This window comes from Coregonus clupeaformis, chromosome 27 (genome assembly GCF_020615455.1).
Source record: "Coregonus clupeaformis isolate EN_2021a chromosome 27, ASM2061545v1, whole genome shotgun sequence".
NCBI lineage: Eukaryota > Metazoa > Chordata > Actinopteri > Salmoniformes > Salmonidae > Coregonus > Coregonus clupeaformis.
This window is the reverse complement of record NC_059218.1, coordinates 29,047,654-29,119,742: the sequence shown is the minus strand read 5'-3', so window position 1 is coordinate 29,119,742 and position 72,089 is coordinate 29,047,654. Positions and strand designations below refer to the sequence as shown.

Here is a 72,089-nt window from a genome sequence, read left to right as displayed (position 1 = left end):
GCATGGAGCCCCAGGCCGAGGAAGATTGACAGTTCTTTTGTGTTTCTTCCATTTGCGAATAATCGCACCAACTCTTGTCACCTTCTCACCAAGCTGCTTGGCGATGGTCTTGTAGCCCATTCCAGCCTTGTGTAGGTCTACAATCTTGTCCCTGACATCATTGGAGAGCTCTTTGGTCTTGGCAGTGGTGGAGAGTTTGGAATCTGATTGATTGATTGCTTCTGTGGACAGGTGTATTTTATACAGGTAACAAACTGAGATTAGGAGCACTCCCTTTAAGAGTGTGCTCCTAATCTCAGCTCGTTACCTGTATAAAAGACACCTGGGAGCCAGAAATCTTTCTTATTGAGAGGGAGTCAAATACTTATTTCCCTCATTAAAATGCCAATCAATGTATAACATTTTTGACATGCGTTTTTCTGGATTTTTTTGTTGTTATTCTGTCTCTCACTGTTCAAATAAACCTACCATTAAAATTATAGACTGATCATGTCTTTGACAGTGGGCAAATGTACAAAATCAGCAGGGGATCAAATACTTTTTTCCCTCACTGTACATCCGACAGGAGAGTTTGAGTGATGAAAGTTGGACAGAGGATCTCAAAATCTCTGTGCAAGAAACACTTGGACGAACTTCAAAAAATGAATGTTAAGCTATTTTCTGTGCAGTTATTATGTGCCAGATGTTAAGACTACATACAATTATAAATTGCCTATTTGAGAGATTTCAATAGGCATAGGCTACTGACTAAAATCAGGGTTTATAATTCAACTTTGCCATGGTTTGTTGAGCTAGATGCAGAGAATGATACATTTGCGATAGAGCTGTGACCATGATCACAATTGATAACTTCCAATAGAATTAACTAAACATGGCCATTAATAATTGCATAATATCACAAGGCTACAACAACAAACTGAGTTATAGGCTATTTATTAAATCCATTTGCCAGCTCCAGGTAGGCTACACACGTGGCACAAATTGATTTGCAATTACTCAGTGACATCGTCATTTCAACATACTGTATTGTATCAAATGGTAGCTACAGTAGCCTACAATGTCATATGAATTAATAGCCTACTTGATGGCCAACAGATGCAAATGTAGCATATCATGCCCCACATTTAATGTCATTTTCTAATTGTGGACTCTTTCCCATAACACAAGCATGCGAGGGAGTTCCATAACTTCCATTTAAAATTTCCACTCACGGAGCATGAGTAAAACCCTTCGCTTGATACGGTTATCCATAAGAAAAGTCGATATTAGAATGCAGTTTACTTTAAACCACCTCTGGGAGAATTTATCTAAAGAGCTCTAGTGCGCCTTAAGTAGTTTTTCAATGTTTTGTCGCCGTTATATCAGTTCTAGCTCAATACTATGTTTTATGTAAAAAGGCTGTCTCCATAATTACCATTCTAAATAGCCTACCTACAACTGGTAAAACGTTGTCACGATGTGCGAGCGTGCTGCTCTGTCAACTGCCTCTGCTGCAGCACTCTCTCAACCAGTGCTCTCAACGCACACACACCCCTCCGGCCCTCCCCCTCTCCACCATTCACCTACTCACTCACCCATTCACCATTCAGTCACTCACTCAGTAACACCACTCAGCAATCATTAGCCTGATATTCAGTGGAGTGGCTGTGTGGTCCCAAGTCTAAGATTAAGGGTCTCTTTCCCTAGTTTAAAATTATAAACATTCAACATTGGCCATGCTGTCAATGAAGCATGATTTGTGCTGCACTCAAAACAACCATTAACTCGGAACTGCAAAATCTGACTTTAATGAGTTCAAGACAACTGGGAAGTCGGGGGGAAAACAAGCCATGACTGGGGAAATATGTTTTGAACTTTAATCCAACTCGGAATTGTAAATCCGGAACTCGGGCCTCTTTCTAGAGCTACGACCTGAAGATCACTGATGTCATTATGATTCCATTTTTTTCTTCTTCCAGTTCCCAGTTGTCTTGAAAGCACCATAAATCCAGAGAATGCCAGACTTTGATTACAAAGTTTGATGACAAAATTTGCAAACGAAGGACCGCCGCGCCAACTTCCTGTTCAAGTGAGCACAGAACAACAGGGTGAGTCCAAAATATATTGTATGCTGCTGCATAATTGATGTAATATGCCAGGGAGATATATAATGTAGCTAAGAAAGTAATACTAAGTGTATGTTGTGTAGTAAGCTGTTAGTAGCCCATGTGCCTCTCCCTAATAATTTGGTCTATTTTCACCTCTTAATTTCGCCTACTGTTCTGACTTGGTAGTGCACATGTAGCCTATAACCTGTTTTAGAGAAATGTAATCATTGAATATTTTAAGAGCTTTCATTGTCTACTTATATGCCCCCTTTATTTATCCTACGGTTCTGACTTGGTGTACAGGGAGAACATTGTAAGAACGGCCCATGTTCTGAATTCTGTCACTGTACATTTCAAAAGTGCTGAACAAATAGTTATATTGACTACGTCTGTCCTAGCTCGCTCATTAATGTCTTAATCGAAATTACGGATTGCCTCTCATTCGCTTGTCGTCCCCTTATGTCAGAGTTTGTACATCTCAATTGTCAGTAGAAACCACATTTGTTTAAGCAAGTCAGCCATATCAGCTATGTTTTTTTAAAAGGCAGTAAATGAACAGTTTCGCTGCCAGACAAGGCTCCGCTGATAGCCAGGTGTAGCAGTGGTAAGGTGTTGGACTGCTATTGGGACTCTGCTGTTGGGACAGCTTTATGTAGGCCCTAACAGTTTGTGGGCACCGTTTGTCACCGTTACAGTGTAATTCATGTATTGTTTAGTGTTGTGTTGTGTAGTGGCTTTGCTGGCATGCATCCCACTTTTTTAATTTTTTTGCCCCACCAAGATTTACATGCTAAAATCGCCACTGTATATATATATAAACTCAGCAAAAAAAGAAACGTCCTCTCACTGTCAACTGCGTTTATTTTCAGCAAACTTAACATGTGTTAATATTTAAATGAACATAACAAGATTCAACAACTGAGACATAAACTGAACAAGGTCCACAGATATGTGACTAACATAAATAGAATAATGTGTCCCTGAACAAAGGGGGGGACTAAATCAAAAGTAACAGTCAGTATCTGGTGTGGCCACCAGCTGCATTAAGTACTGCAGTGCATCTCCTCCTCATGGACTGCACCAGATTTGCCAGTTCTTGCTGTGAGATGTTACCCCACTCTTCCACAAAGGCATCTGCAAGTTCCTGGACATTTCTGGGGGGAATGGCCCTAGCCCTCACATTCCGATCCAACAGGTCCCAGACGTGCTCAATGGGATTGAGATCCGGGCTCTTCGCTGGCCATGGCATAAAACTGACATTCCTGTCTTGCAAGAAATCATGCACAGAACGAGCCGTATGGCTAGTGGCGTTGTCATGCTGGAGGGTCATGTCAGGATGAGCCTGCAGGAAGGGTACCACATGAGGGAGGATGATGTCTTCCCTGCAACGCACAGCGTTGAGATTGCCTGCAATGACAACAAGCTCAGTCCGATGATGCTGTGACACACCGCCCAAGACCATGACGGACCCTCCACCTCCAAATCGATCCCGCTCCAGAGTACAGGCCTCAGTGTAACATGCATTCCTTCGACGATAAACGCGAATCCGACCATCACCCCCGGTGAGACAAAACCGCGAAGAGCACTTTTTGCCAGTCCTGTCTGGTCCAGCGACGGTGGGTTTGTGCCCATAGGCGACATTGTTGCCGGTGATGTCTGGTAGGGACCTGCCTTACAACAGGCCTACAAGCCCTCAGTCCAGCCTCTCTCAGCCTATTGCGGACAGTCTGAGCACTGATGGAGGGATTGTGCGTTCCTGGTGTAACTCGGGCAGTTGTTGTTGCCATCCTGTACCTATCCCGCAGGTGTGATGTTCGGATGTACTGACCCTGTGTAGGTGTTGTTACACATGGTCTGCCACTGCGAGGACGATCAGCTGTCCGTCCTGTCTCCCTGTAGCACTGTCATAGGCGTCTCACAGTACGGACATTGCAATTGATTGCCCTCATGCCTTGCAGCATACCTAAGGCACGTTCACGCAGATGAGCAGGGACCCTGGGCATCTTTCTTTTGGTGTTTTTCAGAGTCAGTAGAAAGGCCTACCATCTGTAAGCTGTTAGTTTCTTAACGACCGTTCCACAGGTGCATGTTCATTAATTGCTTATGGTTCATTGAACAAGCATGGGAAACAGTGTTTAAACCCTTTACAATGAAGATCTGTGAAGTTATTTGGATTTTTACGAATTATTTTTGAAAGACGGCCGCCATGCCATTTCTCTAAAAAAAATAATAAAATAAAAAATAATAATAAAAAATATATATATATATATATATATATATATATATATATATATATATATATATATATATATATATATATATATATATATAAAAAAATTTTGGTGGGAGAAATGGCATGGCGGCCGTGGTGCAATTTAAAAGTAGCCCAAAAACCTACCACCCGCAACCAGGGACATCGTTTTCAAAGTAGCCCAATTTGACTAGAAAACTGTGAACATGGCAACACTGCTGTCGGGCCCGGATTTGTCCAGTTCTTCTTCAAGGTTTTATAGCTGACTACACCTGTTGGTGTATTGCCGCCACCTACTGTACGGGGTCTTCTTCTTTGATATTACTGCGGTCCGCAAATAAATGCTATACGTGCATGCCGTCACCTACTGTTTTGGCTGTATATCAGCCCAAATAATTAACAAAATAAAACTAAACAAAATAAAATAAACTCAATGTACTCCTTTATTCAGATTCAACTGCCAACACCCATCCCTACAGGCTCTGGAGCCTGCGAAGGAAAAGCATCTTCGGACAGTATTCTTTGCAATGTTTTGGCAGTGAAGTCTTGGAAACCCAAAAACCTTTCAGCCGCAGATACTATTATGTCCAGTTTCTTGGACTTTTTGTTAGTTTGTGCAGTACAATTAATCACATGTGCAATAAACACCATAAAATCCACCTTCTTCATGATCAGCATATCAGTTTCTCTCAACTGTTGAACAACACTCAATCTCCACAGTCTGCGGAGCATCCACTGCCATATCTTCAGCTCCATTCGCTCCTTCAACTATTTCACGTGCCTCTGTGTAGGAGACCTGCTGTATAGCCATGGCCCTTGCCACTTCACATTCGTTTACCCTAAATGGGCACTCCGGGTAATTGGGAATGTGGTTGCCATCACAATTACAACATCGACCACCCTCAGATTCTTCAACAACATTCCTTCGGCACACACTTGATAGATGTTCATACCTTTTGCAATTCCGGCAAAACAACGGCTTGGACACAAAAGCTCTCAACACATATCTAACATATCCCATCTTCACATGTGAAGGGAGATACTCTTCGTCAAACATCAATAATACCGACAGGCTTTTTTCTTTTCCCCCATCTGCTACACAGTTCAGCCAGCGTGCTCCAACTACTCCTGGCATGCTCCTCGCAAACCACGAGGCCTCCACATCCAACGTGACGCCAGAGATGACACCTTTTTAACGATGCTCTGCTACAAAAATCTAAACTTTCCACTTCATAAGTCGATAGTTTGTCGATCCGTAATGCCTTTTCCTTCTGCTCTTTCGGCACACAAGAAATCAAAACAAGACCACTTCTGGTCACCGACTCCACCTTTCCCAATGCATCCCTTACCCTCCTTGATATTTCAAACAGATCTCCCAAAAAGTGAACCTTACTCCAACTAGAAACCTATCCTCATTAACAACTTTAGCCCTTTTTGTTCCATTTTCCTTTACCACTGTCCTCCACTCTTCAGCCAAACTGCAAGGATCCAGTCTCTCCACCAATCTCACTCCCACTGGGCCAGAATCATCCTTTACATCCTCGGAACAAGTCCCAAACTTGGCAGTCCTCACTGCGGTTACATCATCCACGCTCCTGTCATTTTCCATTTCCGAGCTACTAGAGCACGTATCCCTCTTTTTACACTCGTCGCCAACCTTCCTTACCACCCCGCTTCCTGCTACACTCAACTCATTCTCGGCTGTCATCACTACACCTGCCACCGCAATTGATTCACACTCACAGTTGTCATATTCAATTTCCTCTAGCTCTTCCAGAAGTTCTGTGCAATCTTCCATTCCTGCAGGAACCTATGGGATGCCCGGCTGCATGCTGTTGCATTGCATGGCTAGGTGCCCAATCAGAATACAGGGAAAGTAAAAGAAAGGACCCATGTAGCTATTTCTCACTGAAAAGCTGCTGTGGAGCGACAATCAGCAACAAACAATCAGAGCACATGGCAAACACCAGGCACAAGGCTGATTTATCTAATGTTCGAGCAGGAGATGTAAAAATTAAAAGGGGCAATCACGAAAGCCGTTGCAACGGAGCTAAAAAAGTCAATTCAAGGGTTCAATGCATCTAAACTCGAAATTGATGCGAAAGCCCAGGGAGTATGGGTTAAAGACTTGGAAATGTCTGCAACAGAAATGGGCACTCGGAATAGTGAACTGGAGAGAATATGCAGGAGTCCCTCATCACTGATAATAAATACCTGAAGAACAAGGTGATGTCTCTCGAAAATCAATCGAGACGCCAAACCATCAAAATGCAGGCTACCACCTTCACTGCTAACCTGTTGATGGAGATCCAGGGGGAGGAGGTGCTGCCACAGGAGGTCCATAGGTCTTTCCAACCTATGCCGTTGCATGGCACGAAACCCAGGGCGCTGCTGGTGAGGTTCCATCAATACTTAATGAAGGAGAGGGTCCTCCACGCAGCAATCAGAAATACACTTGAGTTCCAAAGGCATCCAATCCAGCTGACCCCTAGCTACTCCGGCGAGGTGACCAAGGATCGTGCTACATTTCATAGCATCAAGATTGAGCTGTACAACAAGGGGGTGAGATTCGGGCTGCGATTTCCAGCAATGCTGAAAGTCTTCCATAACTGAGAGGAGTTCACATTTAACACAGCAAAAGATGTGAAAAAGCACTACAAGAAAAAAATATTTCCCTCACTGTAAACACAAGATGGTCCAGGAGTCGTGAGTATATAACATTGAAATATCCATAGGAATATACATAGCCGCAGTAAGTAAGGGTACTGAGGGTGCTGTATTACCCCCTAAAAAATCTGAATAAAACAATTATATTAATAACAAAATTAGTGCACTGGGCCTTTGCTAGTCCTGTACTAGCAACCATATAGACCATAGTCTGTAGCACTGTCACAATTATGTTCTTGTGCGCACCTCCATTGCTATATCACTGACAACTATCATAGTTATCTTGTTTTAATTACATGTATTTATTTACTATCTCCTATCCCAGAATTTCCATCTATAATCAATTTTGGGGGGAGAGCCTTTTAGGCTCAACGATACTTAAAAAATAAAAGGTGGATGAATTAATCTGGTTTAAAACTTTAAAATAAGACTATAAACACATTTTCATATTGAAATACATTTGGGAGATGTAGGAGTGGTTTTGTTTACTCAGGAATTGGATCATGGGGCAGGGGGGGAGGAGGGTACAGTGGGGAAAACAAGTATTTAGTCAGCCACCAATTGTGCAAGTTCTCCCACTTAAAAAGATGAGAGAGGCCTGTAATTTTCATCATAGGTACACGTCAACTATGACAGACAAAATGAGAAAAAAAAATCCAGAAAATCACATTGTAGGATTTTTAATGAATTTATTTTCAAATTATGGTGGAAAATAAGTATTTGGTCAATAACAAAAGTTTCTCAATACCTTTGTTGGCAATGACACAGGTCAAACGTTTTCTGTAAGTCTTCACAAGGTTTTCACACACTGTTGCTGGTATTTTCGCCCATTCCTCCATGCAGATCTCCTCTAGAGCAGTGATGTTTTGGGGCTGTCGCTGGGAAACACGGACTTTCAACTCCCTCCAAAGATTTTCTATGGGGTTGAGATCTGGAGACTGGCTAGGCCACTCCAGGACCTTGAAATGCTTATTCCGAAGCCACTCCTTCGTTGCCCGGCGGTGTGTTTGGGATCATTGTCATGCTGAAAGACCCAGCCACGTTTCATCTTCAATGCCCTTGCTGATGGAAGGAGGTTTTCACTCAAAATCTCACGATACATGGCCCCATTCATTCTTTCCTTTACACGGATCAGTCGTCCTGGTCCCTTTGCAGAAAAAACAGCCCCAAAGCATGATGTTTCCACCCCCATGCTTCACAGTAGGTATGGTGTTCTTTGGATGCAACTCAGCATTCTTTGTCCTCCAAACACGACGAGTTGAGTTTTTACCAAAAAGTTCTATTTTGGTTTCATCTGACCATATGACATTCTCCCAATCCTCTTCTGGATCATCCAAATGCACTCTAGCAAACTTCAGACGGGCCTGGACATGTACTGGCTTAAGCAGGGGGACACGTCTGGCACTGCAGGATTTGAGTCCCTGGCGGCGTAGTGTGTTACTGATGGTAGGCTTTGTTACTTTGGTCCCAGCTCTCTGCAGGTCATTCACTAGGTCCCCCGTGTGGTTCTGGGATTTTTGCTCACCGTTCTTGTGATCATTTTGACCCCACGGGGTGAGATCTTGCGTAGAGCCCCAGATCGAGGGAGATTATCAGTGGTCTTGTATGTCTTCCATTTCCTAATAATTGCTCCCACAGTTGATTTTCTTCAAACCAAGCTGCTTACCTATTGCAGATTCAGTCTTCCCAGCCTGGTGCAGGTCTACAATTTTGTTTCTGGTGTCCTTTGACAGCTCTTTGGTCTTGGCCATAGTGGAGTTTGGAGTGTGACTGTTTGAGGTTGTGGACAGGTGTCTTTTATACTGATAACAAGTTCAAACAGGTGCCATTAATACAGGTAATGAGTGGAGGACAGAGGAGCCTCTTAAAGAAGAAGTTACAGGTCTGTGAGAGCCAGAAATCTTGCTTGTGTGTAGGTGACCAAATACTTATTTTCCACCATAATTTGCAAATAAATTCATAAAAAATCCTACAATGTGATTTTCTGGAGAAAAAAATGCTCAATTTATCTGTCATAGTTGACGTGTACCTATGATGAAAATTACAGGCCTCTCTCATCTTTTTAAGTGGGAGAACTTGCACAATTGGTGGCTGACTAAATACTTTTTTCCCCCACTGTATAGGGGGAACAGTGGGTATTGCATGTTTTGTATGTTGTGAAAATGTTCTCTCTAGTCTCCTGTTTTTGTTTTGAATTATTAATGGCACAAACGTTATATAAAATAAATGTTGTCAGCATTGCATATTATGACCTTATTCCTATGTTTTGTAAATACTACTTCATCCTATGGAACTACTGCCATGAAATCAGTTTACTCTATTTTTATATGTGGCCAGTAGACAGAAGAAATGTTCTGAATTTAACATTGTTTCAAAGAATGTGAAGTCTATCGCATGTCACATTAAAAGGAAACAAATAATTAATTACCTAAATAAATTAAATGTGACAGCCCTGTTGCTAGAAACTCATTTAATGGGACAACACATGGAACAAATTAAAAAAGACTGGGATGAAGAAATATATTTAACATTTTACTCACCCAAAGCAAAGGGAGTGGCAGTTCTGTTCAATAATACCATTAAGCACAACATAAAGTCTCAGTATGTTGACCCCAACGGTCGGTTTATTTTCCTACATGTTATATTGGGCAATGCAGAAGTGCTTATTGTGAATATTGATGGTCCTAATGAGTATATGCCTTTCTTTTTTTCTGATATTCAGGATCGACTATACAATTTCCCAGAAATACCATGTATTATAGCAGGGGATCTTAATCAAATATTGAATATGGAGAAGGACAGATCAAGTAAGAAAGCCTTTCCAGCTACAAAATCTAGAACATTACTATTAGATATGATCAATAACAATGGGCTTGTAGAAATCTAGTATATACTACATCCTGAAGACAAAGAGTATATATTTTACACTCCAGTCCACAACGTCTACATCAGACTAGACGATTTTTTGCTGTCCAACTCACTTATCCCCAAGGTACAATCAGACTGTATAACATTATTATATCTGATCACAGTCCGGGTAAGTTGGTTGTAGAAATAGAGGCCAAAACGTACAAGTGGCGATGTAACACTTCTCTATTGTCAGAGCATTGTTTTGTACCTTTTATTTGCAAAGAAATGTAATATTCCATGGAAATTGACAAGTCAACTGATGACTTTAGTTTTATTTGGGAAGCCTTGAAGGCAGTTTTGAGGGGTACAATTCAAGGTTATTCTGGTTGGAAAAGGAGGAAACGATGTGAAAAATAACCTGAGTTCGGAAAGGAACATTAAAGCTACAATATGTAACTTTTTGGGCGACCCGACTCACATAGAAATGTGAGTTATTGATCTTTAATTCCTGTTGAAAGCAAGTCTAAGAAGCGGAAGATCTGTTCAATGTGTGCTATTTCTATGCTTCCCATTCAGAAGTTTTGTTTTTGCGTCTTTTACTTTCGGTTTTGTACACCAGCTTCAAACAGCTGAAAATATAATATTTTTGGTTATGGAAAATATATTTCACAGCGGTTTGATGGTACAATGATTCTCTACACAATGACAGCTTGTTTTATCACATAAACTGAAATTAGGCGAACTATTCGAATTTTAGCAAACAGGAAATGGCTGAGTGATTTCTGCATAGTGCATCTTTAAAGTGCTAGAATTAGGTAATTCTACTATGAATGCACCTAATGTTATTCAGCAAAGATTGTTACAATTTAAACATCAATACAACATCTTGCAAACAAAAGCAATTGAAGCAAAATTAGCATATTCAAAGTTGACATATTATGAAGAGGGGGACAAGTGTCACGTCTACTCCTTCTCCCCGCTCTGGCGCTCTACGTCGCCGGTTTACTATCCACTGGTACTGGCAACCCATCATTATGCACACCTGGCAACCCTCATCACGCAAACCTGCGCCCCATCATGAGGCACACCTGGACTCCATCATTACCCTGATTACTCCCCCTTTATCTAGCACTCCCTTGCATCACTCTTCAGGCAGCAGTTAATCAGGACATCTCCCAGATGGTCAGTGAACAGGGACACCTACTTTGCCAACACCACGACCAGCTGGCATAACTGGAGATGGCTATGGATGAGGTCCTCCGCGTTCTTCAACATCTCGATATTTCCCGATGGGTGTCACCTCCAACAAGCGGAGGATTCTCTATCACAAGTCGACCCAGCGTGCCAGCACCTCAGCCCATCCAACAGTCCGCCCAGGACAGCGATGCCCGTTTGTCCCTGCTGGACAAATATGACGGGTCTCCCTCCAAATGTCGTGGCTTCCTACTCCAGTGCTCCCTCTATTTCACTCATCAGATGGGAGCCCCCACCACGGAGAGGTCCAAGGTTGCCACAGTTATTTCCCTGCTGACCGGATGGGTGTCGGATTGGGCTACGGCCGTCTGGGAGAGAGGAGGAGCTGGGTTCCTATGCAGGGTTCATGGCTCTGTTCAGGGGGGTCTTTGACCATCCACCGGAGGGCAGAGAGGGGGGTGAGTGCCTACTCCAACTACGGCAGAATGGCCAGACCACGGCAGAGTACGCACAAACCTTTTGGACAGTAGCAGCATCCAGCGGATGGAATGAGCCAGCGCTCTGCACCCTATTCAGAAGAGGATTGCGCAAAGAGGTCCAGACTGAGTTGGCGTGCCGAGATGACGATCTAACCTTGGACACACTCATCGCGATGGCCATCTGTCTGGATAACCTTCTTCAAGAGCGTTGGCACCACCATCACCTCTCTCCCTCCTTCATTGACCGTTCTGAGTCAGAGCCTGAACCCATGGAGGGAGGGGCCACATGCCTCCCCGTGGCTGAGCGACGCCGTCGGAGACAGTTAGGGCTCTGTCCCTATTGCGGCCAGGAGGGGCACCAGCTTCAACAGTGTTTGGTACGTCCCAACCCGGAATCCACGAGAGCAGAGGGACGGCCCCGTGATCATCCGTCTCCTGGGTTAGGCGTGAGTACTCCATCACTTTCCGCCAAATGTTTTTTTTGTATCGATTTCACTAGCTGGCTGTCCCTCATCTATTGTTTCTACAGCTCTAGTGGATTCCGGTGCCGCAGGGAATTTTATCGACCAGGCCCTTGCCTCCTCCCTGCACATCACCTCATACCCGCTCTCCTCTCCGTTTCCGGTCCAGGCGTTGGATATGTGACGATTGGGATCCGGCATTATTACACTCGTCACAGCTCCACTCACCCTCACCATGGGACCCAAGCACCAGGAAAGCCTTTCCTTCCTCATCACCTCTGCACACGTGCACAAAGTTATCCTTGACCTCCCGTGGCTCCAACTCCATAATCCCACCATCTCCTGGTCAGAGAGGAGGATTACCGCCTGGGGACCAGGATGTCGGAGGACCTGCTTTCCCACACTCTGTGGTTCCATGTCGGTGGAGGGCCCTGTGAGTGTCCGCCAGCCCATCAATCGGTCCTCCCATATCGTTGGCCCCATGTTTTGGGATGTAGATGTAGACATCCGCCAGGCTCTGGAGAGGGAACCAGCTCCTGCCACCTGCCCTCGAGTGCATCTACGTCCCCACAGGGTTCAGAGATCGGTTGCTGACCTGGGCACACACATCCCTCGCCGCTGGACACCTGTATCACCCACACCACTCAATCCCTTTCTGAGAAATACTGGTGGCCCACTTTGGTGCAGGATGTTGCACACTATGTCAACTCATGTTCAGTATGTACTCAATTTAAATCTCCCCGGCACGCTCCAGCATGTAAACTCCTTCCCCTTCCCGTGCCTCAGCGTCCCTGGTCTCATCTGTCCATTGATTTCGTCACTGATCTCCCCTCCTCTGATTGTTTCACCACCATTTTGGTGGTTGTGGGCAGAATCTCAGTCATGCTGTTTCATCCCTCTCTCTGGTCTCCCTACTGCTCTCCGGGTCACTGAGGCACTGTTCCAGCAAGTCTTCCGGCACTATGGCCCTCCGGACGATATTGTCTCCGATCGTGGCCCCCAATTCACATCACATCTCTACTGCATGATCCACTCAGCACATTTGTAACCCTCTTTGACATCAGGGAAATGTCTCTGTGGATAAAGTATGTGTCATCATAATGTATCTAGACACTTAGTTATATAATATATGGTACTCTCTTACAGTGCCTTCAGAAAGTATTCATACCCACTGACTTATTAAAAAAAAAAAATATCTCACCCATCTACACACAATACCCCATAATGACAAAGTGAAAACATGTTTTTTGAAATTTTAGCAAATGTATTGAAAATGAAATACAGAATTTTCTAATTTACATAAGTATTCACACCCCTGAGTCAATACAGGTTAGAATCACCTCTGGCTGTGATTACAACTGTGAGTCTTTCTGGGTAAGTCTGTAAGAGCTTTGCACACCTCGATTGTACAATATTTGCACAATCTTTTTTAAAGTGTATATTTGGCTGAACCAGATTTTCCTCTAGGATTTTGCCTGTGCTTAGCTCTATTCCATTTATTTTTATCCTAAAAAAACTCCCTAGTCCTTGCCGATGACAACCATACCCATAACATGATGCAGCCACCACAATGCTTGAAAATATGAAGCGTGGTATTCAGTGATGTGTTGTGCTGGATTTGCCCCAAACATAATGCTTTGTATTCAGGACATAAAGTTAATTTCTTTGCCACATTTCTTGCAGTTTTACTTTAGTGCCTTATTGCAAACAGGATGCATATTTTGAAATATGTTTTCAATGTCTGCTTTTTACATTTTTACCCATCCACCAATATGTGCCCTTCTTTGTGAATCATTGGAAAACCTCCCTGGTCTTTGTGGTTGAATCTGTGTTTGAAATGCATTGCTGTACTGAGGGAGCTTACAGATAATTAATTGTATGTGTGGGGTACAGAGATGAGGTAGTCATTAAAATATAATGTTAAACACTGTTGTTGCACACAGAGTGAGTCCATGCAACTTATGTGTCTTTTTAGGCATATTTTTACTCCTGAATTTATTTAGGCTTGCCATAACAAATGGGTTGAATACTTATTGATTCAAGACATTTCAGCTTTTAATTTTTAACTAATTTGTAAACATTTCTAAAAACATAATTCTGCATTGACATTATGGGGTATTGTGTGTAGGCCAGTGACACACTATTTAATACATTTTTGATTCAGGCTGTAACAGAACAAAATGTGGAAAACGTCAAGGGGTGTGAATACTTTCTGAAGGCACTATATTAGTCACAGAAGTAGGTACATTTATGCAGAACTGTGCTGCAATATTTGTGCAAACGTGGTTTGACACAATATTATGGTTGGATTTCTAAATTATTATGCAAGAAATTGTTTATACTGAAAAATGATGAAAATAATTACATGTCTTTTAGTTGACTGCACACATTTTTAAGTTAATCAGTTCTCTGCCATCTTGAATAGTTTTTCTTTAAATATGTGTTATCTTAAGAACTTGCCAAGGCAGGTTTCAACAATCCAACAGACACAGATCCTTGAACACATGTAATGAAGATTGTATGATATGCACTCACGCTTGTCATTGCAATGGTTCACTGTTCATCTGTTCATTTTTTTTTCTACTTGTGCAGTTAGCTGTAGCCAAGGCAGGAGACCCCTTATCATGTTGAAAGGCCCATTTGGTTTTGTAGTGAAAGTTTCAAATAATCTACCTGCCTGCCTTTGATAACCAACTGCCACAAGATACAGTTGATATCTTAGCTGATAGGAAACATTTAATCTGAAAACCCAACCTCCTCATTGTTCACTGGTACCTGATCACCAACAATGTGTGTTTGCTTCATTATCCTGGAGGTGGATGCCATGGTCACTGTTTGTTTAAGTTACTAAATTATTTTGGCTGTTATCTGATACCTTACAGACCTTATACGTGGGAAATGTCTAGTTGTACAACTCTGGTGGTCATTAAGCTGCCTTTGGGACTCTGTATCACCTGAAACCCTGCTGTGTGTCTCTGTGGTCTGTGCTGACCTGTGACAGCAGTGACTCAGTCCGTAAATCAGTAAATGCTGACTTCTAGGTGGTGCTGATGAAGCAGTTTTTCAGTACATAAAGCAGATGGACAGGAGGTGGAGGGCAGAGTTTTGGCAGGACTAGTCTTGGATGCCCAAGTGTTTGGTTGGTTGCCCAAGCCTCTACTGTGGGTCAAGTCTGACAACACACCTTAGCTACCCGACCTCCAAGTCTAATGCTCGTCACACACCAATGCATTGTGATGCTGATATACTTCTATTCAAGGGCCAAGATTAGGCCAATTGAGGTGAGTGGGTGGCATTAATTAAAGTCACAACCTGTCAAACAGACCCACTGATTCGCTAAATCAACTGTTTTAGTTCTGCAGACTAGGACACAGGAGTTGGCAAAGTCTTGTTGTGTTGTCTGTCAAACCTCAAATGACACCCTTGGCCCTCCACTTCAGTGTTATTTGTATTTGATTCACACCTACAGTATTGACTATACACTGAGTATACAAAACAGTAAGAACACCTGCTCTTTCCATGACATAGACTGACCAGGTGAATCCAGGTGAAAGCTATGATCCCTTATTGATGTCACCTGTTAAATCCACTTCAATCAATTGTAAATGAAGGGGACGAGACAGGTTAAAGAAGGATCTTTAAGCCTTGAGGCAATTGAGACATGGATTGTGTATGTGTGCCATTCAGAGGGTGAATTTGCAAGACAAAAGATCTAAGTGCCTTTGAACGGGGTATGGTAGTAGGTGCCAGGCGCACCGGTTTGTGTCAAGAACTGCTACACTGCTGGGTTTTTCACACTCAACTGTTTCCCGTGTGTATCAAGAATGGTCGACCACCCAAAGGACATCCAGCTAACTTGACACAACTGTAGGAAGCATTGGAGTCAACATGTGCCAGCATCCATGTGGAATGGGTGGGGGGGGGGGGGGTGCAACTCAATGTTAGGAAGGTGCCTAATGTTTGGTATACACAGTGTAAATGAAGATTAAAAGGAGACCAGTAATTGTTGAAATTTTGGCCACACAGCTCCTTTAAAGGAACAAAAATAAAATTGGATAGTCCTCCATCTCTCCAAATTCTCTTTGTATTGACAGTGTATACTGCCATACTGGGAAAAAGTGCTGATTTAATCAGTGAATGTTCCATAAACCTCCCCCTGTTATGGGATGAATCATTCTTCAATTCTCCCCAGGCGTATGATTCACCAATCCCCCCCACCAAGCACAGTCTCATGGGAGTAACTGGAGGAATATGCAGTGAAAGCATTACCATCTGGTCCCAAACAATGACAGGTATGCACATGGAAATGTTGGGAAAAAGGGAGATTAGACTGAATGAGGAAACTAACTAGAAGCTGTTGATGACTAGGTGAAACCTGATGATTCCGAGTACAGTGCTTCTATGTCTGTATAATATTTATGATATTTTCCCTTTTTATTCTACTGATGTGGCTCTGAACCAATCTGAACTTCTGTTTTCTCCTGTTCCGTATGTGGCTATGTTGTACAAATGGGTTTGATCATCATACCCATTTTGCAACAGTTTACAGCAGTGGTATTCAAAGTCGGGGTCGTGACAATTGCAGTGGGGTCGCCACGTTAATATAAATTTTTTCATGAGTACAGATTATTGTATGGGACAATATACAACCTTTTTTGAAAATACATTTTGTTCGTTTGTTTATTAGGATCTCCATTAGCTGTTGCTCATGCAGCAGCTACTCTTCTTTTGGGTTCACACAAAGTCATTGATAGACAAGAACAGCTCAAGGACAGAGCTACATATATTTAAAATAAGAATAGTAATTTTAAGAGAAATGTAATGAATTAAGGGTTATCTGTTGACGTAAAAATCGTAATTTACTGAAAAGTTGTGTCATAAAATTTGGGGTGGGGTCTTGAGAAATGTTTGTAAAAAAATGGGGGTCCCTGCTGAAAAAGTTTGAATACCATTAGTTTACAGGATATTTGAATGCGCTATTGCATGCTCTTGGCCAAATGTTCTTAAAACCACTGCATTCATAACTGCGAATGTGTTACATTTAGCAAACATATCAAATTAATGATGGTTTGCCCTTGTAAAATGTAAGATTTGTCTCAGCTTTTTAAAAAAGATTCTTACTGCATTTATGTTTCAAAATGTCCTTGTCTAAAATGATTTATGCTCAGTTCCCACTGGGCACAGATGTCATTTCAATGTCTAGTTTTGATTGACATTTGGTTTAGTTGTCAACTAATGTGAATTCAACGTGAAATCCAAAAAATAAATCACTGTGTCATTGGGTGAAAAGAAGATGCATTTCCCTTACGTTGATGACTTTTTGCAAATCCAATCAGTTTTCCTCGTTGATTCCTCTGTGCCAGTTTTCCAGCCAACAGTAAGAGCCTGTCCCGGATTCTGCTGACCCAAACCAATATTTGATATGTTCCGTTGTGGTCTATTCATTTAGCCCTGAAATCTGTCAGTCCAGTTACACCGTTTTAGTCAGTACACAGTCAGTCTAGGACACTCTTCTCAATCTATCACAGTCAACTTTTGCATGCTGTCTAATTCTGTTCTGCAGCCAGTGTGTTTACAGTCATGGTGTGCTCTACTTAGCTGCTCTCCTTGGGGCAACAGGGCGTTATCCTGGGTTCCAAGGGTTTAACCAGGAGTGCCTTCTCACTTCCTAGCATTCCCAGGGCCGCTGTATCTTAACCTTAGTGACAGTCGGGCGTCTTCAATCTGAAGGTAATCTTAGCTACCTGGGGTCACAGTCGGGGGCTGAGCCAGATGGGTTGCTGCTTGGCCTCTGGTCCCGGCTCCAATCCCACGCTGTCTCAATCTGATGGCTCACTACGCAGGGCAGGGCCGTGGTTTAATGTGGTATATGTGCCTAAAGCTTCCTGATCTGTTTACTGGTGACATCCTGTGGATTTAAAGAGAAATGCAGCCTTTTCACATACTTTTTAGCTGTCCGTCAAAGAGTAAAATGCTGATTCTATAACTTAGGTTCTATGTCTGTCAACTATGCAATCTTTTGTGACAGCCTTAACATTAGTAGTTGATTTGGTTCTAGGTACCGAGATTATAAACAGTGTAATGTCTTAAATTTAAAAATAGGTTGAAATATAATAATTTGGTGTTTTTTCCCTCTGTGGATCCTTGATGCCAGAGTTTGCCAAGGTGCGCTGCTGGCCCAGTATGGAGACCAACGGTCAGGTTCTGGTGTGGTTCCACTGTGACGGAGAGGAACCCGGCTGGATGGTACCAGAGCAGGGGGAGCTCACACATGGGGAATGGGTCTACCGGGGATGCACTGAGTACTTCATCAACACAAACATAGAGGTTTGTTTTCTGTTGTAGATATGTGTGTGATATACTTTATTTTGGTCTTTTACATTATTTTTTTTTACCATTACTTTAGGTGTGTGTTATTTTGTCTTATAAAGAGAAAGCCAGCTGTGCTTGTTCCTCTCTGTGACTTCCCCTGTAGGAGATCCCTGAGAATGTTGAAGATTTTGCCCACCTGGCCCACCTGCACACACCAGGCATTGTAAGTGGGGTTGACCTGCGCTACACCAATAGCAAGACCTGGGAGTTTGTGAGGCATGACTGGAAGGTAAGGGCTTCCTGACCATGTGACCTTGCCACTCAGGGCCCTAGTTATATATACGTTTAGAACTTCTTTAAATGGTGCCTCAATGGTGTGTCCTTACAAATACTTGATGGAGCGTGTGTGTGTGCGTGTTCAAAGTGCAATGGGATTCTGAATCTGAGCCCACTAAGCACTGCTCCCAGATGCTGGTGAAACATGCCCTTGCTGTGTTTGGTGGCCACTGGCCTCAACTGGACGTGGATGTAGTGGCTCGACAGGAACAGATGATCACTCACAGACAGAGACAGGCAGGCAGACAGAAAGACAGGCAGACAGACAATCAGACAGACTGCCCCCAGGCCAGCACTAGATAGTGTTCTGAAAATGATGACCCTAGGGTGCTGCATTCAGTCATAAAACACAGCTGAAGTCATCATTGTCAACAAGTGTGTCAGCCAAGGCCACCCAGTGCCAAGACTGCTCTTGGTTTTAGCCTCTCCGTCAGCTTAGATATATATCACCGTCTCCAAGGAATAAACTGGCCATTCAGACAGCTTTGTCACCTCTTGTTTTCACTTGACTGTGCTTTGGATCTGTGTACACGGCTGCTTCCAAACAAGCTGCCTCAGCCACTATGATGATGCTGAACAAGCCCTTTGGCAGTGTGGAGACGACCTATAACTCTGTGTTAGGTCAACTGGGGTTGGAGAGTGTGGTCCCTGGTTGCTGTAGAGACAGAACAAGAAATAGTATCCAAACACTCATCATAGAAAGCAATTAACATTCATCATAGTATTGTATCAATAACAGTGTTTCAGTCTGATGTGCCCAGCAATATAAGCCAATTACATTTGTTGATGCATGGTCAATTTAGCTCCACCCAGAATTGTGTATACACTATGTTTTTTACACGCACATAATGTGTATGTGTCTATAATATACAGTATGTCTGTATTCCAGGTGGGTCCAGGGCTGGTGTTCCTGCTGTTTGACCACAGTTTCCTGTGTCTCGGACACACACACACACACATACACACACACACACACACACACACACACACACACACACACACACACACACACTGCAGTGGAGCCTCTACTGCAGTGTGTCCCACTCCGTCTTCTACCAGAGCAGCCAATGATCAAACCGTTCTCAATGTGGTACATCATATTACAAACACCACGAATATCATATGCATGTCAATTCATACACCTTATTAGTATCCTTAACCCCTCAAAGTCTAAGCCCTAATCTATATGGAATTGTTTTAAGAAGGTCATGCCAAGGATCATTTAGCTATTTGATGTACAATTTTAAGACCCCTTGAAGTATAAAAAAAAGATATCAAAAAAAATTACAGTATTAGATTTTTTTTTTAAATGGGCCTTACTGCTATTAGCCCATACAAACGCATTGAATAACAAATTCACTACATGGAACAACAGATAGTCCCAAAAAAATATCAAGTGTCTCTTCAATATCTGAAAAATATAAGACAGATCAGGAAACTTGTTTGTTTTTTAACCCCATATATTTGGCATTAATCAAATTCAATTGATCATAATCTGGTGAATATATGGTAGAATATATGAAGTTTATTTCCAAAACGCTATATCCACCAATTCATCACTTTTGTGTATTTAATCAGAAACTAATGCTCATGGGTACCTTTTATGTTTGTGTAAAATATTACTGTTCTCAGGTTTTTAATTCATAGATTTGGTTGCAAAACGCCATACACCCATTGTTAGCTGGAATGGAATGTTCGTATCCTGTATATTTAACATACTGTTTAAATTCAACACATCATAAATCTAGCCTCATGCTATAGTGTTTGGTTAGAGTTAGGCCTTTTCCCAAATGGCAACCTAGTCCCTATATAGTGCACTACTTTTGACCAGAGCCCAGATCTCATATTATTGTATTATGTCACAAATCATTTGTACAGTTCTTTATTAAAAATGTAATTATTTGTCACATTTGACTGTGTAATGCCTTGCAATTATACTTTATTCTCTGAGAGTGAGGTAGGTACATCTCATTTTGCATCAAAATGTGATTGCTTGCCTCTCTGAAATTAAACAAATACATGTCTGTCATTTAACAACCCCATGCCATGATTAGATGGGGGGAAACACACCAGTCTCTTCCATAAGTTCATTAAACTGTTGGATTCTAGCTTGAAATATACTTATTCATGTTACCATACTAAAACTTAATGATTACTTTACATGTACAAGGAATGTATATGTTGGGGGTCAAGGAAGGGTAAAGAAGAACTTTGTGTATGGAAAGTTACTGAGTGAGAAAAGGTGCAGAAAGTTCATATTCTGTTCAAATATGTTATTGTTGAAATTGAATGTTCCTAAGGAGGGAGGCAAAGGGCAACAGTCTAGTTTCAATTCTTGATGAGGCAGGTCAGTTGCTGAGGAACTAGGACCATGAGGGATGTTGAACTCAACTCGAGATAAGGTCAACAGTTGAAGAGCGAAGACACTGCTGGAAGGGGGGCCACAGGGGTCCACTACGAAGACCATCTGATTACAGTTCTATCTCACACACACACACATTTCCACGCCCATGAGGGTCCTAGACTTAGGCAGGGCCATGACAATACCACTACTGTGTTTCTGCCTAAAAACAGAGAACAAGTGTTTATCTTAGACATGCAAGGAGTAACTCCGCCTAGTCAGAAGGTATAATATGTGCTTGTGTTTGCAGCTGAAGCACCCAGCGGGTTGAATAAACTTGGTTTGAGCTTTTTCTAGTTGTCTGTTTGAGTTTTTACTCTGTTTGTTCAGAACCTAACAAAACAAAAAAGCTAATTTACCAACATTTCTGAAAATGGATGAATAACGTTTTGGAATAAAACTTTTCATATGGTAGACTTAAAAAGTAACTAATTGGCAATTTTTTGCTTTTTATGTGAACATTCTTTTCAGATTCATCACTATTTATTTCAGATGTGTAACTAACCCCTTTTTGTTCAGACTATTTTGTGTCCCAGTTTGAGCGGGATGTGATGATCTGGAACAATAAGAAGTACATCTCTAAACCCCTGCTGGTGAAGGAGGACTCTGCCATCCAGAAACACAGGCGCTGGTTCAGTCAGTTCTACAGCGACAATAGCCCTCGCCTGCACTACCAGCATAACACCCTGGACTTCTGATCTCACACACTGGAGGAAGCAGAAGAAATCCAAAGGAGGTAATGATCCAAAAAGGCATTCAATCTCCAAAAGGCATTCAAATATTAAAAAGAAGAAGACACCCTTGGACTCAGAATGGGGAGAAAATTAACACCAGAAAATAGTTAGTCTTTTGCAGCAGCCATTACGTCAATCCAGCCAGCTCCTTCATGGTTAATGAATTGTGGAGCCTTGTGATTCAAAGCAGCATTTGTTATTGTTTTGATAACTGAGCTGCAACCAAGTGCCCAAAGGGGCTCTTATTCTTCCAAAGCCCCAAAGTCATTGCCTGACGACTCACACTGAACTCTTCCGCTGCTCAATGTTCGCTACATACTTCAGTCTGAGACTGTCATCATTGAAGTCGTTTGTGGTGACCTGAAAATGAGGGGTGTTGTACAAAACAAAGTCATCAGCGGTTGGATAATCTCTAACCAATCAGAGTATCAAAACGTTGCTTTACCCACTTGTGTTCTGGGTCTGGCCTAACTCATTGGTTTCTGGGACCAATCAGAATGGTTAGAATGTGTTTGCGTTCTAGAAATCATCGGGGAGGTACTCAAGAGGTAGTCATCGCAGAGAAGAAACTAGTGTCCGTGGGCGTGGCATGGTGTTTGGCCGGAGCAAGGCGTCCGAAGTTGTGCTCCACATTTCCATTTAATTGGACTTCCATAGCAAGACAAAATGCTGGTGGGAGGTTTTTTCATCTCCCTTTCTTGTTATATTTCAAACAAAGCAACACAATGCCCTCACATCGCTCATCTCAGTTGTACAGGTGTAAAAAGAGACCAGACTATCTTTGGGCAGTTCAGTGTACGAAATGAAGACTCTCCGGTGGAATTGGTGAGATTCGCTCTGGCCTTGTTTAAGTGCCTAGCTATAGCTACTCTGTGATCCTGTAGGATTGATGGGACCTGAGGACTGCTCCCCTTTCACTCCCCTTTCACTCCCCTTTCACTCCCCTTTCACTCCCCTTTCACTCCTCTTTCACTCCCCTTTCACTCCCCTTTCACTCCTCTTTCACTCCCCTTTCACTCCCCTTTCACTCCTCTTTCATTCCCCTTTCACTCCTCTTTCACTCCTCTTTCTTCTGATAATTCCTAGCGTCTTCAATCCAGTTTATCCTCATCTCAATCGTACAGGATTCAGCCCATATTACTGTGAAAATCAATCAGAACCAAGCAATATGAATAGATACAGTGCCTTGCAAAAGTATTCATCCCCCTTGGCGTTTTTCCTATTTTGTTGCATTACAACCTGTAATTTAAATGGATTTGTATTTGGTTTTCATGTAATGGACATACACAAAATAGTCCAAATTGATGAAGTGAAATGAAAAAAAATTACTTGTTTCAAAAAATTCTAAAAAGTAAATAACGGAAAAGTGGTGCGTGCAATGTATTCACCCCCTTTGCTATGAAGTCCCTAAATAAGATCTGGTGCAACCAATTACCTTCAGAAGTCACATAATTAGTTAAATAAAGTCCACCTGTGTGCAATCTAAGTGTCACATGATCTGTCACATGATCTCAGTATATATACACCTGTTCTGAAAGGCCCCAGAGTCTGCAACACCACTACGCAAGGGGCACCACCAAGCAAACGGCACCATGAAGACCAAGGAGCTCTCCAAACAGGTCAGGGACAAAGTTGTGGAGAAGTACAGATCAGGGTTGGGTTATAAAAAAAAATCAGAAACTTTGAACATCCCACGGAGCACCATTAAATCCATTATTAAAAAATGGAAAGAATATGGGACCACAACAAACCTGCCAAGAGAGGGCCGCCCACCAAAACTCACGGACCAGGCAAGGAGGCATTAATCATGTGTGTTTTTCATCGGCAGGGACTGGGAAACTGGTCAGAATTGAAGGAATGATGAATGGCGCTAAATACAGGGAAATTCTTGAGGGAAACCTGTTTCAGTCTTCCAGAGATTTGAGACTGGGAAGGAGGTTCACCTTCCAGCAGGACAATGACTCTAAGTATACTGCTAAAGCAACACTTGAGGGGTTTAAGGGGAAATTCCAGCAGGCTTCAGTTTGATCTCCGTACCTCCAGGCATCATGGACCCGTGAGTACCATACAAAATAGGTCAGTGTAAAAAAACTCACTCCCTATAACTGAAACCACGTCATTTATTTTCGGCCTAAGTTCTCAATGAAGTCCCAAATCAAGCAGTCGTGGCTTGTGAGGACAACACTAAGTGTTCCAAAACGAGTGCTTAAAGCATTAATGTTAAATCAAATGAAATCAAATTGTATTTGCCACATGCGCTGAATACAGCAGGTGTAGAACTTACAGTTAAATGCTTACTTACAAGCCCTTAGCCAACAATGCAGTTTAAAGAAAAATAAGTGTTAAGTAAAAAATAGATACGTAAAAAATTAAGATAACAAATAATTAAAGAGCAGCAGTAAAATAAAATAACAGTAGCAAGGCTATATAAAGGGGGTACCGGTACAGAGTCAATGTGCGGGGGCACAGGTTGGTCGAGGTAATTCAGGTAATATGTACAAGTGGGTAGAGTTAAAGTGACTATGCATAAATAATAAACAGCGAGTAGGAGCAGCGTAAAAGAGGGGGTGGGGTGGGGTGACAATGCAAATAGTCCGGGTAGCCATGATTAGCTGTTCAGGAGTCTTATGGCTTGGGGGTAGAAGCTGTTAAGAAGCCTTTTGGACCTAGACTTGGCGCTCCGGTACCGCTTGCCATGCGGTAACAGAGAGAACAGTCTATGACTAGGGTGGCTGGAGTCTTTGACAATTTTTAGGGCCTTCCTCTGACACCGCCTGGTATAGAGGTCCTGAATAGCAGGAAGCTTGGCCCCTGTGATGTACTGGGCCGTACGCACTACCCTCTGTAGTGCCTTACGGTCGGAGGCCGAGCAGTTGCCATACCAGGCGGTGATGCAACCAGTCAGGATGCTCTTGATGGTGCAGCTGTATAACCTTTTGAGGATCTGAGGACCCATGCCAAATCTTTTCAGTCTCCTGAGGGGGAATAGGCTTTGTCGTGCCCTCTTCACGACTATCTTGGTGTGTTTGGACCATGATAGTTTGTTGGTGATGTGGACACCAAGGAACTTGAAGCTCTCAACCTGTTCCACTACAGCCCCGTCGATGAGAATGGGGGCGTGCTCAGTCCTCTTTTTTTTCCTGTAGTCCACAATCATCTCCTTTGTCTTGGTCACGTTGAGGGAGAGGTTGTTGTCCTGGCACCACACGGCCAGGTCTCTGACCTCCTCCCTATAGGCTGTCTCATCGTTGTCGGTGATCAGGCCTACCACTGTTGTGTCGTCGGCAAACTTAATGATGGTGTTGGAGTCGTGCCTGGCCATGCAGTCATGGGTGAACAGGGAGTACAGGAGGGGACTGAGCACGCACCCCTGAGGGGCCCCTGTGTTGAGGATAGGCGTGACAGATGTGTTGTTACCTACCCTTACCACCTGGGGGTGCCCCGTCAAGAAGTCCAGGATCCAGTTGCAGAGGTAGGTGTTTAGTCCCAGGGTCCTTAGCTTAGTGATGAGCTTTGAGGGCACTATGGTGTTGAACGCTGAGCTGTAGTCATTGAATAGCATTCTCACGTAGGTGTTCCTCTTGTCCAGGTAGGAAACGACAGTGTGGAGTGCAATCTGTGGATCTGTTAGGGCGGCATGCAAATTGGAGTGGGTCTAGGGTTTCTGGGATAATGGGGTTGATGTGAGCCATGACCAGCCTTTCAAAGCACTTCATGGCAACAGACGTGAGTGCTACGGGTCGGTAGTCATTTAGGCAGGTTATGTGGTCCTCTGTAGCTCAATTGGTAGAGCATGGCTCTTGAAACGCCAGGGTAGTGGGTTCGATCCCCGGGACCACCCATACGTAAAAATGTATGCACACATGACTGTAAGTCACTTTGGATAAAAGCGTCTGCTAAATGGCATATTATATTATATTATTATCTTAGTGTTCTTGGGCACAGGGACTATGGTGGTCTGCTTGAAACATGTTGGTATTACAGACTCAGTCAGGGACATGTTGAAAATGTCAGTGAAGACACTTGCCTGTTGGTCAGCGAATGCTCGGAGTATGCATCCTGGTAATCCGTATGGCCCTGTTGCCTTGTGAATGTTGACCTGCTTAAAAGTCTTACGCACATTGGCTATGGAGAGCGTGATCACATAGTCATCCGGAACAGCTGATGCTCTCATTCATTCTTAAGTGTTGCTTGCCTCGAAGTGAGCATAGAAGTGATTTAGCTCGTCTGGTAGGCTCATGTCACTGGGCAGCTCGCAGCTGTGCTTCCCTTTGTAGTCTGTAATAGTTTGCAAGCCCTGCCACATCCAACGAGCGTTGGAGCCGGTGTAGTATGATTCAATCTTAGTCCTGCATTGACTCTTTGCCTGTTTGATGGTTCGTCGGAGGGCATAGCAGGATTTCTTATAAGTGTCCGGGTTAGAGTCCCGCTCCTTGAAAGCGGCAGCTCTACCCTTTAGCTCAGTGCGGATGTTGCCTGTAATCCCGCGGCTTCTGGTTGGGGTATGTACGTACGGTCACTGTGGGGACGACGTCATCGATGCACTTATTGATGAAGCCAGTGACTGATGTGGTGTGCTCCTCAATGCCATTGGAAGAATCCCGGAACATATTCCAGTCTGTGCTAGCAAAACTGTCCTGTGGTTTAGCATCTGCATCATCTGACCACTTCCTTATTAACCAAGTCACTGGTGCTTCCTGCTTTAGTTTTTGCTTATAAGCAGGAATCAGGAGGATAGAGTTATGGTCAGATTTGCCAAATGGAGGGTGAGGGAGAGCTTTGTACGCATCTCTGTGTGTGGAGTAAAGGTGGTCTAGAGTTTTTTTTCCTCTGGTTGCACATTTAACATGCTGGTAGAAATTAGGTAGAACGGATTTAAGTTTCCCTGCATTAAAGTCCCAGGCCACTAGGAGCGCTGCCTCTGGATGAGCGTTTTCCTGTTTGCTTATGGCCTTATACAGCTCATTGAGTGCAGTCTTAGTGCCAGCATCGGTTTGTGGTGGTAAATAGACAGCTACGAAAAATATAGATGAAAACTCTCTTGGTAAATAGTGTGGTCTACAGCTTATCATGAGATACTCTACCTCAGGCGAGCAAAACCTTGAGACTTCCTTAATATTAGATTTCGTGCACCAGCTGTTGTTTACAAATATATACAGACCACCACCCCTTGTCTTACCGGAGTCAGCCGTTCTAACCTGCCGATGTAGCGTATATCCCGCCAGCTGTATGTTATCAGTGAAACATAAGATATTACAGTTTTTAATGTCCCGTTGGTAGGATATCCGTGATCGTAGGTCGTCTATTTTATTTTCCAATGATTGTACGTTGGCTAATAGGACTGATGGTAGATTACTTTCTCGCCGTCGGATCCTTGCAAGGCACCCCGACATACGTCCCCCGATATCTCCGTCTCTTTCTCATCTGAATGATGGGAATGTCACGGTTCTCTAAGACCGAACCCAGAAGCAGACCAGGACAAGGTGAGTTGAACGAATGTGAGTGTTTATTTACAGATAAAAAGATGCAGAATAGTCCAGGAGACGGAGTGGGTGGTGGAGATGAGTAGGTGGTGGTGAAGTGGCAGATGAACTGATGGCACGGCAGGGGTCGGGTGAAGGTTCCGGGAGAATGACTGTAGACAGAAAAAACGGAGGTAAGTACAAGGCAGGTCAACAAGGTGCAAAAAACAACAAAACTAACGCTAGTACTCAGAGGCTGATACGCTGGCAAAACATACTGTTTATGGCTTACGATCCGGCAGGGAATGGATGTCAGGTCAGAGCTTATGAAGGGGTGATGATCAGGACCAGGTGTGCTGAAGCTGATGAGAAGCAGGTGCGGGTAATCGAGAGATCACCCGCCTAGCAACGTCGCCCGGCAACCGGACAGGGTGCGTTCAGGCACCTTCGGGAAACAGGAGATTCAGAGCAGAAAAACGGCAACACAGGCAGGAACAGACTCAGGACGCAGGGTTCATGACAGGGAATTTGGGCCTTGTCGGGTGTTTGTAGATTATCCTTCGCGTCCGACTCGTTGAAGAAAAAATCTTAGTCCAATACGATGTGATTAATCGCTGTCCTGATATCCAGAAGCTCTTTTTGGTAATAAGAGACGGTGGCAGAAACATTATGTACAGAATCAATTACAAATAATGCGAAAAAACACACATAATAGCACAATTGGTTAGGGGACCGTAAAACGGCAGCCATCTCCTCCGGCGCCATTATCAACTTAGAAATCTAGTTAGCATAACAAAAAAATCCCCATAAAATGTGTCAGTTTAAGCTAGATATATCTATTTTTTTCATTGGATGCGTCTCAATCCACCGCATCTGCCGATGTCGCACTTCCGCATCTGCGGTGAAAGGTGACAGAGCTAGAGCAGTGTCAGACCATGACAAATCCCGAATATCGGTCTTCTCACAAAATGTAGTGTCCGAATGGTATGAACTACAAGGGGTCTTAAAATTCTAAATAAAATAGCTAAATTATCCTTGGTATGACCTTAAAACAATTCCATATAGCTTAGTAGAACACAAATATGTTGGATTTGAATCCTTTTGAAATAAGTACTAGAAAGTATCAAAACCAGATGGAAACAGTAAATGAAGGACTACCGGACACTGTATTATCCAAGGAGACATCTGTTATCATTTTGAATATTTTCTTTAATTAACATTTTGTTTCATGGCTTCATACTGCAGTTGTGCACTATATATGCACTCAAATGTAGCGAATATTATGTGAATATTATGAAATTGTTTGAGTTACTTCACATCAGACTTTAAAACATGCATTGTAATGAGAAAATCTGTGAGAGTGCTAACATGGTGTTACTGTGCTGATGATGCAGTACTTTATTTCTGTGTTAGTGCTACTGTATGTGACTGTGCAGGTCTATACATGCCATTGGTATGTACTTGCATGTATGATGCTGTGTTACTTGCTGTACTCCTAATTACAGCCAGATTCTGACTGCACTCTGTGACAGCAAAGATGCCGTTAGGTTGTACCAAATACATGTTTGTCTGTCTGCTCTGCTCTGATGGAAGTCTGAGCATAATGACCCGTGAATGAGTGAATTGATAGCGCTGAATGTGCTTTGTGACGGCTTTGATGCTCTGGGTCAGGCATAGTGTGACTGCCTTAACTTATCTCAGTTGGCCCTTTATGGCCAATAGTCACATATTCCCCAAAGCGTGGAGGTTGGTTTTTAAAAAACGGTCAGCAAAGGTGGAATAGCACAATAAAATAACTCACCTTTCTCCATATGACATATCAGATTCAAAATATTATTTTTGTAATTGAGTTCTCTAGAAATGCAGTGTTTATGTAAATCATCAGAATAAACTTACTCTGATCTAATGTGTTTGCTCATGCATTATTACAGTTGTAGGCAATCTTTTCCAATGCATGATTTAAAATGTTAAATTGAGTGGAATGCTCAGTGTACTGCTTGGCCATTGGCACTTCTGGGTTGTAGACACTTGTGCTTATTGCTCCTTATCTGTGAAAGTGCTTATTGAGACTGTGGTCACTTTCCTTCTCTGCAATAAACAAGCATTATGTCAACACTTCTGCCTACTTTCACATTGAGTCAAGCTTTGTCCAGGTAGAGAGCTGTCACTGACTTTCTTAGCAAAGAGATCTGTTTTGTAGATGCTACTGCAATTCTGCTCAGCCTAATCTTAAATGTGACACAGGATACTGTTTAGTTTTATCTAACAAAAATATGGATGGAGTGGTGGGTGACCTTGAAACGGGGCAAGCAGGGAGTGACGTGACACTTGAGGAAAATGATTTTGCTGTTGTTGGAGCGAGGTGTCCTGCAGTGTTAAGTACGGTTGAGGAAACAGAGAAGGTAGAGGAGGAGGGGAGCAGGGAGAGGAGGGCTCGGTGAAAAAGCCCCTGCTTCTGCAACAGCATGTTCTGGGAGAGGTCAGGCAAGTCACGCAAACAAGGCCAGCAGATGGGGATGACCAAAATACATCTGTTCAACAAGAGCTCCATTTTGACAGCACAGAGCAGCCTCAAAGCAAAGAAACAAGTGTTGGGAGTCAAAGCAATAGTGACAACCTAGGGGACAACGGGTGCCCCATCTGCAGTGGACTGTATGACTCTCAGGCAGCCCATCGGATGGCTTTGTTGAACTGTGACCACACGTTGTGCCATCGCTATCTGGCCAGCTTCTTAAAGCGTGCAGCAGATCCTAGCCGGGTTCAGTGCCACTTATGTCGACAGAGAACTCCCCTACTTCACTGGGTCCAGAGGATGCAGGAGGATACAATCTACCACCAGGTCAGTAGCTCTAGCTCTGGACTCCTCATCACAGACCCTCTGCCTGAGCCTGAGAATATGCCAGCTCCACGACTCTGCTTCGCCATGGAACCGAGGCTGCAGTCTTGCATGGAGTCAACATTGCTGTGTGGATGCTGCCTGTGTACCCTCCTTGTCTGATGCAGATGATGAGGCAGATGCAACGCCACTGTAGATGCTGCTACCTGACATTCCTGGTGCTTCTCTCCTCCTGATAGAGCTGAACTGTCTGCTGGTTATCTTCCTTCCTGTTATCGTGCTTGTGTTGTTATTCACTCTAGTGAAGTAGATGGTTGGTTAATCTATACATATTCATCTCCTCTAACATCTACTGTATTTCATTATGAATAACAGTGTTTTCTGTTTTTGCAATGTGCCTTTAGTAAAAAAAAAAAAAATTCATATTGCTCAGTAAAGAACAAATCCTCCATGGACCTTGGTTTCAAAATAGACCGGGATTTAGTGCTTATCAAATGACACCCATCTTTTACACAGAAAGGATACAAATTAACAGCACACTTCTTGGAAACATGGTGGCTCTGCCTCTAAGGATGACCAAGGTCAGAGTGGTTTAAAAATAGCCAAATATTTCAGTGTATCTCTTGCAGTGTCTGGGCCCTCAGCTTTCCCTCTGACCTACTTCAGCAGTTTGGATGTCTGCTACTGTGTATTCCTCCTGTTTATTCCTAACTACTGTAGTCCAGCCTGTTCTATTTTCATGATATGCCCTTGGATGTTTTCAATAAGACTTAGTAGCTGGTAAGAAATTCTGGTTTGAGATGCTTGATTGATCAGACATTTAAATTGCCTCAATTACTTGAAACGTCACCATATTTGAATTTATATATTTCTTGTAAGTAAGTAAGCCACCTCTTTTCCAGGTAAGTATACACTGAGTGTACAAAACATTAGGAACACCTTCCTAATATTGAGTTGCACCCACTTTTGCCCTCAGAACAGCCTCAATTATTCGGGGCATGGACCCCGGGAGGGGGGCGGGGGGGGGGGGGCGGGTGTTCTACTAAGCTATATGGACCCACAGTGGACCCACAGTTGTGTCAAGATGGCTGGTAGTGGATCTCTACTCCAAATAGCTCGATCCATCTCATCCCACAGATGCTCAACTGGATTGAGATCTGGTGACTGGGCAGGCCACTGCAGTAAGCTAAATTCACTGTCATGTTTGTGGAACCATTCCCTAACAATCCTAGCCTTGTGGCATGGGCATTATCATGCTGAAGAAATATATTTGCAGGTGGATACACTGCTGCCATGAAGGGATGCATTTGATTGGCAATGATGTTGAGATATCCTGTGGCATTCAAACGTTGCACCACTTTTATCAAAGGGCCCAATGTGTGCCATGAAACACACCCCACACCATCACACCACCACCAGACTGCAATGTTGACACGCGGCATGATGGATGCATGTACTCATGGGATTTTCTCCATACCCTAGTCCTCCCATTAGCGTGAAACAGCAGGAACTGGGATTCATCAGACTAGGCAATGTTTTTCCAATTATCCAGTGTCCAGTGTTTTCATTCCTTAGCCCACTACAACCGCAGTTTCTTGTTTATTGATGAAGGAAGTGGAACTCTGTAACGTCATCGGCTGCCATACCGCATTTGTGTCAAGGTACGATGAGAAGTGCATTCTTTTATGGGTCTTTGGGCACCAATGTTGTTCATGGGTCCTTTGTCCTTTTTCTTCAATTACCCGTTTTTGACCACTGGCCTGCCGTTGGCTGGATGTCCTTTGGGTGGTGGACCATTCTTGATACACACAGGAAACTGTTGAGCATGAAAAACCAAGCAGGGTTGCAGTTCTTGACACACTCAAACTGGTGCGCCTGGTACCTTCTACCATACCCTGTTCAAAGGCACTTATATATTTTGTCTTGCCCATTCACCCTCTGAACGGCACACCTCCTCAATCCATGTCTCAATTGTCTAAAGGCTTAAAAATCCTTCTTTAACCTGTCTCCTCCCCATCATCTAAACTGATTGAAGTGGACTTAAAAGGTGACATCAATCAGGGATCATAGCGTTCACCTGGATTCCCCTGGTCAGTCTATGTCATGGAAAGAGCAGGTGTTCTTAATGTTTTGTACACCCTGTGTACGTCTACTAAGTGAATGTTGAATACTGCAGCTGGTCATTGGGACATGGCCAAAGAAAACGAGGGAGAGCTGCTCATCAATAATTTATGCAGGGGGCCTCTCGAGTGGCGCAGCGGTCTAAGGCACTGCATCGCAGTGCTTGAGGCGTTACTACAGACCCGGGTTCGATCCCAGGCTGTGTTTCAGCCGGCAGCGACCGGGAGACCCATGAGGCGGTGCACAATTGGCCCAGTTTCGTCTGGGTTAGGGGAGGGTTTGGCTGGCCGGGATGTCCTTGTCCCATCGCGCTCCTTGTGGCGGGCCGGGCGCATGCATGTTGACTTCAGTCGCCAGTTGTACAGTGTTTCCTCCGACACATTGGTGCGACTGACTTCCGGGTTAAGCAAGCGGTATGTCAAGAAGCAGTGCGGTTTAGCAGGGTCGTATTTTGGAGGACGCATGGCTCTCGAACTTCGCCTCTCCCAAGTCTGTACGGGAGTTGCAGTGATGGGACAAGACTGTAACTACCAATTGGATGTCACGAAATTGAAAAAAATAAATATTTATAATAAATAATTTATGCAGGGACCGCACTCTACACCTGAAACTCATCAGACATGCACCTTTAGAAGGCACTGTTAGAAAACCCACCTCTATGAATAACAATACTCTATTTATGCTAACATATTCTCACCTCTCAATCAACCAATGTGGCTAAACAGTCACAGCACTTGATGAACACACACGCATGTAGATGAAATTAGCAATGCAATGTGAAGCTGGTGAAATACTGTGTTTTATTGGTTCCCGTCCTGGAGGCGTACCTATTTTCTGCTACTTTTGATTCACATTGTGAATCAGGCATACAAATACATTTCTGCCAGGCTATGTGTTAGTGTGTAGGAGGGGAGAGAGAGAACGAGAGAGAGAGACATACATATACACACACACACACAGGTCCCTCAACCCTCTTACCTTCCACTGTGTAGGTGGTGTGTATGTATGTACTTGTCTCTATGTGGGTCGATGATTGTGTGTGTATGTGTGAACTCTAGAGTGTGTGTGTGTGTGTGTGTGTGTGTGTGTCATTGGTGTGCATGAGAATCTTGAGTCTTTGTTCTCTGCCAGTGCACATCGTTATATAACGTCTGCATTGCAGGCTTGCCCAGCTGTATTGATGTATTAGTGGAGGGAGGAGGGAGGAGGGACACTAATGGCTACAGGAATCCAGCAAACAAGAGTCCTTGTCGCTGTTGGCCTTCCCTCAGAGTGGCTCTCATTAGGCAGTGTTTAACACATACACACACAGTGCCACAGTCTTACAGCTATCCCACAGCCATACAGTATATAGTAATATATCTCTATGGATCTGAGCTATCTGAAAACCAGTCATGCTGTTAAAACATTATATTCTCAACACCCGTATTATAAAAGGTTACTTTATATCACGTACAGTGAAATATAGGTTATTCAAACCAATCGAGAAGCCTGAGGGAGGGGTAGTGTCCCGCCCCCTTTAAGATTTTGGCATTGATCTAAATACAATTTCATACTAAATAAATCTATTGAATAAATCTATAATAAAACTAGTTTGTTTTTCCATTACTGCGGAAACCACACACTTCAGAAGAGGGCTATATGTTTCCTATGCCTACTAAAGATATATCGTATCTAGCCTATCTGTGTGCCATAGAGAGAGAGAGAGAGAGAGAACTATATGTTTCCTACGGCAGGTAGCCCAGCGGTTAGAGAGGCGAGCCAGCATCTATGGATAACAGAATGACTGGTTTGCCAGTTCGAATCCCGGGTCCGACTGAAAAATCTGGTGGGAAGTGAGCTTGCAACCGGAGGGTTGCTAGTATCAAATCCTAGATGCCATTGCCCGCCGTTATGCCCTTGAGCAAGGCACTTAACCCCCCATAACAACAGCTCCCCAGGCGCACAGTGTGGCAGCCCCCCGCACCTCTCCAAAACCTGTATGTGTGTCTTTCGGGAGGGGTTGGGTTAAAAGCGGAAGTCAAATTTCGGTTGGACCTTGTGTGCAATTGACCAATCAATTGATCTTAATCTATATGCCTACACAAAATATAGAATCTCTAGCCTATATGTGTGCCTCTCGTAGTGAGAAATCTCTGCCGTTCCTACATTGTAAATTCTTTCCTGTTGTTTTTACGGTAACTTACAGGTAGCCAGTTGCTTTTTACCGTAATTGCATTGGATTGGTGCAATCAGGTTGGCTGCTACGTAATACCATATTTTGGTATTTTATATCTCTTGCACTTCTAGGGGCCTTAACAAAACAGACCAAAGGACATAGCAAATACTCAACCATTAAAGGTTTGCGACTTGATGCCACTCCAATCTATCCACACATTTAATTGTTGGGGCACTACTACCACATATCTGTGAAATTGGTACAGCACTCTCACTAACGGGTGGCACAAACGTAGCCTCTTACAAGACGCCTCAAAATATGTTCATTAGCCAGAAACAACAATACCATGCAACCACTAGCCGTCAAAAGGTTTTTTGCGCTCCAAAAATACAGTACGGTACTGTATTCTGTGGGTTGGAATTACGGTACCATTTGAAATACAGCAATTCTTGCCCTGCCCAAAACATTCCCACAATGAACCATAATTTACAGTATGCTGCAGTATAATGCTTCGCAGTATTTTACTGTTGATAAATGTACAAATTTACCATATAAATTGTAGTTTTTCATTATAGTGTAATATTCGGTATAATTAATTTAGTAAATCATATAAATATTGTACACTGTTTGGTTTGTTCACTTCAGACCTTGATGTCTCAATCCTATCACTCAGAATTGTTTCAAAAAGTTGCAAGTGGCTATCCCACAATGCTGTGCAGTACAGTAATGTACTGTTAAACCAAAGTTTCTTACGGTATCATTTACTGTTTACGCCTAAAATCACCCAGAGTGCATTGCCATTTATGGCAATTTACTGTAAATAATTGATATGGTACTTTACTATTAGTTTTATTGTATAATACTGTGAAAACAACAAGAAAGTTTTACATTGTAATTTATATAATTCAGTAGAACGTTAGATCAATTCTGACCTAATTTCCAAAATGCCTCTTTCATTTTAAAATCTATGACATTTACACTGTGAACACACAACAGGGCTCACAGGTTACTTCCTGCTAAATAAAATATTTATTGACTATTGATTAAAGGAGATAAAACAGATTAGATTTAACCATTAATCGTCTGGTTTATAAACAACCCATCCCTTTTACAGCCCTTGTTGACCTTATAGGCTAGTTTCCCCAGATGAAACATATGATTTTACTTGGAAATGTGTGGGGTTTAATGTGGGTAGAACAGTGTAAAAAAAGATATGTTGATTCAATGTACAATTGTAAGGCAACCAGCTGCAATAGGATTGTGAGTTTGCTTAGCAGTAATGTTGTTGAGCAAACTCACAATAAACAGTTTGTGTGTGAAAATTTTGTTGAGCAAACTCACAATCCTATTGCAGCTGGTTGCCTTACAATTGTACATTGAAACAACATATATTTTTTTTACAGTGAACAAGGATAGCCCCACAGTGGAGGTGTCATAATACCTATAAAACCTAGCGGTCAAACAGGGAAATGGTTCCAATCGTTTTTCCACCATTCATTTTTCCCAAACACTTAAAATAAGGGCTGTGTTTTGTGTAGGCTTACCATTGCGTGACGTTTTGATAACCATGTAAATCTCTCTCGGACAAGGTGACTATTATTAATATATTCAGCTCTTTTTACTCTCAGATTCGAAAATGCTAATTAGCATCAAAGTAGACATCATGTAAGACTACAAATCCCTGCAAGCTCCTGCACGTAATCTCTAGCTGACACCTTTGCTAGCAGGTATTGTGTCAATTTAAAGCTTGCACAAGACAGTTCCCAGAATTGTAAATTTAAATAAATGTAGCCAATTTATTCATTACTAAATTTAGCTAACATTAGATAGTTAATCCAGAGATTGTTACCTTTGCCTCGATTCGGCAGTATCGTCCAGATCATGGCATTTGTAGTTCTTTTTGATAGCCACATTAGCAGCTAATTAGCGTTTCATTATTTTTTTTTAGGTGGGGTGGGGTAAATACAGGCAAATATATTGATAAAAGTCACCTTGTCCTAGAGCAATTTACACAGTTATCAAAACGTCACTCCAGGGTAAGCCTACACGAAACAGCCCTTATTTGAAGTGTTTCTAAAATCCCCTATGGGAAAAATGAATGGTGGAAAAACGATTGGAACCATTTTCTTGTTTGACCTCTAGGTTTTATGGGGAATTATGACTCATACTGTGGTACTCTATTGTCTAAATAAATAAGTCTAAATAAACCTAGGCTACTCTGATTTTCAATGCTCCAGTGTGATGTGCTTCAAAGTAATAGCTGTACCATAATGTATTTGATGTTCAATAGCCTACATGTTATTTGATGTTAGGCATTATGATTGTTCAGAAACTTAACACTGTGGAGAGAGAGGCTTGTTTCCTAGGTAACCAGGATGGTTGAACATTTCCCCCCTGCTTAGCAAGATGGACGCTCTTGTGCCTCCTGTGGTTACTTGGAAACCTTGTTCCCTCTCTCCATTCAGGGACATTTCAAATGACATTACCGAACCGCACAATCAGACAAAACATCTAATACAAATTTTACATTTATATTTACATAATTTAGCAGACGCTCTTATCCAGAGCGACTTACAAATTGGTGCATTCAACTTATGATAGCCAGTGGGACAACCACTTTTTTTTCTTTTTTTTTATTGGGGGGGGGGGTAGAAGGATTACTTTATACTATTCCAGGTATTCCTTAAAGAGGTAGGGTTTCAAGTGTCTGCGGAAGGTGGTCAGTGACTCAGCTGTCCTGTCGTCGTGGGGGAGGTAAAATGACACATTCATGTCACACTTTTGGAAGAAGTCAAGCTTCAATGTTTCATTGTACACTAGGCTGGGTAATGCTTTTAGATGCAACTCTACAAATTATTCAGGCGTTTTATATTTTTATATCCCCATGTCAGGGACTCGCAGTAGCCTAGACAAGCATCATACTGTGGTTGTGTTGGAGATTGTGCATGATTGAAGAGGTTGAAATATGGATGACATGGTTACATAATTGATTGGCTGTTTGGAAGTAAAGGAGTGGGGAGGGGGTGTAGCCTACACTTAATTGGTGGTCCTGGTCGGTCTGGGTCTGTGGAATTATGGGATTTACAGCACAAGCCAGTTCAACTGAAACGGGAGACACATCCCAGCGAAATAAACATGCAGGCTTCCCACTGGGAACAGACATCAAATCAACATCTATTCCACGTTGGTTAAACGTAATTTCATTGAAATGGCGTGGAAACAACGTTGATTCGACCAGTGTGGGCTGTGGGCTGGGCCCATCTGCTCATTATAGGAATACGGTTGGAGAAGAAATCTCGCACATTGGAATCGTTTGGGTCACTGGATTATTGAGGTGACAATTTCCATTGCAATGGCAGCAACCATGTGCAGTATTTATTTAGCCTACCTAAAGTAGTCTGCAATATTCACACTTTAAGAAATAATTTGTTTTTTATCACATAGACCTAATATGACGTTTTTGATTAGATCAATTATTGTTGTTCTCACACACCAATTTTGTCTTGCTTTTCTTTGATGCCCTATTCATAATCTAACCTACTACCATTCCTGTCATATAGTGAGTAACATCGTTGTTGAGATGTTGAAAATACACGTTTTTATTATTAGTTTCCTTTGATTAATTTCCTGTGACATTCTAGCAGCATAACGCCAACGCGAAATCACGGATAGATCGCGGAGGCGCGCACCACTGCGCGGGCACAGCTGTCAGCACCAAGGACAGCCGCTCAGCCCCGAGCGTAGCATCAGTATAATCACTTCACAGAATAGCCCCGCGCGGAGCCCACGGAGGACCGGGAGATAATTATACAGTGCGCAAAGGGAGCCGCATACACCGCGAAATATGCTCTGACTCGTTTCTATCGACATTGGAAAAAAGACAATGGGGAAAATAGGCAAAGGAAGATCAAACTGTTTGAAGAAATGCTTCTAAAACAGCAGAGATAATCCAACAACCGTTGAGGTCCTGACCATGCACATTCCTCCGCATTGCACATAAATCAACTGTCCAGATTTTCCACACTGTCCGGTGGTTCCAGCCGTGGTAACCGGTTGAACCGTGCAGTCCAGAAGCCGGGCAAGCCGACCTGCCAACACGAGGAAGAGACGCAACCGGGGTCCACTGTGCGTTTTGGTCGTTTACACGATGCGTCTGTTTCTGCTGGCGGTGGTCCTCTCGTGCTCCTGTGCGCGGGCTGGCTGCGAGCCGAAGATAGTGAACATCGGAGCCGTACTGAGCCAGAAGAGGTACGAGCAAGTCTTTAAGGATGCGGTGACCCAGGCGAACCAGATATATGGGAGAGATAAATTCAAGTTGACCGCCATCTCCGTAACGCACAAACCCAACGCTATCCAGATGGCTCTCTCCGTCTGCGAGGACCTCATCTCTAACCAGGTATCTCAGGAGGGCGCCGGCGTTCCTGCATGGGTGTTAAATGATAACAGCCTAATAACATGAGTCATTAGCACATATATAGCCCATCTATTCATTGGTGCAAAATGTCAATCATATTAATCCGAACCATTTAGAGGGCTAGGAGGATTGTCCAAAATGTGTATGTGGCCTATTTGAGTCTCCTATTTGGGGTGAAATGAATTATCCTCTTTAGTGTGATGCATCATCCCGTTTCTGCTTCAAAGGAACTGACTGATGTGCGTAATGGGGCAAATGAGGTCGATATATTGTGATTTATTTGCAATAAACAGACCACTAAGCATAGACTATAACCTCAGTGCCTGCCTGTGAATCACTGTGCCACCTGTTTCCAGCCTGGTCTCATGGACCAAACGTAACATAGGAAATCCGGGGCGCTCAAATTAGTATGATATGTTACGTTTGGTATGTGTAACAGTGTTGCTTCCATCCCTCTCCTTGCCCCAACCTGGGCTCGAACCAGGGACCCTCTGAACACATTGAAAACAGTCACCCTAGAATCATCGTTACCTATCGCTCCACAAAAGCCACAGCCTTTGCAGAGCAAGGGAAACAACTACTTCAAGGTCTCAGAACGAGTGACATCACCGATTGAAATGCTACTACTGCTCATCGCTACCTAGCTAGCCATTTCACACCGGTTAGATATGGTTACATAAGACAAAAGGTTACATAAAACCCCTAACATATGGAGTTGTTTTAAAATGGTCATACCATGGATCATTTTGCTATTTGAGTTTCAATTTTAGGACCCCTATAGGTATAAAAAAAATACTGTATATAAAAAAATGATTGGATTAAACATTGAATTTAGCCTTCTTGCTATTAGCACATAGAAACGCATTGAATAACATATTCATACATGGCAAAACAGATAGTCAAAAGGAAGTATGTTTTGAAGTGTATCCTATATCTGAGCGATATAAGAAAGATCAGGATTTTTTAATATATACATATTTTTACCCATATTTAACCCCTTTTTTGGGCACTAAACTACTTCCATATATACTCCCATTAACTGGTACCAGGATACCTTCTGATGAGTCTTGTGAGGCTTGTGGGCGTCCTAGAGAGAGTCTCATCTTTCCATAGAGGGATCATATTAGTTTGTAGCCCAAACGGTTTGGAAGCAACAGACGTTTTAGTGAGAAGACCGATTTTCAGTATATGTGTCCTGGTCGGACAAACACTTCTGTACCTCTGCCACCTTCCACAACAGATGCGGAAGGCCGACATCGGTGGATGCAGTGGATTGAGATGCAGCCCATGCAAAAAAACAGATATCTCTAACTAAAACAGACAGATTCTGATGGGGATTTTTTATTATTATGCTAATTCGGACATCGACTCTAGGGGGTTGTTTAAGGCCAAAATGAAAGGAGGGTGGTTGGTTGGGGTGGATGGGTAGGTGTTTAACGCAAACGTCTAGCAACCCAAAGGCTGTGTGTCCGAATCTCATCACAGACAACTTTAGCATTTTAGCGAATTAGTAACTTTGCAACCACTGACTACTTTTGAGCTGCTTTGCAACTACTTAGCATGTTAGCTAACCCTTCCCCTAACCCTTTAACCTAACTCCTAACCTTAACCCCAAACATAACCCCTAGCCTAGCTAACGTTAGCTACCTAGCTAACATTAGCGTTAGCCACTTATAACGCGAATGTCTACCAACCCAAACGTCTAGCAACCCAAAGGCTGTGTGTCCGAATCTCATCACAGACAACTTTAGCATTTTAGCGAATTAGTAACTTTGCAACCACTGACTACTTTTGAGCTGCTTTGCAACTACTTAGCATGTTAGCTAACCCTTCCCCTAACCCTTTAACCTAACTCCTAACCTTAACCCCAAACATAACCCCTAGCTAACGTTAGCTACCTAGCTAACATTAGCGTTAGCCACTTATAACGCAAATGTCTACCAACCCAAAGGTTGCGTGTTCGAATCTCCTCACAGACAACTTTAGCATTTTAGCTAATTAGCAAGTTTGCAACTACTTAGCATGTTAGCTTCCCTTAACCCTAACCCTTTAACCTAACTCCTAGCTTAGCTAAAGTTAGCCACCTAGCTAACATTAGCCACAACAAATTGGAATTTGTAACATATCATACGTATTGCAAATTTGTCTACCCCTGAGTCCAGGTTGCTATTTCAAGCAGATTGATCTTATTGCAACAATATGAAATGTTTTATTGCAGTTTATATCGTAAAAAAAAAAATGGAACAGTTTATATGGTTAAAAATGGGACTGTTTATTTGCAAAACAATCTGTTTGTTGCAAATGTAAATTGTGTTACTCTAATAGACAATATTTCTTAGAGCCTAGGCTATGATAACACTACCATGAAACTGCAGCCAAGCCTTTAAGAGATCCATCACATATGGTAATACGAGCTTCCAAAAGAAAATGGAAGCTGAAATGAAATTATACATTTTAGAAGTTGGATATCCATATGATGTTGTTACATAAACAGTAGCCAATGTAATGAGTAACTGCCAAACCTGGACTTGAGGCCAAACATGAAAAATAAAATGGGCTGTGGGCCTGTGGCCAAATCTCTATCCCCATATCTGTAGCCTATTATCCAGACAAAGCTATGTGTTCAAGGGTTAATATAAATCATACAAAAGTTATTCTTTATCTGTTAGAACTGGACAATCAAATTAGGCTTTAAAAGCCATGGACTGATTGTTTTTATCTAAGGGCCCAAAACACAGAGATTTGTGGGGGATTAGAGGCCAACTGCACTTCAGTGTACACAGCTGCAGATCCACTGAACTGCAAACAAACTAACTAACCAAGAGTGAAATTAGTGACGCGTCCTTAAATGAGTTTTACTGCAGTTTCTATATTCACTGCTTGTGCCATGTGACAAAATATTGCCTAAAAGGAGGCCAACATGGCCACGTACGCAATGGGCCCATCCATCAAAGCATCCCAGGGTTAGCAGTTGGGGTGCATGCCTCGTTCGTCTGCCATTATGTCACCGAGAAGGGCGTTTAGTTTGTATTATGGAAAATTATATGATTTGATCATTAGAAAAGGGTAGTTATAACTGTTTGGTTCATGTTATTACTAGATCAATGATGAGACACACAAGTGTATGGTAGGCAATTGTTTTTGGCTCTAGACTGGGAAAATTACTTTTTCACTTCAAGTGCAATTCTTCTTTAGGTTATTATAGCTTTTGCTCAGGACATGTGTACACGACTTGTGCAATTTAAACCTAACAATGAAAACAACATTAATAAGTTATGTATTGCGATGTTACCCCTTTGAGAATTGTTCCAACACTGAAAGACATTACTAAAAGCCTGGTCCATCCCATTCACATTAAGCATTACATTGCTCATGTAGTGAAGAGAGCTGAGGCGTGAACCACCCCTCCCCAATCCCTCTTTCTCACACTCTCTCTCTTTCACACACACACACACAAAGGTCTCTCCCTAATTCCTCCACACTATTCCAATGTCCCCGGTCCTCTTCATTGTAATGATTGTTGTAATTGATAGAGATGGTTATTTGCTAACATATCTTTGCTCCCTACGTTACACAATATCTGAGTCCCATCCTATCATCACAGAGGGCTGCAGGGATGAGAAAGGTGCCAATGTTCTACATGTACCTTTACTTGTCAAATGCATGGAACAGTGCCTACTAACTGCCTAGCTGGAGACCTGACCATGTGAGAGACTCAATAGGATGGTCTTGGCTCTGTGGTGGTGTTTGTCACTCAGAGAGAGGGTCCATGACAGATGGGATGGTAGATGCCTGGAAGCGCTCTTTGGATGGAAGAGCTCATTTGAGGCCCAACCATACGGGCTGCACACACTAACCATCATGCCTGCATATCATGCCAGTTTTGTCTTCCCCCTCAGTTGGATCAGTGTTCCATTTCTCAAGAATCCTATTAATCTAAGAATGTATATACAGTTGTGCAGTAATAAGTCGTTAGTAGAGCTGCAGTGAGGAGCACCTGTCAACTTCATCCAGGGTAAGTGTCACTCAGCTTTGAGCCAAATGAATATCCATCTGCCATGCAGCCATAATGCTAATGCTAAGTGAGGATGGTTTAAGAGGAAAGAGCTGATTTGACATTTCCATGTCGCGGTGATGAATCAATAGTCGACACACTTTATTATCCTTTCACCTCCTTCACAGATGTATGTTTTTCTTTCATCCTCGTACTTGTGTCTGCAGGTGTATGCCATCCTGGTGAGTCATCCTCCCCAGTCCAACGACCACCTCACCCCCACGCCTGTGTCCTACACCGCAGGCTTCTACCGCATCCCTGTTGTGGGCCTCACCACACGCATGTCCATCTACTCCGACAAGGTGAGAAATTACAGATAGGGAGAGAGAGAGAGGGAAGGAAGGGGGGGTGGAGAGGGAGGGAGAGAGGGAGCGGGGGAGAGTGAGGTGAATGATGGAGCAGTCCATGGGGTTCTAAACAGATAAGAGAGACATACAGTGGGGAAAAAAAGTATTTAGTCAGCCACCAATTGTCCAAGTTCTCCCACTTAAAAAGATGAGAGAGGCCTGTAATTTTCATCATAGGTACACGTCAACTATGACAGACAAAATGAGAAAAAAAAATCCAGAAAATCACATTGTAGGATTTTTAATGAATTTATTTGCAAATTATGGTGGAAAATAAGTATTTGGTCAATAACAAAAGTTTCTCAATATTTTGTTATATACCCTTTGTTGGCAATGACACAGGTCAAACGTTTTCTGTAAGTCTTCACAAGGTTTTCACACACTGTTGCTGGTATTTTGGCCCATTCCTCCATGCAGATCTACTCTAGAGCAGTGATGTTTTGGGGCTGTCGCTGGGCAACACGGACTTTCAACTCCCTCCAAAGATTTTCTATGTGGTTGAGATCTGGAGACTGGCTAGGCCACTCCAGGACCTTGAAATGCTTCTTACGAAGCCACTCCTTCGTTGCCCGAGCGGTGTGTTTGGGATCATTGTCATGCTGAAAGACCCAGCGACATTTCATCTTCAATGCCCTTGCTGATGGAAGGAGGTTTTCACTCAAAATCTCACGATACATGGCCCCATTCATTCTTTCCTTTACACGGATCAGTCGTCCTGGTCCCTTTGCAGAAAAACAGCCCCAAAGCATGATATTTCCACCCCCATGCTTCACAGTAGGTATGGTGTTCTTTGGATGCAACTCAGCATTCTTTGTCCTCCAAACACGACGAGTTGAGTTTTTACCAAAAAGTTCTATTTTGGTTTCATCTGACCATATGACATTCTCCCAATCCTCTTCTGGATCATCAAAATGCACTCTAGCAAACTTCAGACGGGCCTGGACATGTACTGGCTTAAGCAGGGGGACACGTCTGGCACTGCAGGATTTGAGTCCCTGGCGGCGTAGTGTGTTACTGATGGTAGGCTTTGTTACTTTGGTCCCAGCTCTCTGCAGGTCATTCACTAGGTCCCCCCGTGTGGTTCTGGGATTTTTGCTCACCGTTCTTGTGATCATTTTGACCCCACGGGGTGAGATCTTGCGTAGAGCCCCAGATCGAGGGAGATTATCAGTGGTCTTATATGTCTTCCATTTCCTAATAATTGCTCCCACAGTTGATTTCTTCAAACCAAGCTGCTTACCTATTGCAGATTCAGTCTTCCCAGCCTGGTGCAGGTCTACAATTTTGTTTCTGGTGTCCTTTGACAGCTCTTTGGTCTTGGCCATAGTGGAGTTTGGAGTGTGACTGTTTGAGGTTGTGGACAGGTGTCTTTTATACTGATAACAAGTTCAAACAGGTGCCATTAATACAGGTAACGAGTGGAGGACAGAGGAGCCTCTTAAAGAAGAAGTTACAGGTCTGTGAGAGCCAAAAATCTTGCTTGTTTGTAGGTGACCAAATACTTATTTTCCACCATAATTTGCAAATAAATTCATTAAAAATCCTACAATGTGATTTTCTGGATTTGTTTTACAGGCCTCTCTCATCTGTTTTACAGGCCTCTCTCATCTTTTTAAGTGGGAGAACTTGCACAATTGGTGGCTGACTAAATACTTTTTTACCCCACTGTACATTCTACTCCCCTACTTCGCTAGCTACCAAAATAGCTGTGGCCAAATTACATTCTGCTCCAAATGTCATGTAAGGACAAGATATTTCTGTTTGATTGTGAACAATTGTAAAGGCCTCATGAATATTTTAGAAAGAACAGCAAAACCATGGATGACTAGCAAATCATTTCCTCGCACTCATTTACATTTACATTTACATTTTTGTCATTTAGCAGACGCTCTTATCTAGAGCGACTTACAGTTAGTTAGTGAATACGTTTATTTTATTTTATTTTTTAGACTGGCCCCCCATGGGAATCGAACCCACAACCCTGGCGTTGCAAACGCCATGCTCTATCAACTGAGCTACACTCCTTCTTCTTACTTTGCTTTGCCCCCAGAGTATCCACTTGTCCTTTCTGCGGACTGTCCCCCCGTACTCCCACCAGGCTCACGTGTGGTTTGACATGATGCGAGAGTTTCGATGGAACCACATCATCCTGATCGTCAGCGATGACCACGAGGGGCGGGCCGCGCAGAAGAGACTGGAGACCCTACTGGAGGAGAGGGAAACAAAGGTGAGATGCTCGGGCTCGCCGGACCCCCAGTGTGTGTGGTCTCTGTTTAACTCGCAAAGGTCTTCTATGTATGTAACTGTTTTCCTTTCTGTTGTGTGAACACATCTCTCACTGACCATTGTGTAAACATTGGCTAACATCAAAATGCTAGAGACATCTACAGCGTCTAATGTGGTCTGATCTGAGTACATCTTTTACTCATCTCATGTTGCTTTTCACCATAGTCAAATTATCCTGTGTCAATCCACAACAGGAGCCAAATAGCGGACTTTAACCTGGGGCTTTGCAAAATATCAATGACTCCCAAACAGAATGATGGTCAGTAGATCCTTGATGTATATTTGTGTTGAGATACATGTATGTTGTTTGGAAGGCATGGAGTTCATAAATCCAGTGTAATGCTCACTGGGAGACTTGTAATGTGATGGATGGTTGACATACAATAGTAAATCAGATGGTCATACTATCCTGTGCTGAGACACTAAGGCACTGAGACACTGAAATACATATCTTTGGTTTTATTGTGTCCTTGTCAAATGATGGACTGTGAGTCCATACAAGTAAAAGGACAGGCATATGATAAAGTGTGTCCATAAGCATTACTTTAGCTCAGTCACCTCTGAGGTTGTGTTGCTGGGTAGCTAGCTCATTAAATGTGCTGATCCACCTTAAGCCTAAAACAAACCAGGGATGATTTCCACTAAAGCACATCTGTCAAACTCATTCCACGGAGGGCCCAGTGTCTGTGGGTTTTCGCTCCACCCTTGTACTTGATTGAGAATTAAGGTCAGTAATTAGTAAGGAACTCCCCTCACCTGGTTGATTAGGTCTTAATTGAAAAAAACCTGCAGGCACTCAGCCATCTGTGGAATGAGTTTGACACCCCTGCCCTAAAATATCATGTTCCCTAAAGGAAAAGAGAAGGAACAATTAACACATTCTTAAAACGACAGGATGTGGTTAAGGCTTTTTGATACTGCACTGTTTGTTCCCCTCAAGGGCTCCTTCCTGTAATTGTGTGATGGAGTGAAATTAGTCCTGATTTGAAGAGTAATTTAATCAGAGGCTGATGAAACGGTTCATGTGACACACGCTCACGATAATCCATACCGAAGGGAGTGGTGAAATGTCAAAGATGATCAAGATTGATCAGGAGTTACTAAGTATAGTTTTTGTCAATAAATCATCTTGTTACAAATAATTTTGACTTTATTGGATTGTACTATGACTACCTGTGTTGAAGTGGTGTTTTCTATGGTAAAGACCTACATTAGCTCATAGAATAGTCGGTTAACTGATAGCTACATGTTTCTTCCTTCTTAGAATCCATCTTGTCTGACCTTGGCTCTCTCTCTCTCTCTCTCTCTCTCTTAGATAATGCCATAACGAACGATTGAATAGATTTACAGTTACCAGATTGAAGGAATCTATCAATGTCACAAAATCCTTGGGATGATAGACATTGTGATGTGATGCTGTAAGGAAGTATCTGTGTTCTCACAGTTAAAAGCTTGGACTGTGATTTTATCAGTGGTTTTAAGAAATTACTCAGCCAGCCAGGTTGGTGAATGCTGGGTTTGCCACATTTGGGGAGTTGGTGTCATTTCCTCATTAAATATAAATATTCTATTTATTCACATTTCATATTCTGTATCGTGCAGATTATTCACATTGTAATTGCAGGTTTATGTGCTGTGCTGCTGTGACAAGTCACAGGGACAGTAGTTTGATGGGGTTCTCTACCACAGCCGGTAGAGAGACTATTCTAGCTGTAGTGAATTCAGTCAGAATACTGACATGAGCGACACATCATACAATATTCATGCTTGACTGAAGTATAAAAAATAGAGCACTCAAAGAACTCTTTTGGGAAAACAAAGCCAGTCATCTAGACTGGCTTTGAACCAAGGCATTGCAGTGCCACACAGAGACAGCTGCAAGATGGTGGAGGGCTAGAGAGAGAAATTGACAAAAATAGATTTGGGTTTGGGGACTCAATACATCATTAGATTATTTATATTCTAAATGAGGACCGTAGTCCCATTCACTGCAGTTTGATTAATGCTATTTTTGTAATGCCATGATTTAGGAGTGTGCACTGACCTTGAAACACTACGACACAATAGCATGCAACGTTTGGAAGGGGAGCAGTGTTTTACAGAGCAGTGCTGACCACAACTTCAGATTACATTTGAGGCATAACAGATCTGTAATCCTTTCAGTGGCGTGAGCTTGAATACAATTGAGGAGAATGGGATTTACTTTGGATTTGCTTGTCAGGCAGTATAATGAACCAATGTGGCAGAGTCACTGTAGCATTTGGGAAGTGGAGGACGCAGATCCCGAGCGCTCTGCCTGCGGTCTGAGCTGAAAGGTCGGGCATCAGGGGAGGCAGGTCTGTCAAGCAGAAGATGCTGTGTTTCACTGCAAAATGGCTCCCTGACTAAGGCAAAGCAGGAGACTGCTTTGCGGCTCCTTTCACAATATACAGGAGCTGAGTGGAATTCAAAATGGAGAGAGCCTGAGGGGCATTAGTTTGCAGAATCAGACTGTTTACCTGTTGAGATTGCTTTGCACTGACACTCAGACATTTTAGCCCTCTCAATCTCATTGTTGTACAGAGAGTATGACTGTTTCTGGACCAATGCTGGACAATGGTTTGAGGGTCTTAAGTTGTCTTTGAAAGATTGTGAATGAGGTCATATGACATAGCAGTAAATAGGATTGCTAGTGGTCAGTGGCTGTCTTTGATTGACTTTGCAAGCCCCAGTGTTAGGGATCCCAATTTGAAGCAGAAAAGTGGAGATTTGTTGGAATGCTTTACTGCGATCCATTTTCAACTGTTTATAATATTCTTCTGTGTCTGCATATTTTCTCTGTGCACATTACTCATCAGAATAAAAAAAGGAACTATGAAAACCTCGACCAACTGTCCTATGACAACAAGCGAGGACCTAAGGTATATTTGCATGGTCAATGCACGCCGCCCACCAACTTTCCAAACGTAGCAACTAGAAACCAGCCCAAGCAGTCACCAGCAGACCCAGAAATGCCCCTATCTTGGAAGCACGTGTTTCTTTTTACTTTGAGACATTATCCCTATAATTTCACTGAAGAATGATTTTGTTATGGAAAGACTATAATTTTCCGTAAAAAAAAAAGAAACAAATGAACAGCGCTCCGCTTCAACCATTTTCATTTTTTTCATTCAAATAAAGGAATGCATGTTCTCAGAAGAAGAGAAAAAAAGATTGCAAGTCTATTCCTTTGAGGAGATCCGGTAGTGTGGGACAAACATTTTCCCAGATTACTACTCCCTCCTGTTTTGTAGCACCTCTCTAGTTTTCAATAGTTTTTTGTTGGGGGAAAAGGTTCCCCCTCACTCCCCTTTACCTGTTTTTAGTTACTGGTTGCATTGACCTTCTTCTCCCCCCTACCTAACATGCACGTCCTTCTTTGGAGCCTTGATAACCTTCAGTTTGCATGCGAAAAATGCAAAAGTTTTTTCCCCTCCAATTTTTTTTTTAGTTGAGTCGATTTTCCTGGATCGTTTTCCTTTTTATCCTCTCTCCCTTTTTCAACAAAAATCTTCCAAATCGAGCAAAACAGGTAAAGAGACAGCATGGTTTCTGAGGTGGGGGTAAGTAGCTGGCTTGACTTATTTTGTGCCCCAATCACAGGCAGAGAAAGTCCTCCAGTTCAGCCAGGAGACTAACTTAACTGCGCTGCTTCTGGAGGCCAAAGAGCTGGAGGCTCGCGTCATCATCCTCTCCGCCAGGTGAGACCCTCCTATTGCACCTCCCACTTGTCCCATCAGGCCCCTCCCATCAAAAAGCCCCTCCCATAAGTACATTTTCCCTATTCCTATTTAGACCACAACATGATTTACAATGACTTATATTTTGCACTTCAAAGTGGTTTAGTTGACACCTCTACATTTCTATTGCGAAGTGCTGGCATAATGTCACACAGTAGTGATTTACTGCAATGATTTAAATGAACGATAAGTAATCATGTCTATATCACTGAACATCTCTGTTTTCAGTGAAGAGGACGCTGCTGCAGTTTACAAGGCTGCCCGTTTCCTCAACATGACGGGCTCGGGTTACGTGTGGCTGGTGGGAGAGCGGGAGATGTCGGGTAAAGCCCTGAGCGAGGCGCCAGACGGTACGTACCGTACGCTGCTACCCAACAGCCACTTGGAAAACACTTCAGAATGCTGGCCTTTTTCTGGGGTCACCTTTCATCTCACCTCTACGATTAGGGAAAAACCCATAGATGAATGCCTCGTTATTAACGATGTATCATGTATGATTATTTGTTGAGTGTTAAGCATTTAAACGTTTAAGCATTTTATATGTTTAAAGGTTTTAAATGAGTCACAGAAGTTTACACTATTATCTCTTAAACAAATGTTAATACAGTGTTAGGTCCTGTGTCTCCGAACCTATAACTATTGATAGGTTAACTCATACATACAGTATGTTTCCTAAAAATATATGTTGGGTTATGCAAAGCTTCGCTTGCTGCCTTTATTGTACCATTCTGATATATTAATAGCTTGGTTCTCATGAGTTTATAAAGGGTGTTTTGCAACCCCCACATTGAAGTGTAACTGAATTAGAATGGTAAGCTACAACTGTCCTTTCTTATGTCCCGGAGTCTGCACAAGTCTCACGTAATATGTCACTTTGTGGTCACAAATGTTAGCGTCAAACCCCAGGCACTCCAACACCCCGACCCCCATTGTCTTACGTTAGGTGGTGTCACTCATACGTGACACTCGTCCCTCAGTGCAGATGATTAGTAGCGCTATCTAACGTAAGACAATGCCCCGATCCATGCAGATAATTATTTGTCAGTCATGTCCATGTCTCAGCATCTGTTGCTGTTTTAAACTCACCTCTGTGGCTTCTTTCAAGAGTCTGCAAGACTACTGGACCAGTTGCAATAAGAAAACTTAACTGAAGTTGGATTGTTAATGTAATTTGTATATTAATTCTCTAATCTAGTTGATGTATGTTTGTTTGGTCCCACACATACACTATAGCTTTCTGCTTGTGGTATTTTCCAACCTAACCCCTATAAAATGGGTGATAGAATTGAATCGATCCAACTTCAAGGGAGTCTTTTTTCCCCCCATGCTGGGCAAAGTTCACTAACAACCTCTAAATATTGATCAAGCTATTACTCTCTGATCATGTTGCCTCTTCTTCTCAGAAGGGAATCAAAATAAAATCATCCCAAATCAATTTCCATCAAGATGAAGTTCATGCTTCAAAGACTTCCAGTGCTGGATCAAAAACCTGCGGTTGGACCTTTCCTCAGGATGGCTGAACGAGAGGCTCCTATAAGTTTTTAGTGTGTGTATTGCAAAAGGATCCTGATGGTTGATAGTCTACCAGGTTACTGATTTACTTTGTTCTGCTGTTGGTTTGATGTGAGCAGGTCTCATTGGCCTCCAGCTCATCAACGGCAAAAACGAGTCTGCCCACATCAACGACGCAGTGGCCGTGGTGGCCCAGTCCATCCAGGAGCTCTTTGAGAAGGAGAACATTACAGAGCCGCCCAGAGGCTGCGTGGGAAACACCAACATCTGGAAGACCGGGCCCCTCTTCAAAAGGTACATTTATATAATTTAGGAAGACACCAACATACAAACACACTTTCTCACCCTGCCTATTTCCCTACACTCTCACACTCAGATCTACTTCAATTTCTCTTGATCAGGGTTCTGATGTCATCAAAGTACCCAGAGGGCCTCACTGGACGTGTGGAGTTCAATGACGATGGCGACAGGAAGTACGCTCACTACAGCATTCTCAACTACCAGAAGAGTCGACTCATTCAAGTTGGGATTTACAATGGAACACAGGTAACTTTATGGCAACAGTCTGTTTCTACTGTGATCTTCCATTCTATTGCTATTACAGCTCTATTAAGAAGTAAGCATGGTAATTAGAAAGCAGTGGTTTTATTAGCAAGATGCTGAGCTGTAGCTAAAGCAGCTGACTCTTTAGTATTGGACTCCCTTGTGTTTGGCCCTCATCAGCTCCACACATTATGTCAGCACTCCTCTAATGGTGGTGTTATGACCCTGTAGGTGGTGATGAATAATCAGAGGAAGATCATCTGGCCGGGAGGAGAGACAGAGAAACCGCGGGGCTTTCAGATGTCCACAAGACTAAAGGTATCGCATTTCACCCTCCTCAGATAATAATATAACATATATATACACTGAACAAAAATATAAACGCAACATGTAAAGTGTTGGTCCCATGTTTCATGAGCTGAAATAAAAGATCCCAGAAACTTTCCATATGCACAAAAAGCTTATTTCTCAAAAAAATGTGTGCACAAATTTGTTTACATCCCTGTTAGTGAGCATTTCTCCTTTGCCAAGATAATCCATCCACCTGACAGGTGTGGCATATCAAGAAGCTGATTAAACAGCATGATCATTACACAGGTGCACCTTGTACTGGAGACAATAAAAGGCCACTCTAAAATGTGCAGTTTTGTCACAACACAATGCCACAGATGTCTCAAGTTTTGAGGGAGCGTGCAACTGGTGTGCTGACTGCAGGAATGTCCACCAGAGCTGTTGCCAGAGAATTGAATGTTCATTTCTCTACCATAAGCTGCCTCCAACGCCATTTTAGAGAATTTGGCAGTACGTCCAACCGGCCTCACAACCGAAGACCACGTGTAACCACGCCAGCCCAGGACCTCCACATCCGGCTTCTTCACCTGCGGGATCATCTGAGACCAGCCAACCAGACAGCTGATCAAACTGAGGAGTATTTCTGTCTGTAGTAAAGCCCTTTTGTGGGGAAAGACTCAAGTGGGGGTGGGCCCAAGTGGGGGTGGGCCCACCCAGGGGTGTGAAATCCATAGATTAGGGCCTAATTTATTTATTTCAATTGACTGATTTCCTTTTATATTTTTGTTCAGTGTATATATATATATATATATATATATATATATATATATATATATATATATATATATATATATAATAAAAGTAAAACAACACTTTATATCTTACAGAATCTTCAATGGAATGGGCCTGCAAAGGATTCTACTATTCTTTCTCTATCCATCTCTCTCATTTTCTCTCTGTCCATAATTTCTACCATGAGTGTGTGTGTGTGTGTGTTTTATGTGTTCCTTGTGGAGGGGTTGTTGTCCGGAGGGTTGGTGATGTAGAGTTCCCTCAGGGTCAGTGTGAGCTAAAGCCCACTGTGTGATAAACAGCGTTCTCTCCCATCTGTTATAGATAGTGACCATACACCAGGAGCCCTTTGTGTATGTGAAACCCACTGAGCAGGATGGAACCTGCAAGGAGGAAAAAACCTTAAATGGAGTGGCAGATATTAAAAAGGTGATCTGCACAGGACCAAATGAGACCATCCCAGGTAACACAACAGGGACGTTTATGATATCACTGTGCTTTTACTACGCCCGCTAAGTACCAACTGGAGATGCATACATATATATACAGTAGGTATCTATATATGTATGCATGTTGCTGAGTGTGCCTTTGTGTGATTGTTGGCATATGTGTGTGTGTGTGTGTGTGTGTGTGTGTGTGTGTGTGTGTGTGTGTGTGTACAGTGTGTGTGTGTGTGTGTGTGTGTGTGTGTGTGTGTGTGTGTGTGTGTGTGTGTGTGTGTGTGTGTGTGTGTGTGTGTGTGTGTGTGTGTGTGTGTGTACAGTGTGTATGTACAGTGTGAATATGCTAGAGAGTTTGCTTAAATGTTTGCAAACAGTGTGGGCATGTGCCAGCCTGTTTTGAGCAAACAGTGTAAGTGTGTGAAGTCTGGTTGCAGTGTGTAGCTGTATTATTAAGTGAATGGGTGGTTTTGGTTGAATAGTGTGTGTGTGGGCAGTTGGTGTCTGGTGTTATTAAACATTTTTTTTTAAATTCCTCTTGATTGATTGTAACTTGCAACCCTCTGCTGGTTTGGTTACAGGACGTCCAATTGTACCTCAATGTTGTTATGGATTCTGTATTGACCTACTTATCAAGTTGGCTGGAACCATGAACTTTACCTATGAGGTGCACCTGGTGGCTGATGGGAAATTTGGAACACAAGAGCGGGTCAGTTCCTATAGAAACTCAGAGTTCTCTCTAGATAGAAAACCTCACTGCCAAAAATGAATTGACCAACAATTGTCTATTTGCATGCATTTATATTACATTCAATTATGTTAAGTTATGAAGCAAATTATATCTAATCTTATCTCTGAGATGTGCTTTTTGAATTAAGTTTATGCGCTTGTAACGTTTTGAAAATTACACAGAATCATCTTATGGTACTGCACTCACAAAAACGGTTTTGTTTGACATAATCACTAACTATCGCTAACTAAATCATTAACTAAAATAAGTCCTTTAGCCGAGAGAGCCATGGAAACCTAGGGTCACACCACATTGGGGACTTTAGCTTCATGTTGGAGGGACAAGGTGGTGGTGAGACCCACCCTGACCTGTCAGGATGTACTGAGCAAGCAAGGTGGGCTGAATGGAGCTTCTCTGGAGAGCCACGCTCAGTTACCACATCTCTTAGCCAGAGAATACCATTCAGACCATTTCTGCTCATTTTTATTTGGGTTAAAGGCACAAAGGGTTAAAGCACCCAGATTTTCGCCTTTAGCTACTCACCAGAGTCAAGAGAGGGCCTACTTGTTGTTTCTATTACTGATAAAGGACACTTCATTCTGAAATTCATTGTCAGGTTGGGTTGGTTATTAACCCTTTACATCCATTTACCACAGGTGAACAACAGCAACAAGAAAGAGTGGAATGGCATGATGGGAGAGCTCCTGGGGGGTCTGGCAGATATGATCGTTGCCCCGCTGACTATAAACAACGAACGAGCCCAGTACATCGAATTCTCCAAACCTTTTAAGTACCAAGGCTTAACCATCCTCGTTAAAAAGGTATGTCCCCAAATTCCTCCCAAAATGTATGAGAACAAATTGACAGTTCATACAGACTATACCTGATTTAGTCCTCATTGCAGATACCCCACATTCACAGACCACTGTAAGTGGTCTGTGAATGACTGTCGGTGCTGTGTGTTACAGGAAATCCCTCGCAGTACACTGGACTCGTTCATGCAGCCGTTTCAGAGCACACTGTGGCTGTTGGTCGGTCTTTCGGTGCATGTGGTGGCGGTGATGCTTTACCTACTAGACCGGTTCAGGTACAAGGGGATCCATGTGTGTCCGTCTGTCTATCTGTGTGTGTGTGTGTGTGTGTTTGTGAATGTGTATGTATATTTGTGTGTGTGTGTGTGTGTGTGCGTGCGTACATGTAGGCGCATTCGTGCACGTGTGTGTGTGTGTGTGTGTGTGTGTGTGTGAATGTGTGTGACATACTCTACCTCTGCTTATGCTCCAAACCTCTCCAGATCCTTCACAGTGGATGAGGGGACAGAGGTAAAGACTGACTCCAATCATTCCACTGCTCTGCTCCTCTGGCTTTCTCTTTCTGTTTTCTTTCTGTGCTCGAGCTCGCTCTTAATTAGCCACTTACACAGACTTCCTCCCTGCCTGGGGTTGCCAGGGTTTTCTGCTCTGTCTTCTCATGTATGTCTCACTTTACCTCCTGCTCTCTCTCTAGCCCATTTGGGAGGTTTAAAGTAAATAGTGAAGAAGAAGAAGAAGATGCCCTCACCTTGTCGTCAGCCATGTGGTTCTCCTGGGGAGTGTTGCTTAACTCCGGTATTGGAGAAGGTAGGAGAATACTATCACTAAATAACCTCTAAAGGCTAGTACAGTTGTTAGTATACTAGCTAGTTAGTGTACTATTTCTGCAAATACTACCGGTATACTGATCAGTTTGTGATACTGATATTAACTATAGAGATATTAGTGTTGCATGTCAATAAATAATGTCATATTTGGGAGATGCTAGACATAAATATATTGAGCCACATTTGATGTCCCATAGAGTGAACATTTTGTAAAGTTTTATGGACTTTTCTTATCCAGGCGCGCCGCGCAGCTTCTCAGCGAGAATCTTGGGCATGGTGTGGGCTGGCTTTGCCATGATCATAGTGGCATCGTATACTGCCAACCTGGCTGCCTTCCTGGTGCTGGACCGGCCTGAGGAGCGCATCACCGGCATCAACGACCCGAGGGTGAGCATCAAGTAGTCCTGCTTTAAATACATACAGAGAATATTTTCTTTATATTTTCTCGATAACTTGTGGATAGTAGGTTACATACTGCAAAAAATGTACATGTTTAGCAAGGTGCGAAAGTTATTGGGGGTGAAAATACTGTAAAGTAAGTGGTTGTCTCGTGTCAAATGTTTTCATTTTTACAGAGTTCCAGAATTGGTCAACTGTATGTAAATGCTGAATGTAATGTTCCCTCCAACCCTTCCTATCCTTCAACAGCTGAGGAACCCATCGGACAAGTTCATCTACGCCACAGTGAAGCAGAGCTCTGTGGACATCTACTTCCGGCGGCAGGTGGAGCTTAGCACCATGTACCGCCACATGGAGAAGCACAACTACGAGAGTGCCGCTGAGGCTATCCAGGCCGTGCGCGACAAGTGAGTCCCGGCCTGGCCTGGGCGTGTCGGCCGGTCAGATAGTCAGGTCAGAGAGAGAGAGAGAGGGTCAGTCAGTCAGACCTGGGGGTTCTGGACCTCTGGAACAGTGAGGCCCAGCAGGTCTTACTGCAGCGTTCCCTCTGGTCCAGGCCCATCATCCAGCCAAGACAGATCCAGGCTCAGACTTAGAACAGGGCTGCATGAACTGTGTCAATAGCACTGACACCAGTCTATAGTTGAGCTAACGTTGAGCTGAGGAGCACCCTTTTTCAGGTTTTATCCAAGACGAGCTTCTTTGAGGTGGGGAATCCAATGGGGGACGCGCCGTCGTCCGTCCGGCATTGGATTTCATTTTTCAAGCGGCGGTAGACATGGCTGGTAACGCTGACTCACACGCTTTGTGTGGCCAAAGGGGAGCCGTAAATGTGTGTTGTGACAATCACTGTACTGTTGCACCGTAACCCCCTCCTCCCCCCTGCCTCCCTCCCCCAACAGCAAGCTGCATGCTTTCATCTGGGACTCTGCGGTGCTGGAGTTTGAAGCCTCGCAGAAGTGCGACCTGGTGACCACGGGAGAGCTGTTTTTCCGTTCGGGCTTTGGCATAGGCATGCGCAAGGACAGCCCCTGGAAACAGAATGTGTCCCTGGCCATTCTCAGGTCTGTCCCAGCCGAAGCAGCATTGTGTGTATGTTGTTATCTTTTATTTTCCTTTTTTAACCATCCGACACACCGCTGTGGCAGCTCTCTTCTCTCTCTGTATCTCCTCATTCCTGCCCTTTGTCTGTCTGTTAGTCTGTCAGTCAGTGTTTGTTTGTGTCGTCTGTGTTAGTGGCATTCTGGGATTTAGCTTCTGGAGTGTATGGCTTGGCCTTTGTTAACTGTTTTACCTCTCTGCCCACTCCCCACACCCCTGCAGTTCCCATGAGAATGGCTTCATGGAAGATCTAGATAAAACCTGGGTGAGATACCAGGAGTGTGACTCACGGAGCAATGCCCCAGCCACACTCACCTTTGAGAACATGGCAGGTAGGGTTCCTCTTTTGGGTTTTGAGAAACCTAAAAGTGATTGGACAAAAACTGCAGTGGTAAGGTACTGTAGCCTTTTTTTGTCCAATACCTTTTTTTTGTTTCCGTTGTTACGTGAAGTATGTACTGTTAAAGTCATTTGTTGTGCGTTACTGCAGTTATAGTTGTTATAGCTGTGATCCTAATATCAACTTGCAAGGTTTGCAGCGGACGGCGTGAAGTGGAAGCAGGTCGAGGAAAGGACGGGCAACCGTTGACCTATTAGACTAGATTCACACAGACACAGTCATGGTCAGTGGGTTGCAGCTGAGTGTCAGATTGGCGACTCACCACCCATCCCTGTGTCTGTCTGTCTCTGTCTGACAGGAGTGTTCATGCTGGTGGCTGGAGGCATAGCAGCAGGAATCTTCCTCATCTTTATTGAGATCGCCTACAAGCGACACAAAGACGCCCGCAGGAAGCAGATGCAGCTGGCCTTTGCGGCCGTCAACGTCTGGAGGAAGAACCTGCAGGTATGGCATCTCTTTCCCCCCGTAAGCACTGGCACCCAGGGGGGGAAGGGCAGAGATGGGCTGAGACACGCCCAGCATAGCCCTTCCTGCAGGTTCCTCCAATACAGGTGTACGACCAATCTTTTTTTTTCATCACTATTAGCATCCTGTCTGACCTTGTTGCCAACTGGTGACCGTCACTCACGGATTGCTGTGTCACAATCAGTGATGAAGGTGTTCCCAAGGCATTACCATGAGCCACCGTGGGTCCATCCTCCAGTCCCTTAGACCAATGGCCCCTATGTCTCCTCTCTGTGCTGCAGGACAGCAAGGAGGCCTCTGGAAGCCAAGCTGTGGGCGCATCGATGACCCCATCGTTAGTATGTAACATAGACAAGAGACATCTCCACCCCACATCACCCTTCGCTTTTAGAATAAGAGTTAAGCTAAAATAAAAGCAGCTCTAACATGAGAACATTTCAAACTAAAATATGCATTCCACGTTCATGGCATGAGCCAGTTAAGCCTTACGCTTACCTTAGCACGTATGCAACGCAAGAACTCAATTAGCTACGCAAAATGGCCCTTCTGCGTACTTGCGTTGTAAAAATATGCAAAAGTGTGCAGCCCAGAATGTATAATGCATTGCAACTACGCAGAACGGCCATTTTGCGTAGCTAATTGCGTTGTTGCATTGCATACCTGCACAGGGTATAAATTAGGCTTCGTCTGCTGCTGCTATAACGCTTTTAGGCTTTGTAAGGTCAGATGATGAGGACATGCAGGGGAATAAGGTAATTGATGAAAGTCATTTAAATAAGGAGAATCTCACATAACTATGAGATTCACAGATAAATCTCATGCTTTTTAATAGCTGTAACAGTGTGCTGTTACACTATCATTTCTGACCCTAACTCTCCTACTGTATGCTTGATGTCTATACTTGTCCAGTATATACATCACTCCATCCCCCAGTATCCCCACCCCATACAGTGTTTATGGACACTAAACATGAGAGTCCTATCAGAGAAAGCCTGCGTGTCAGTGAATTATTTCAGAACAGTGGTCGCCTAAAGATAATCAGGCAAAAACCATTCCCGCTACAGTTGAGTTATGCGCTCGCGCCTCAGTCCGTCTAGTCACTGAAGAATATGATTTGCCCTTAACTCAAATATCTTCCACTGTGAAGCATTGGTGGCCCCCCCAACTCCCTCATTCGCCCTTCGTTTGCATCACCCCCCCCCACCACCCCCCACTGCGCTGACCTACCATCCTCAGCAGGAGGAGCGTGGCGTGGGGGTACAGGGGAGGGCGGTGACGGGGCACACGAGCTGAGATGGGCAGTGGACACTGTGAGCCTGTGATGTGGCTCTGGCAGCCAGCCTGCCCCATGCTGGCTCTTTGTTAAGCGCTCACAAAAGGTCAGTGGTGCACCTGTTGTATTGACAGCAGGGCTGGAGGAAGGTACGGTAAGATCACAGTCTCCAGTGTGTGTCAGCAAATCAATGTCCTTCCGAGACTGTCTGTCATCTACCTTACTACCAGATGTAACTGTTGTCCATGTCTTCATGTGTGTGTACATGTATAGGCACATACAGTAGACAAATGCATGCAGGCGCCCGCTGAGAAAGGAAAAGGACACACAAACTGTTGGTCTATGTAACATCTGTGTTATAGACAAGGTTATATTGACACAGTTTATGAATAATTTCAGCACTACTGAACAAAGATGGCTTCATCCATGCAAATCACACACAGCATAATTCTCAAGAGGGCCTAGAACATGCTTTAAACAAATGACAGTTTTCTGCTCTTATTCCTTAACTGGGGCATCATGCTTGGAGTAGTAGAAGCGAGCAAATCGTTGAAGCTAATACAGTATGTTATGAACATCAAATTATCACCATGTCTCTCAAGGCCATGATTACTTACAGAGGAAGTATAATACATACAGTATTTCACACTATTCAGTACACACTATTAGTTGATGTGTGAACATCTTGTAAGGATATGGTTAAAAATGGGTTTGGGAATATGTTTGAACCGCCAATGATTACAGTTGATTCTGTTGACTGTGACATCATAGTCATAGTATACTAACTATTTTGTTGTTCCTCAGTCCTGGCTAATGTTTATATTTTCTCTGAAAGTTGTGTGTCTTGGGGTGAAGGGGGTGGAGGTATGGGTGGAAGTGATTACTTGATGTATGGGTGTGTGTGGGTAGGAGTTAGTGTGTGAGTAGGGTGTGGTAAATGGTCAAAGCAGCGTAGCACAGGTATCACCTACACATTCTCCTCAAACCATTCCAATGCATTTCTAGGGGCATGGGGGTGTTTGGATGTGTCAATGCTTGGCTAGGGATTTTCCTTCATGTCCAGTCCCACTATGATGAAATGGCCTAGCTGCTAGTGTAAAGGCATTCTTATATGATTGGCCAGACTACAGTCCCAGACAGTCCCACCACTGAAAGACAAGCAAAACTCCTGTTGCCCCCAATATCCAATGGAGACCACTTTGTGTCAAGACACTCACTCTCATACCACTTCAGACAGTGAAATGGAAGAGGGAGGGAGGGTGTGGAGGGAGGGTGAGTGGGTGAATGGGTGAGACTGAGACTAAGGTATCACTCCACCCCAAGAATACGCATAATTGTTCTACGTATATTTATTTTAGGATAGGAAAAGTGGTAGAGCAGAGCCCCCCGACCCCAAAAAGAAAGCCACTTTTAGGTCCATCAGTACCTCCCTGGCCTCCAGCATCAAGAGACGTAGGTCGTCCAAAGACAAGGTTATATTGACACAGTTTATGAATAATTTCAGCACTACTGAACAAAGATGGCTTCATCCATGCAAATCACACACAGCATAATTCTCAAGAGGGCCTAGAACATGCTTTAAACAAATGACAGTTTTCTGCTCTTATTCCTTAACTGGGGCATCATGCTTGGAGTAGTAGAAGCGAGCAAATCGTTGAAGCTAATACAGTATGTTATGAACATCAAATTATCACCATGTCTCTCAAGGCCATGATTACTTACAGAGGAAGTATAATACATACAGTATTTCACACTATTCAGTACACACTATTATCACAACAACAGGGTTTGGTGACAGTTTATGTGAACTTTTCCTTTCTCTGTGGGTATTTCCAGCTAGGTGTCCAGCATCATTTTTACTGCTTGTGTGTTTGTATGTTTATATTTTTGTTTGTCTTTATACTTCTGTGCAAATGCAAAGTATTTGTACATGCACGCCTTCCAACACAGGTACCTCCAGAGGATGTGCACTTCTGAATAACCTGTTTGAGTCCATCGTATCGTTCACTATGTTGCTGCTCTGAACTGCTTACGCCTTAGTCTCTTCTCCAACAACTAACCAACAACTAAACAACTAACCAATTCCATTTGGAATTTCAATTCACTCGCTGAATTGATTCAATTGAATTGTAATTTACCCCAACTCTCACCACCTTTGTTTGCTTGTATCTACTGAAAAAGCACTGTGAACTGAATCTGTCCTCATCCCTAGTTTAAGAGAAGCTACAGTATCTAGCCGTTAGTTTTCGCTGTTGTAGCAGGTCTTATTCAGAAGTGCACTGCCTAAAAGTGGAGGAGATATTAGGAGTGAGATCAACGAAATACCAACGAGAACTAATGCATTCCAGTGGCTGTTGTTTCCTATTGGAGACAGGAAGCCGCTGCACATGCGTCCAGTGGGATGCTTCCTCCGTTGGACCAGCATGCTTTGCATGACCGGGACATTGCAAACGCAATACTTCACCAGCGGTCATTGTCGATTGATGTCACGTGAGACCTGGATATTCTACGCTGAAAAGTACAAGAAGAAAAAACAATTTTGACGAGAAACTGAAAAATACAAAATAATAGAAAAAAACGATGCATTGAGTTGCTTGCAATGAGCTTAATTTTTTCTATCTAAATGTTTCTATGCCTTATCTTTACCTCATTGATGGAGTTTTAACATGAGGTGACTTTGACCATTGACTAACATCTAGATGTCATCTTCCAACAGGAAATCCATTTTAATTTACTTTTTTCTCACTGGTGACCTGTCCATCACTCCTCAGCCAATCAACTCTACCCATCTTCCACACCACCCAATAGAACATCACCTCTTAATGCTGTGGCATTAAGAGAATGGGGATGGTTTGGGTGGTGATGGGTGGCTCAAACAGAGGCTCAGTCATGTGATCTAATGACAGGGGATGTTCTGTGGCTCCAGTGCTGGCCTGAGTTGACTGTCATGCTTTATGTTTTGTGTCTCCTCCTCTATCCCTTCCCTTACCATCCCTGGCAAGCTCTTCTTATCCTTCCGTGCCCCTTGCTGCATGTTCTCAGCTGAAATTCACACCACACATTTATCTAGGTCTAGGACCTCCCTAACTCCTACTCTCTACATCTCTTACCGTTTATATTCTAGGCCTAGGACCTCCTTAACTCCTACTCACTACATCTCTTACCATTTCACCTAGCTAACCATCCCCATCCAGACCTCACAACAACTTGGCCAAAACCTCTCATGCCACCTACCACCAAAACCTTCCCACACCCCCTACCTAACTACCTCGTATTTCTCCATTCAACCCCCAATCCCTGCTCTAACTCCATTTAGTAGTATACTGTATATAGTATATATATTATTCCATATACTATCACCCCAACACCATCTATTTCACTCCCTAGCGTGTGAGGTGAATTTCCATTATACCCAGCCACAGGTATAATGACTCAAGGGGCTTAAATGATATAATATTATCTGTTGTTGTTTATCTTATGTTGGTATGCATTTTAGTGGCTCCCCTGCTTTGTAGAGCACCTTTTTATGACTGCTTGGCTTGCGATGTGGTTGTTTCCTTTGCTAGCTTTTCTACTGGCTCGTTTGGTTCCCTTGGCTTTGCTTCTGGATCTTAAAGTAATAACTATCTAATTGCAAGAAGATGGATGTTTATTTATTTTTCTTTTCTCCCCCCCCCACCCCCCCCCCCCCCTACGCAGCCCTCTTCCTCTCTAGAGACTCAGGATGTAAGAATACCTTAATATGAGCTTTTGCACACGAACACTCTGCAATGTACCTATAGAAGACTGAGAGTAGCTGTGGGGCACTTTGGTGGCATGAGGGAGGGAAGAAACACAGTTGATGTGTGAACATCTTGTAAGGATATGGTTAAAAATGGGTTTGGGAATATGTTTGAACCACCAATGATTACAGTTGATTCTGTTGACTGTGACATCATAGTCATAGTATACTAACTATTTTGTTGTTCCTCAGTCCTGGCTAATGTTTATATTTTCTCTGAAAGTTGTGTGTCTTGGGGTGAAGGGGGTGGAGGTATGGGTGGAAGTGATTACTTGATGTATGGGTGTGTGTGGGTAGGAGTTAGTGTGTGAGTAGGGTGTGGTAAATGGTCAAAGCAGCGTAGCACAGGTATCACCTACACATTCTCCTCAAACCATTCCAATGCATTTCTAGGGGCATGGGGGTGTTTGGATGTGTCAATGCTTGGCTAGGGATTTTCCTTCATGTCCAGTCCCACTATGATGAAATGGCCTAGCTGCTAGTGTAAAGGCATTCTTATATGATTGGCCAGACTACAGTCCCAGACAGTCCCACCACTGAAAGACAAGCAAAACTCCTGTTGCCCCCAATATCCAATGGAGACCACTTTGTGTCAAGACACTCACTCTCATACCACTTCAGACAGTGAAATGGAAGAGGGAGGGAGGGTGTGGAGGGAGGGTGAGTGGGTGAATGGGTGAGACTGAGACTAAGGTATCACTCCACCCCAAGAATACGCATAATTGTTCTACGTATATTTATTTTAGGATAGGAAAAGTGGTAGAGCAGAGCCCCCCGACCCCAAAAAGAAAGCCACTTTTAGGTCCATCAGTACCTCCCTGGCCTCCAGCATCAAGAGACGTAGGTCGTCCAAAGACACGGTAAGGAGATGAAGAAGGGAACAACATCTTCCCTTACTCTTCCCTCTCTTTTTCTTTACCTCTGTCTACTCTTCTCTCCCAATCTCTCCCTCTTTTTCCTCTGTCTTTTCTACCGCCATTCCCATCTCTTAATTGTGAGAGAGCCCCATTCCTCTCACCCATCCTACATGGCTCAGCAGCCATGGCCACGTGTCTGTCAGTCCGCCATCGATCAGCCATCCAACCAGACACCATTTGTAGGCCGGTGCCCCCTACAGGATGCTAGGCAGCAGTGCAGGGTGCAGGATGCAGTGCAGAGCAAGTCAGGGGCTGGAGGTGGTGTGCTGGCTGTGGGGAGAGCAAATGCAGGGCCAGGCTGGGCTGGCTTCATGGGATTAGTGGGTATAGTACTGGAGGAGAGGGCAACACAGCAGTCTGTCTTGCTTGTTTGGGCTGCTCTTCCTCCCTGCCAATGATCTGGACGTGGTTTTGACCAATTTGTCTCTTGGTGATTTTATAGTGTGTGTATGTGTTTGTATTTGTGTTAGTCTCCTGTTTCTCTGATTGCCTGATCCTGTTCAATCCATCTTTTATACACTTAAATCCTGCACTTCCTTTCATTTTGTTTGTTTGTTGGTTTGATTTCAAAGCATGTGCCAACGTAAAGCCATTTGCCAAAGTCAGTCAACCGTTCTGGAAACAAACTAACGTATTTTTTTTAACCAACAGACCATCTATTTCAGGATTTTCTCTTCATGGAGTTATATTATTAGATCTACTCTGTCTACTTTTGATTTGTCATGTTTACTTTGTCATGTTTGCAATCATATTGTCTGACAAAACGATTTTCTGTGTCAATTTTGCATGCCTTTTAGGGTCTATTTCTAGGTTGTTACCGCAGGTGGTTCTATCGTGTCTTCCTCTGTTTGCCGCCTTTCTCGGCTTGAGATTCTTTGAAACATCACACTTCTATTGTGTCCGCAGCTTAGATCCACTATAAAAAGAACTCCAGCCTTATCCACCTCTCTTTCTATTGGAGCCTTGCTGCAGCACAATAAGAGTGTGATGCTCTCTTATTTTCTCCACAGTCCAGTTGGAAGGGCCTGCTCATTGCTGGTGGGGAGGCTCCTCCACAGTGGCCTGACAATCCAGTGACCCGCAACGTTCTCTGTCCTGCTGTTCACCCAGACATAGCTGACTGATGACCAAATCTGAGTTAACCAGCTATGCTCAATCCGGATTTAGCTGAGAGTTTCACAGTAGATATCAAAGCTTTTTGTTTTTCCTTGATTACTTATTGGCCCAATCGAACATGTAAAAAAGGTCTCTGTTGGTCTGTCTTTCTGTTTGATTTTCTCTTTTTTTTTCTTGGTCTTATATCTATTGTCTCTGACATTTATAGTGATGTTATTCCTTTGATCCAAATCAAAACTACAAATCTGCCATCCGCCACCTAATATCCACTGGAGGTTTTTCTATAGAATTGGTCAACTATAGGAATGGGGAAGATGGAATGACCATCGTTGCTGTTTGTGGGAGGTTTAGGATGGTGGTTTGGGAGTTATCGTGCGCTTACACAAATCTTTGGTGAAAAAGAGAGACCACATAGGTTACAACTAGATTATAACCAAATATGTACCATCCTCAGTCTTTGACCATTATTTTGATTTTATATAAGTGTTCTTCTTTTATATTAATGGTTATCAATGGACTTTTGAGTCAGTGTCCCTCACCCACATGCCACACTGCTCCTCTCTCCCTCTACAAGCATGTGAATTACTGTTATTGTTGTCAGTAGTAGTACTAGCGGTAATAATAGTAGTTGAGGTAGACGTAGTAGTATCTGTAAGATATATTATTTTAGTAGTAGTAATTGTAGTAATACAGAAATCATTGTGGTAGTGGCCATACTGTAAGTATTGACGTATTGAAGTGCCTCTCTTTTGCTGGTCCACCTTCGGCTAGTAGGGGGTGCTCTAAGTGGTACTGCTAACAGCAGGCCCCCGAAGTAGGCCCACGTGGACGTCTAAACAGGGGTTGTAAGCCCTGTGATGATGCAACATTTAGATCTAAGTGTTAGGTATTTTGTAACTATTAGTAAATAATCTGTGTTTTTTATCTGTAATACCCTATGATGATGTTGACCCTTGACTTAGCATGGTAGTTGCATCATAACTTATAAAACTCAATATGCGTCAATGCTTGAAGAAAACACAGCTTAAAATGAGACACAATCATCAACATCTAAAATAATCTTTTGAATTTGCTGATTTGTGAAATTGACAGGCAAAATAGATTTAATCTGTAAAGATGGAATGGATGGAGGTACACGGTGGATTATGATTGGCTTGTACTGAAGTGAACCTGTTCATCAAGCCATTTTCTTTAAGTCTTTTCACAGTGTGAAAAGGTGATGTGAATCAGGTTTTTCCAACTTTTATACTGTAAATTGGAATCCATGGCAAAGTAAGTTGGATTTCGATTTGTCATGTTGGAAACAATGCTGATGAAAACAGTATGTCTTGTAGAAAGCATGATTCAGCACAGTGGTATGTTATGGAATTATAGAAAGGCAACAAACTTCACAAAAACACTCCCTATATTTTGCAAGATCAGTTCATGGCCATATTTGCAATGGATAAGGAACAATCCACAGCAATTGCAGTGGTTAGTAATATTGCTACTGCGTCAATAGCTAAAGGAACCATCCTTACCATTGTCAAGTATGTTCCCTGACTTCAAGCCCAAGGCAGATGACACTAGGTTACACAATCCCAAAGTCACAGTTGCCATAGTAACTGAGCACCTGCATGGAGCTGGGTATGTTGCTACCCAGCACTGTAGATGCCCATTAAAAGCAACAACTCTGCTCCTCAGGAGGAGTACAGTGAAATATGGCCTGGAAGTAAGAGTCCAACTGCATAGCACTTTGAACCAGCCGAGAGGCTCAATCATAATTCATATTTTTCTCTCAGTTTAGCTGCTGAAACTAAAACAATGTCTGCATGCAAATTACTGTAGGTTAAATAAGCAGTGGTAAATAATTGCCCAGTCATGTAGGGTTGAAATGACCTTTGGCTGATTCAAATGTGTTCTACGCTCTGGGCCTTACCTCCACTCCACTGTAGTAATATGATAACCCTCCTCAGGCAGAGCAACCAACACATGTATTCTCATGGATGTATTGTACTAATCTGAGAACCCCACAATGGAACCAAAATGTTTCCACCTTTCCTAACTACACTGCCTTTGGGGGGTTATAAAACACCTCTGCTTTGACGATTTTGACTGAAATGTAGCAGAGATTATCTCTTCTATATCAGAGTTCTGTTTAGGGCTTTTGTAGGGGACTGACCGTGGCTCAGTTTTTCTCATGTTCTCTCCGTCTCTGCAGCAGTACCCACCCACCGACATCACGGGCCAGCTCAACCTGTCCGACCCGTCTGTCAGCACGGTGGTGTGAGAGGGACAGAAGGAGAGAGAAACATTCGCTCCTTGGAAAGAGAGAGAGAGGGTGGGTGGACAAAGAGAGCCTTCCCCCAGCTCGCTGCATTGTTGGATCCATCGCTGCTGAAGCTTTTTGTCCCATTGGCTTTACAGTGGAGCCATGGAGATAACCCTACATCGGAGAAAGGACTGATCTGATCATGGCACTTGTTACAGCTGGATCTAGTCTGGCATTAGTTAGCTCTAGGGTTCTGAGCTTACTTACACATACTGTGTTTTTCCTGTTTTCTCTATTCACGCTCAATTTATGCTTAAAACAGTCCTATCTTTGTCTAATTTTACTTACTGCAGTGCAGACATTGTGACGTTGGATACAACTACTATTTAATATATCTACATTATCAATGTTACAGTTTAAAAAATCTTGTTTAGTTATATGACTTAAGTAGACAAACAAGTTTTGACTTAAGTACTGTACAAGGAGTGACTATAACACATTATTATTTCACAGTATTTAACATTATAAAAGGTACGCTGCTGGATATAAACTTTTATTAAGAAATACCTGTCATTTAACTCCAAATATTTAAATAAAATGTTAGATATGTCTTCGTTAAGTTGGAATTGTTTTAATAGTGAGAATATAAACTTCTGTGCCAATATAATACTTTAAAGCAACAATACTAGAGATGGAAGCATGCATGTATTGTAAATGCATACCCACTGGGCACAGACATCAGTTCAACATCTAGTTTGGATTTACATTTGGTTGAGTTTTCAGTTTTTAAATTTAACGTAAAATCGACAAAACATTTCACCATGTCATTGGATTTAGGTTAAAATACAAAGTGCCCTTACGTTGATTACTTTTTACAAATCCAATCAGTTTTCCATGTTAATTCAACGTCATCACATAGATTTTTGGGGTTGAAATGACATGGAAACAATGTTGATGCTACCAGTTTTTGCCCAATGGGTAGATGCAAATGAGTATTTATTTAATGAATTATTTGTCCCCATGGTGTTAATACTGCTACTGCTGTTCTAATCACTCACATTTTTCTGAGATATAAAAATGGTGATCTTTGTTTACATTTTATTCTTTGTCCCTTAATAATTAATTTAATAACTGTCTGCCAAATGCATGCTCGTTCAAGTATATTATATCCAGCCAGTATTATCCTTTAGTGCACCTTGAAAACACTCTGCCTGTAACGTAATGTTCACATTTACCTTTATTTGGTCCAATGATGTCCTTACACCTTTAATATTGAGAAAGTGGCAATACTATATTCTTATTTGAAGGGGATTTTCAGTCACTAATCTAGTCAAAACTACAGGAAATATGTTGTTTATTTTTATCACTCTCTGAAAATACACTATCAATGTTTCTTAATCCTGGTCATCGAGACCCAAATGGGTGCACTTTTATTTGTTTGCCCTAGCACTACACAACTGATTCTACTACTCAAAGGTTTGATAATGAGTTGATTAGTAGAATCAGGTATCTAGTGCTAGGGCAAAATCTAAAATGCACACCCATTGGTTGTATTGGTCATATTCCCCTACTCAGATGTTGTTGATGCACGCCAGATCTTATACAGCCTGGATAGGTATTTTACATATCAGTTTACCACATCATATGTAATAGCAATCTGGTACCAGACTCCACAGTCGATGACATGGTACGCAACCATTGGTTGATGCATGCAATGTCTGGGCAGGGGAACATGACCATTGTTATCGGCCATATGTTTGGGAACACCCTCTCCCTCGCTTTCCTTAGCCTTTCTCATCTCCAGTTCCAAGGGGTTGCATCAAAGGGCCAGGTTTGTCACCCAACCAGCACTTGATCTTTCATGCAAAAACCTCCTACCGGTGCACAACAGTCTATCTTCTATTTGCACTTTGATATGTATTACATGGAAGAAACCCAAGTGAATTTAAAATTCAGCTTAACTTGCAGTCTTCGTGCTGTGAGGTTGTGTACATATCTTGGTTAGATGCAAAAACGGGCCATTTCCCAGGCTCTGGACTTGAGAAACAACTGTGGCATGTTGAAAGAAATATTATTGTACAGTTGTAGCATGGCACTGCACAGCACTTTAAAGGGACACTTCGGGATTTTGGTAACGAGGCCCTTTATATACTTCACCAGAGTTATCTACTTCCCCAATTCATGGATACCATTTTTATGTCTCGAGTATGAAGGAAGTTAGAGGTAGTTTCGTGAGCCAATGCTAACTAGTGTTAGTGCTATAACTGGAAGTCTATGGCTAGCAGATACCCATAGACTTCCAGTCATTGCGCTAACACTAGTTAGCAATTGCACTAGCGGCAGTTAGCAACTTCCTTGAAACTGCACGGAGAGATATAAAAATGGTATCCACAAGTTCATCTGACTCTGGGGAAGTAGATAAAGGGCCTTATTGCCAAAATCCCAAAGTATCCCTTTAACCTGAGGGCTTCCTCAGACTGTTCCCATCAACAAGGCTGATTGAGATATTATTATGCATTCAGTATGCAAGCACATAAGAAAAAGTCTCACAACAGAGATTATGGTATAATTGTTATAATATGAGTGTCTCATACATGTTTGGTGACCAAGTTTTTATGAAACACGTAGATTGTAGTACTTCACTGGAGAAAAAACACACATTTGTCTATTTAAAGCACTAAAACAGCATTTAGTTTCTGAATGTGAAATTTGATCAAGTTACTTCTGGTCATGTTCTCATTCTGGCCTATGCATGCTTATGTGTGTTTATCAGTATTGTTTTTTGGTTCTTGAATGCCTATTGATTATTGACCATGCAGATTTTGTTTAGTTTTCTGAAACGCATACTATGAATATAATGTAAATAGAATTTAGTTTGTTATTGATGAGGATGAAGAGATTGTATTGCACTTGTCGCACTACTGCTGAAGAGAATGTCAATTTCACACACACACACACACACAAATACACACAAGGATACACACACACAGTACACATTTTTAAGTTTTACCTCCTCAATTACGAAGATGATATAGAATATGATTTCAATTAAATAATCTTGTTTGTATAGATGCATTTGTAAATAAAATGTACCTATTGCCAAATGTAATTAGAGATGCTTTCGTTTATGCACATCTACAGCATAGCCTACGCACATTGCAATCTAGCTTTGGGACACAATATCGGGAGTCTGTATTGGTTGGACTCCCTGAGTTGTGCATCATTCTGGTAGGTGGCGACAGAAAATAACCCTACCCCAATATAGCCTGGTAGGTGGCGACAGAAAATAACCCTACCCCAATATAGCCTGGTGGGTGGCAACAGAAAATAAACCTACCCCAATATAGCCGGCTACACCAAAAAATGGTTTCCGTCAACAAGGCATATGTACAGGTAAATGCCAAAATAAAGTAAACGCCAACATAAAGTGTCTTAATAGGGCGTTGGGCCACTACGAGCCACCAGAACAGCTTCAATTAACCTTGGCATAGATTCTACAAGTGTCTGGAACTCTACTGGAGGGATGTGACACCATTTGTCCAAGCGAAATTCAATCAGCGTTCAATTGGGTTGAGATCTGGTGACTGAGATCTGGTGGCCATGACATATGGTTTACATAGTTTTCATGCTCATCAAACCATTCAGTGACCACTTGTACTCTGTGGATGGGGGCATTGTCATCCCATGGGGGCATAGCCATGGTAGCTGAAATAATGGCCTCCCCAGCATTTTTATACATGACCCTAAGCATGATGGGATGTGTATTGCTTCATTAACTCAGGAACCACACCTGTGTGGAAGCACCTGCTTTCAATATAGGCCTACTTTGTAGGCTATACCTCATTTACTCAAGTGTTTCCATTATTTTGGCAGTTACTTAACAGCTTCTACCCCCAAGCCATAAGACTCCAGAACAGCTAATCATGGCTACCCGAACTATTTGCATTTCACTGTAAGGTCTACACCTGTTGTATTCGGCGCATGTGGCAAATAACATTTGATTTGATTTGATTTGATGCCCGTATAATCTCTAGGAACTCTACTTACCAGACGTAAAGTGAAATGTGTCCCTCGCTATCAAATAAAAGTCTGAATCCAACTTTTGTCCGAACCGCACCATATTCCTGCTGAGTTAGACAGTGGGCTGCTATTAGACCAAACACTTCACACAAGACTTCCTACAACGTAATCTACCACTGTCTACACAGCAGGAATATGGTGCGGTTCGGACAAAAGTTGGATTCATAAGTTTATTTGATAGTGAGGGACACATTTCTTCACTTTTCGTCCGGTAAGTACAGTTCCTAGAGATTATACAATGAGCATACCAAACATTAGGAACACCCCCCTTTTGCCCTCAGAACAGCCTCAATTCGTCGGGGCATGGAATCTAGAAGGTGTCAAAAACGATTCCACAGGGATGCTGGCCCACAAGCATTTCGTTACACCTGCAATAACATCTACTAAATATGTGTATGTGACCAAGAAAATTTTATTTTATTTGATGTTGACTCAAATGCTTTCCACAGTTGTGTCAAGTTGGCTGGATGTCCTTTGGGTGGTGGACCATTCTTGATACACACGGGAAACTGTTGAGCGTGAAAAACCCAGCAGTGTTGCAATTCTTGACACACACCATGGTGCCTGGCACCTACTACCATACCCAGTTCAAAGGCACTTAAATCTTGTGTCTTGCCCATTGACCCTCTGATTGTCTCAAGGCTTAAAAATCCTTATTTAACCTCTCTTCTCCCCTTCATCTACACTGATTGAAGTGGATTTAACAAGTGACATCAATAAGGGATCATAGCTTTCACCTGGATTCACCTGGTCAATCTATGTCATGGAAAGAGCATGAAAGAGCGAAAACCTACAGGATGGTAGCTCTCCAGGAACAGGGTTGGAGAGCCCTGTCCTACATACAGTATATTATGCAGGGGTGCAACTTTCACTGGGGACGGGGGGTCATGAAATTGCATTTTTGTCCCCCCCCCCCAGTTTTATCATTACACTGTGATACCAAAAACGGCATCGGTGTGCTTTAGGACCATGCAGACGCCTTAGAGCGGTCGGTAGGCTGTTTGGAGGTTTCAGGCGGCTGGATTTAGGACCACGCGGACACCACAGAGCAGGCGGAAAGGCTGTGTGAAGGCAAAGCTTCTGAAAGGCTGGCTGGACCAGCACGGGAGAGTTGAATAGAGGCAGCTGCTGTCAGTGTGTATGTGTTGCGC

General features: G+C 42.9%; 2 protein-coding genes across 13 annotated transcripts; both read left to right on the top strand.

The window, feature by feature from the left end:
- Window positions 1-18,149: 18,149 nt before the first annotated feature.
- Window positions 18,150-19,807, top strand: LOC121541315 (cholesterol 7-desaturase nvd-like). The gene is made up of 3 exons (XM_045207975.1): window positions 18,150-18,316; window positions 18,465-18,590; window positions 19,527-19,807. The coding sequence occupies exons 1-3, from the start codon at window positions 18,173-18,175 to the stop codon at window positions 19,785-19,787; spliced, it is 531 nt and encodes a 176-aa protein (XP_045063910.1). The 5' UTR covers window positions 18,150-18,172; the 3' UTR covers window positions 19,788-19,807.
- A 17,945-nt stretch (window positions 19,808-37,752) lies between these two features.
- LOC121541717 (glutamate receptor ionotropic, NMDA 1) lies at window positions 37,753-67,469 on the top strand. Of its 12 annotated transcripts, none has more exons than XM_045208118.1 (23): window positions 37,754-38,745; window positions 42,985-43,119; window positions 45,215-45,391; window positions 48,288-48,350; window positions 49,072-49,169; window positions 49,437-49,558; window positions 50,840-51,014; window positions 51,122-51,266; window positions 51,495-51,581; window positions 52,671-52,821; window positions 53,368-53,495; window positions 54,173-54,337; window positions 54,485-54,603; window positions 55,023-55,135; window positions 55,394-55,542; window positions 55,804-55,961; window positions 56,457-56,618; window positions 56,878-56,987; window positions 57,354-57,499; window positions 57,802-57,858; window positions 62,493-62,519; window positions 63,321-63,434; window positions 66,808-67,469. In XM_045208118.1, exons 1-23 carry the CDS (start codon window positions 38,497-38,499, stop codon window positions 66,874-66,876), a joined length of 2,919 nt encoding a protein of 972 aa, XP_045064053.1. In that variant the 5' UTR covers window positions 37,754-38,496; the 3' UTR covers window positions 66,877-67,469. The 12 variants fall into 12 exon arrangements, 11 of the variants coding, with proteins under 11 accessions (XP_045064057.1, XP_045064053.1, XP_045064059.1 ...); XM_045208119.1 differs by having other exon boundaries at window positions 37,940-38,745; window positions 52,671-52,809; XM_045208124.1 differs by lacking the exon at window positions 63,321-63,434.
- Window positions 67,470-72,089: the final 4,620 nt, after the last annotated feature.

What these genes read in the sequence shown, in the direction of transcription:
- LOC121541315 (XM_045207975.1), top strand. Translation starts at nt 18,173, where the DNA reads ATGGAGACCAACGGTCAGGTTCTGGTGTGGTTCCACTGTGACGGAGAG. An exon ending in TCATCAACACAAACATAGAG is followed by an intron (nt 18,317 to 18,464) that starts GTTTGTTTTCTG and finishes CTTCCCCTGTAG; the next exon opens with GAGATCCCTGAGAATGTTGA. An exon ending in TTGTGAGGCATGACTGGAAG is followed by an intron (nt 18,591 to 19,526) that starts GTAAGGGCTTCC and finishes TCTGTATTCCAG; the next exon opens with GTGGGTCCAGGGCTGGTGTT.
- LOC121541717 (XM_045208118.1), top strand. Translation starts at nt 38,497, where the DNA reads ATGCGTCTGTTTCTGCTGGCGGTGGTCCTCTCGTGCTCCTGTGCGCGG. An exon ending in TGTCCATCTACTCCGACAAG is followed by an intron (nt 43,120 to 45,214) that starts GTGAGAAATTAC and finishes CTTTGCCCCCAG; the next exon opens with AGTATCCACTTGTCCTTTCT. An exon ending in AGATGTCCACAAGACTAAAG is followed by an intron (nt 51,582 to 52,670) that starts GTATCGCATTTC and finishes CATCTGTTATAG; the next exon opens with ATAGTGACCATACACCAGGA.